This window comes from Cryptotermes secundus, unplaced genomic scaffold, assembly GCF_002891405.2.
Source record: "Cryptotermes secundus unplaced genomic scaffold, Csec_1.0 scaffold200, whole genome shotgun sequence".
NCBI lineage: Eukaryota > Metazoa > Arthropoda > Insecta > Blattodea > Kalotermitidae > Cryptotermes > Cryptotermes secundus.
The window spans coordinates 433,237-505,325 of NW_019727788.1; positions in this window are offsets into that span (position 1 = coordinate 433,237).

Consider the following 72,089-nt stretch of genomic DNA (forward strand, 5'->3'; position numbering starts at 1 on the left):
TTCAGCCATCAAGTAGATCTGCTGGCCATAATTTCTTTAGCCTTCTTCGTTGTTGTTGTTGTTCCAGTAGGGGTTGCAGTAATGTATTGCTTTGGTGTCCTAGTTTATCGTGATGTTTTATGCTTTTTTCTTCGATGACTTCTTTGATGAATGGTACATTGAGATCGTCATGTAGGGTCTGACTAGTCACATACCAAGGTGCATTTGTGACCATCCGCAGTATTTTGGACTGCCTTCGTTGCATTATGGCTATGTTCGATTTACTGGCGCATCGCCATAGTTCGATTCCATAGGTCCAAATAGGCCTTAAATTAATAATAATTTCAAGAAAAATTAAAGTTAGCCTTAACTGGCTAGGAAAATAAAATAAGTGCATTTCCACTTGTCATGCCATTTTGTGACGCGAAAGAAAAATACAAGTACATACATACATAGAAGTTAATAATAATAGTAATAATAATAATAATAATAATAACAACAACAACAACAAAAACTCAATTAATTCTTACTTATTTATGCCTTAACACAACATATAAATAATAATAACAAGTATCATTATAGTAACAATTATATCATATTATAAAAACAATTGGGGAGAACGTTCTTGACTCCGAATACGTCAACGTCCCTGCAAACAACATTAGCAGCTACTGCACATCCAGCAGAGGGACAATTTTACATGATGATGGTGATATATTAGTTACCATATTCACGTAGTGTTCAGTGGAGACTGATAAAAGACGCGTTCAGGTAGCACACTGTCTATCTACGAGTGTACATTGTATAGGTAATTCAAAACCACATACTCATACAATAGTATAGACCATGTTTATTTGATATGTTGGTAAGAACAGATGTGTTGCATGTTATTAAGCTATCTTCGTGGGCGTTTTATGGTCTTTATGATCCCTCTCCTTCTAGTCCATAGTCGATATCCCTGTGCGATTTCATGGAGAGGAGAAAGGCGGAGAACCCACACAAACGTTTGTAAGCAGATCTGAATGGCCGGTAAGTAGGTTAGCTACTTACACGTCATTGTAAATTTTTTGAACAATAAAAAGAAAAATTGCAGTATAGTACTCAGGTTGGGGAAATACGTTATTAAGATCGTTAATCCAAAGTTAAAATGTTACTTCATGTTACGTCCGGGTTAGATTCCCAGCTAGTATAAAAAGACATTTTATTATCTTGTAGTTTTGTCTTTTATGAACTTGGAGCGGGGAAGGCTAGATGCTGTCTCATCGTACAGAGCCTTGTAGAAGGCGTGGCTACGGGTACGGACGCGCAAGTTCTGAATCTTACCGCTGTGATACACCCAGAGCTATTATAACAAATTTAGAGACATAAAAGTCAGGCGTAATTTTAGAGAAGAGATCTCTTGCAAACTTACTTGGAAATAGAAAGGTGGCAGATAAAAAAAGTTCCGTGGTTTTAGTCCGCAAGGGAACTATACCAACCGAGCGACGGCCGCTTGTCGGCGAAGTTGGTGCCAGCCTGTGTGGTCTAGTGGTCAGAGTTCCTGGCTACAGATCCAGAGGTCCGGGTTCGATTCCCTGCGCTACCAGACTTTCTGAGAAATAGTGGGTCTGGAACGGGGTCCACTCAGCCTCATGAGGATAATCGAGAAGCTATTTCAAGGAAATAGCGGCTCCGGTCTAGAAAACCGAAATTAACGGCTGTGGAGATTCCTTGCGCTGACCACGTGACACCCTCTATCCGCTAAAGTTGGCTGACAGATAATACTGATATTAAAGGACTAAACACCGGTTGAATAGGGCACCATGCGAGTATATGAGGCATATAAAATATTGTGACATGACGATTGAAAGCCGGAAAGGTGGAGCAGAGGCAGACGTCCACTGCTGAGGAATGGATCAGTAATCACGTTACCGTTACAACGAATAACAACGAAAAAGTCGCCATGTGGCACGCTACTAAACACGAGATATTTCGTGGCAACGGATAACACTTAGTAAACCAAACCGTTAGCAGGTCACGGTAGCCGAGCGGTCTAAGGCATGTACTATCTTCGCTCGCTTTGAAACCGGGATCGTGGGTTCGAATCCCACTCAGGGCACGGATGTTTAGTTTATGTGTGTGCGTTTTTCTGTATTTCTGTATAGGTAGAGGCTTTGCGACGAGCTGATCACCCGCCCAAGGAGTCCTACCGAATGTATAAGATCTAGAAAAACCGAAATGAACGGAGAAGTTCATGGAGGTAGGCCTAGGCCCACTGGGGCTGTAGTGCCAAGGAAAAAAAACCAAACCGTTGCTTGGCAATTAACACGTGGTTTTCGAGACGCATTCATGAAGAACAGTAATGCAACCGTTGAAGGTAGTGATCTCTACTATGGTCGCGTGGCATTTATGAAAGGTATTTGACTCGTGCATGAGGCAAACCCAGTGCCTTGAGGGTATAACTGGGCCATCGAATCTGAGGCAGTGGTCATGAGTCCCGCAGGGCTCGGACCACAGGATGACTGCGCCGGAGAGGACCAGCAGCAATTGCAAACGATAGACCAATCCTCCCGTCAGCTAGGATGTTACATAAGGACTATAGCCGTAAGTGTTCAGTTGGTTAGTCGCTGGCTTCCCACCGCGGAGGCCCGGGTTCGATTCCGGATCTGGTCAAGTGGGATTTGTGGTAGACGAAGTGGCGTTGGGGCAGGTTTTCTCCGAGTACTTCGGTTTCCCCTGCCAATTTTCATTCCACCAGTTGCTCCACAGAGACCCTCACCTATCATCTGGGGCTGGTGCAAAGGCCAGAAATGGCCGCATTACAAGGGACTTAGTCCCACCTCACTAGCAATAAAAAAGTGTTCAGTTGAAAAACAAAATTACCGGTCGTGGGTCTCAAGGAGCTTGTCGCCAAAACGAACTAATTGGCGGTAAAGATCCAGTCGTGAAGTAACTCTGACTCTGCTTGAAAATAGTGAGAGATTAGTTAAAAATTCTTCATAGAGCGTTCGTCAGACAGGAGTCGTAATGCATTCAGAGACCGTTAAATACGTGAGCTGTTATAATTGACTATAATTGTGAAGAAACGCCAATAATTCCAATCATCTTGTCCAGAACCCCTTATTATTCGTCACTCAAACCCCTTACACGTGACAATATTTTGGGTTCTAATGACGAAGATTTCAGTGATTGGTTGGTTGTTAGTCACTTGATATATTAAGTAATTTGACAATTTATTGATTAATGAATTAGTTATGGAACATCATAGGGTACTTTTCAGAATCATAAATATTAACTTGAAACTACTCAAATGACGATTTTCCAAGAGATTTTAACGCAAAAGAAATTCAGCATGGGACCCTTATTCACATAGCCTCAACTGCAGAGTCAGCGCAACATAACCTCATTTATTTAACTGTAACAAGAACTATTTCTGGTATGTAGCACCGTGTAGTCCGGTGGCAATTTACCGACATTTCGGGGAAAGGTACCTCTTGCCATGTCAAATTCGAAGAATACGACAGGCAAGAGGTCATCAAGTAGCAGTCTCTTCTTCCCGCCTGCTATTATTGATTTCTTGACTGGACTCCGCAGATGGACGTGGTAGGCGCCTGTGAAATTTCGGAGAACTTCTACCAGACTACACGGCGTTACGTCCTAGAAGATGGTACTCTTTATAACCACCGCTGTGAGAACCTCAAATTCTTCATTCCGAACAATTCTCTTCTGTGTCCATTTAGCGGGTCGGGAGCTCATGCTTTCCTACATGCCGATTAACCACTGTATCCATTTTAAAGAAACAAAGGTAAGCTTATGCGATCTTCATGCTGTGTGTCCGGGTATTCGCCCTATCAACTTTTAAATGGATGAACTGACCTATATGAAATTTTGTATATACATATTATGCAACTGAACGACGTAATTCATAAATCCCTCCAGTCAGTCTGTGTTTATATGTGTATTCCCATATCGTTGTTTGGCAAAGGATTGATAAAAATCACTCTTCCGTTGCTAGGCAACCGCTCGGTAAAAACTTAACTGCGGCAACGGACACACACGCAACAATATAAGAATTGCTTGACACGTAATTTGCTATGCGGTCGGTGTCTTATTAAATGAGAATCTATGGGTCTGTCTGTGTATCTCATTATCGTTGCTAAGTAACAATTCTGTAAAGACCTTCCCGTGTGAATGAAGAATGTTGGAAACATCGTTTTCTATGCGGTCCTTGTCGAGTCAAAAGAAAATAGGCGCTTAGCTCTTCCCAGAATTTCTTGTTTTTGTATAAGCCTGACAGCAGCTTCTTAACTTTGGCAAAAAATCTAGCCGCAAGCGTTTAAATATATTACATTATCAGCATTTGATGTCATGTCTTAGATAAGAGCATAAATCAGTTTTCATGTCCTATTTTTTTTCTCCTTGTCACTAGAGCCCCAGTAGGTCTAGGCCTACCTCCATGAACTTCTCCGTTCACTTCGGTTTTTCTAGATCTTACACATTCGGTAGGACTCCTTGGGCGGGTGATAGGCTCTTCATAAGGCCTCTACCTATAAACAAACACAGAATAACGCGCACACACACAAACTAAACATCCATGCCCTGAGTGGGATTCGAACCCACGATCCCGGTTTCCAGGCTAGTGAAGACCGTACATGCCTTAGACCGCTCGGCTACCGTGACCGGCTATGTCCTATTTTACTTGTTGAAATTTAAACCAAGAGACTTCAACTTCTTATAAGAATTTGTGCACGTGGAATAGAATAGTTAGTGTCTAAAATACTTGTCATGTCACATTCCTGCGTATCATTTATTATTATTACCTTTTGCTGACTGGTCATTTGACGAGCAGTTAATTTTCAAGGTTGCTATGACAATCATAGGAGACTGGAGATAGACCTAACAATTTGGCAATTAGTATCGGCGAGGCATAAGACTGATGTGACAGTGATAGGCGCGCCCAGGCGGATATTCGTATTAGCTGCGTCAGCAATAGACTGGGCTAACATTGATGACGTTAGCGGGAGATCGCATTTTGTATGAACCTTCTCGTGCTCCCACATAAGAAGCTAAGTCTAGATTGTACTGACCATTAATTTCACCTGTTTCTGACGTTCAGCGTAAACATTTCTCACCACAAAGGAAGAATTCAAACTGAGAATACAGGATTTGAAGTTCTAACAGCGGTGGTTATGAAGAGTTCTATGGTCTGGAACAGAACGTCGTGTAATCCGTTGTCTTTCAACTGACTACAGGGCGTTATATCCCAGAAGACAGAACCCTCCAGAATGGGGCTGTATGGACGAGAATATTTTTGCCTAAACGTGGGAGACAGAAGGAGGCGTGAGAAACTTGCACAATGCGGAACATTAAATTTTGAAATCTCGAAATATTAATATATTATTTAGCGTCATGTTTTGTGTAGAATATTTTATTTGATATCGGTCTCACAATATATGTATAATTCTAGAATAACTACGTAGTTTCTACGACATGTTTCTGCCACTATTTTTGGCCATCATCGGGTACTGCTTATGCTGTCACTCTCAACTCTCTCTCTCTCTCTGCTATCCCCCCTTAATTGGCCAATGGATACTGAAGGGAATAAAATATTCTCGAAACATTACTAGGATGATCAAAAAGAGGCGGATGAGATGGACGGAGCGTGAAAGAGCAATACGAATATATGCAGATTTTTTTCGAACAACTTGAAGAGGAGAGACCACTTTGATTGGAAGATAATATTAAAGTTGATTTTTTAAATAATGTATGATAATGTGTTCTGAATTAAACTGATCCAGAATAGGGCTCAGTGTCAGTTTTATGTTGATGTACGTGTACTTATGGTGGTGAAGTTAACGGACATAAATGATCATCAAGCAAAATTTACTATCTTCTGGGATCATTATTCTACCTGTGATGAACACTGGTAACAAAACAGTTTGCTTATTAGTTCAGGGGAACGTATTTGCCTTCCTTCATGGATCTGAGTCCCTGCTTACCCCATTTAATGTTTGTTTTATTGTCACAGCAGGAAGTCAGTTTAAGAAATATTGTATTATAGCATCCTCTTGCGCTTTTCACTTCCGTCGATCATTCACCCTCTTACGTGCAACACTGTGTTCCACAAGACTTATCATCTTTAAAGTTTAAAAGATTTTTTTTTTAAGTTTCGGTCAACATGGCCATCAGGTGTTAAAAAATATGTCTAATGAGCAGCAATTTCCTCATTAGACAAATTTTTAACATTTCATGGTGGCCATGTTGGTCGAAATATGTAGTGCATTTTAAAACTTAAAAGAATGTTTAAACTTGTAAAGGTGATATGTTTAGTGAGACATTGTGTTGCACGTAAGACGGTGAAAGATCGACACAGGTCAATTTGAGAGCTAAAAGCCACTTAATGTTATACAAGGTACGTTATTGTATCATAGTGCTTGTAACTAGTTCGAAGCCAAGTCCTTAAAAGCATTTACTGGTATCAGCAAACTTTCAAGTTCTTAACAACAAACTAAAGTAATAGAAATTTATGTGCAACTTTCCCTCTCTTCATGATTCTTAACTTTTTCAGCTATTATTAAGTGGTGCATGTCTGATAGTTCAGGTTGAATTGAAATGGTATCCAAGTGTATTTATGTCTATTAATGGTATTTACGGTGATATCTCAATCAGTAGGAAAGCTGGTTGCAAACTGCATGGCTGGAGTTTGACCCCCTGCATTCGCCACAATTGTAGGTCTTAACAGAACTACCAAAGCACCGCCCAACTGTAAGCGACGGGAGAGGAGATTCGTTCCCGCTGAAGTCACAGCTGACAAAACTCTGATTTACAAAGAGTAGGAATTATGTGACATTAAGGGGCAGGAAACTACTTGAAACGAAGTCATAATCAACGACAATATAATGTCGAGTTTCTGAAACTTATGCAGTCTACTGTCTAATAGAAAGTAACGCCGTATAGTCTAGTGGAAGTTGACATACGTTTCGGAGGAACGTACTGTAAAAGTGCTTCCTCAGTTTACTCTTCAACGCGGAAGATGGAGCCAGTGCGTTCCTCCGAAATGTCCTATCTTCTGCTGGATTACTCCACGTCACATCTCAGAACATACTACAAGCTCAGTTGTCTTAGTTGTCTCACCGTATGAAAAAGTAATGGACGTAGATGCAACAACTTAAAATGTTATAAAATATTAATGTCATAATGAATAACATGTTTAACCACATACTGCCCGGTGGTGACTGCAAACATCACCTGCTGCAACGTACTAAACTACGCATTACGGCCACAGAGTGTTGCTGCGGATTCATATGGTTCTTACAAAAGTAGTCATTTTTTTCTTGGCAGTATTAACCGGTTGGCCTTTATTCTTATATTATATTATTTAGAAGAATTACAGTCTTGAAAGTGTTTTTTATCGACTATCCAGGAAGCGAGTAAAGACCTGTATCATATTAGCTCCCCCAATACTTTTGTGATAATGAAACCTTTGCAATAAACATCAAAGACAAATCTAGAATAACGGTTTTTAAGATAAAAAATGATAAGCCTGACTGCGGCATATTCACAGCAAGCATAGGCGAGATAATAACTGTAAATAAAATTTTATTCGGAAGGTAATGGGAAAGAGGTCACGAGAAACACGTAGGCGTGAATGGCAAAATGAAAGTAAATAGTGTCAGATTTTGGGTTATATTCAACTGACTCTCACATTCGTCAGTCTTCGTGTTCCATAAAAAAGCGCTGAAATACTGGTTACAGTCAGCTTCTGGATATCGCTGATTCTGCAGATGAGATTTGCTTCTCCGAGAATGTATTCGGGGCTGTGCCGAAGTCTTGAACGAGCGTCCGTCATTTCCTGTCATAATGCCAACCTCATCTTCACGTGGTCCACCCAACCTCCACAAACGATGTTATTGTTAATGGGTATACAGCGGCGCAGCATAAACAGAAAGATGTTTATCAATGATGAATTGGCAGGAATATAGAAAAAAATGTCTGCGGTGAATTTTGAGATATTCTCTGAATATATCTCTTTACTCAGTGAGGCTGAAGGAAACCAGAAAATCTTCCCTTACGATTACTGGTCTCCGGACCGATAATCGAACCAGAGACTTCCCGATGGCGAAGTACCAATAACCAAATGACGACATTCATATCCGTATTTAGTGTGAACTGACTTCAATATGACTTAAAATTCGTAATAAGAAACCAGTACGGCGCTGTGGTTGCATTGAATTGCGTTAGGGGTCAGTCGTGCGGGCGATTGGCCATGTCACCCTCATTTGGGCTGTTGACCGTTCTCAGTACTGGACAGTTTTTCTTCTCACACAAAAAGCTCTACACAATGACACAGAAATTCTACGCTTCGAAATAAGCTATACAAAGAGGCTGTCCTCTTCAGCTTCTCTCCGGAATCGAACATGGGCCGAACGACTGCGGTTCAGTTCTCGACAAAGTGGAGCTATACCTGCACTCCTCATATGCCTTCATGGCATAGTGTTTAATAACATAAGTACAGAGATAATTTTAAGTGTACACTGCACAGTACGTTTGCTTCAACTTCACACTTTAACCCTCTGAAGCTTGGAATTCCTCTAAATATTAAGCATATTTAAAAATTCACTTTATATCTCACAGGAAACACACCACGTCTCAATGAAGAAACTCAGCTTCTTAAAGCTGTTCGAGGTGTGGGGGAACACCATCTTTTTTTCTGAGAACCATACGAAACACGTAAATACACTCTATGGTCGAACTGCAGAGTGTTTGGATGTTAAAGCAGACGGCAGGATGCACGTGATAACCACTGTGTTTTAAAAAGCGTTAATCCAGTCTCTGTGATCAGTGATTCGTAAACTGTGGTCACGGACTTGTTGAAAATAGGCCTGTGCCAAATGTGTCACTGGTTTCGCTTGAAAAGGATAGTCTGTAGCAAATTTCTGTCATGAAGTATTATTTTAGGACATATGAACAAAACGACACTTATGTTATAAATAGTGACACGCTGTTTATTTGTATGATGTTATTTTGTAATCATTCGGCCTGTATAACTGAGAGTTACACTCGTATTTCCAGCAATTTCCTTCCGTTCTAGAACGGATATTGTCTTATGAAACAACGTCAATTCCTGCGCCGGGACGGAGCTGAGAAACAGCAGGGGATTTCTTGACCAGCTGAGTGATTGTCATCTTTCCAAGAAGGGCTCAGCTCGATTGAGTTAGTTAATGACTTAGGTATGTCTCCAAGATGAATATAAATGACCTGTCATTGCGTTTTATTGGATTTTTTTTATTCAAATTGTTTAGAGATGCCACGCATTATAATGTAAGTACGGTATCAATTAGAGTAAATGCTGGGGACGCCTAAGGCTTTGCTGTTTGGCTACCTATGATCCACATAACTGGCAATGATTCCATCTCATCACCCGCTATGATCTCAGCAGACCGAGGGTGGGGGGGGAGGTGTTGCCATGGGCAAATATGCCATGCGGATGTAATTACTGACGAGTAACTCTTCCCGGGAATTGTGACGCGGATTGAATGATGTTGGAAGACTCGGGGAAGCACTGGAATGAGAGAGAAAGGTGGTTTTGTTAAATACCCTGATGAGTAAGAACCCCCAGACCCCCTTGTGAAATATATTCCAGGTATGTGATGTACTACACTGTGCATTTGTCTACATTGAACCAATGCACAGTGCAGTACATATCTAACACACGCAAGTCCAGACTAGAAAACTCGCACTGCATATTAAGGATCACATAATAACACAATCCATATCGGGATATACGCGATCCAGACATGACACATTTATAACAACTTCTGTATTTCAGCATCCTGTTGCAATTGTCTGACTTAACGTCCATGTATTTATCGTCCGTCAGTATTGCAACACTTGTTTATTCACCACTTATTCTTAATTTTAGTTTAATATTTTATATTTTGACACCACGTTTCGGCCCCACACGGCCATCTTCAGTTGTCTTGATATGTTACAAATATTTTATTAAGTTATGTTAAAAGTGCTACACTGTGTTAGTCCGTGTTTATGTCACAAACAGACAACACCAAACGCTGTGGAGGAAATACGCAAACCAGGGGCATATTGCAGACATAACCGAGAAATAGGTTACGAACGTGAAGGGGAAAGCTGCCGGAACAAAACACCTGGGACAGACATATATTAATGAACAACGGACGTCACCCCTTCTGAGGTGAACCAGAATGCATCAAAATAACGTGGGTTAATAGAAATTTTAATGGATTTTATCTTGTTTGACCTTGAAAAGAGAACTACAGCGTTTGCTTTTTTAACACGGACTAACATAGTGTAGCAGTTTTAACATAATTTAATAAAATATTTGTAACATATCAAGACACCTGAAGAAGGCCATTTGGGGCCGAAACATGTTATATCAAAGTGTAAAATGTTAAACTAAGATTAAGATTAAGTGGTGAATAAAGAAGTGTTGCAATATTGACGGACGATAAATACATGGACGCTCATAACAACCTATATACTCGTATATCATTGTCACTCTTGGGTTTCACTACCTGGTCTTACTACGTGGATACTTCTAACAACAAAGATCCATAAACTAGATAATATGCCTAATCCTACATTGTAGCATCTGAACCTTAGAAATAGCTTGACATTCACTATTCTTAATATCTTAATAACTTAATAAGTATAATAATATTTTAAATATTTTATAATTTTGTAATATAATCAACATACTTGGGCACGCGGTAGCGTAGTTGTTTGGGGCACTATGCTACAAGCCGGAAGGTCGCGGGTTCAAGTCCCGATGAGGTCATTGGATTNAATTGCAAATGGGTTTTCACCCGGCGGCAGTGGTACTACAGTAGGACAAAACACAAATAACACACAAATACTTTCAAACAAAACACAGCAAATAAACATTAGTAGCAAAGCACAAAAACGTTAGTAGGAGAACACAGCATTAGTAGAAAATTAACATAATGCTATATAATAAACTAACAGCAATGAATGCATATTGTCATGTCCTCATTTTCTCTTCATTTTGCTTTGCTACACTTACGTACTCCTCCCTTCCTTAACACTTTTCACTTCACTTCACTTCATTTCACTGTATTTTCATTTTTATTTTATTTTTTTTTGCAGATTTCCACCCCACCTTCACTTCGCCTCATTACTCACTTCCTAACTCATTTCCTAAAATTACTTGGTTTGTAGGAGAGAGTCCCTAAAGCATCTGAAGGCAGTTGGTTCCAGGTCTGTAGGGTCCTAATTTGATTTGTCCTATTTACAAAGGAGTATTTTCCGATATATGTCCGTTGCTTCCTGCTCCTAATTTTCTGGTCATGATCGCCCTCCCCCCCCCAGATAGAATGGCCTTTGTAATCTACAAGTATCATCTGTAGCCTTCCAAGCCCGTTCTCCCGTGTATGCTTTGAAGAGGGCGTATATACGAGCTATCTGCCTGCGCTGTGTCAAGGTTCCCCAGTTCACATGGTTCCTATGTGCAAATTCAGCCGCTTTCCTTTGCACCAGGTCTAACGCAGTTCTCTGTCCCTCCCTGTAAGAATCCCAGCACGCCGCCCCATATTCCAGAATCGGACGCACTAAAGTTGTGTACACTAAACTTTTAGTGTTGTTATTTCCCTTGTTTAGAATACGCATTGTAAAATGAAGTGCCTTCCAGGCTTTTTTACCGTGTAATGAACTTGATCAGCCCAAATTAGTTCGCTGCGTAAAATTATTCCCAGATATTTACAACTGCTCCCTTCAGGAATTACTGTGTCCCCTAACGAATAATTTAGTGGTTCCGTCACTCGGGCCCTCATGAAACAAACTGTCTTACTTTTAGTTGGATTAATTGTCACTGCATTTTCAGTCGCCCATTCCCCCAGCCTCTTCAGCTCTATCTGCAAACTTTTCCGTATCTTTACTAGTTGTAATCTTCCTATACATTATACAGTCGTCTGCGAAAAGTCTAACAGTTGACTCAGTATTTATCTAAATATGATTACGTACGCGAGGAACAGCAGTGGACCCAGTGCACTTCCTTGCGGTACCCTCTGACTTCCTCTGGTAATTGCCCTCCTACTCTAACTCTGTGTACGTACGCGAGGAACAGCAGTGGACCCAGTGCACTTCTTTGCGGTACTCCTGACGTTATTCTGCCTTCCTCCGGTAACTGCCCTCCTACTCTAACTCTCTCTGTACGTACGCGAGAGACAGCAGTGGACCCAGTGCACTTCCTTGCGGTACTCCTGACGTTACTCTGACTTCCTCCGGTAATTGCCCTCCTACTCTAACTCTCTGTGTACGTACGCGAGGAACAGCAGTGGACCCAGTGCACTTCTTTGCGGTACTCCTGACGTTATTCTGCCTTCCTCCGGTAACTGCCCTCCTACTCTAACTCTCTCTGTACGTACGCGAGAGACAGCAGTGGACCCAGTGCACTTCCTTGCGGTACTCCTGACGTTACTCTGACTTCCTCCGGTAATTGCCCTCCTACTCTAACTCTCTGTGTACGTACGCGAGGAACAGCAGTGGACCCAGTGCACTTCTTTGCGGTACTCCTGACGTTATTCTGCCTTCCTCCGGTAACTGCCCTCCTACTCTAACTCTCTCTGTACGTACGCGAGAGACAGCAGTGGACCCAGTGCACTTCCTTGCGGTACTCCTGACGTTACTCTGACTTCCTCCGGTAATTGCCCTCCTACTCTAACTCTCTGTGTACGTACGCGAGGAACAGCAGTGGACCCAGTGCACTTCTTTGCGGTACTCCTGACGTTATTCTGCCTTCCTCCGGTAACTGCCCTCCTACTCTAACTCTCTCTGTACGTACGCGAGAGACAGCAGTGGACCCAGTGCACTTCCTTGCGGTACTCCTGACGTTACTCTGACTTCCTCCGGTAATTGCCCTCCTACTCTAACTCTCTGTGTACGTACGCGAGGAACAGCAGTGGACCCAGTGCACTTCTTTGCGGTACTCCTGACGTTATTCTGCCTTCCTCCGGTAACTGCCCTCCTACTCTAACTCTCTCTGTACGTACGCGAGAGACAGCAGTGGACCCAGTGCACTTCCTTGCGGTACTCCTGACGTTACTCTGACTTCCTCCGGTAATTGCCCTCCTACTCTAACTCTCTGTGTACGTACGCGAGGAACAGCAGTGGACCCAGTGCACTTCTTTGCGGTACTCCTGACGTTATTCTGCCTTCCTCCGGTAACTGCCCTCCTACTCTAACTCTCTCTGTACGTACGCGAGAGACAGCAGTGGACCCAGTGCACTTCCTTGCGGTACCCTCTGACTTCCTCTGGTAATTGCCCTCCTACTCTAACTCTCTGTGTACGTACGCGAGGAACAGCAGTGGACCCAGTGCACTTCTTTGCGGTACTCCTGACGTTATTCTGCCTTCCTGCGGTAATTGCCCTCCTACTCTAACTCTCTCTGTACGTACGCGAGAGACAGCAGTGGACCCAGTGCACTTCCTTGCGGTACTCCTGACATTACTCTGACTTCCTCCGGTAACTGCCCTCCTTCTCGAACTCTCTCTGTGTAGGTACTCCAGGAACAGCAGTGGACCCAGTGCACTTCTTGCGGTACTCCTGACGTTACTCTGACGTCCTCCGGTAACTGCCCTCCTACTGTGACTCTCTGTGTACGTACGCGAGGAACAGCAGTGGACCCAGTGCACTTCTTTGCGGTACTACTGCTGTATATCCTAGATGTATACTTTTTATTTTATGACCTTAATTGTAATACTTATTATCAACTTGAGGAAAAATTCCCCTTATATAATATGACATGTTGCACTAGTATGGCCCCATGTCAGTAATTCAATGACTAGACGTATTCCATATTAACTGCCAATGATGGTCCTATATGACCAAAACATGTAAATAAAGGTTTAATTGTAAACATTAAAAGCGAGTATACCTTTATTGTTGTGACGGTTTGACATAACTCCTATATACATGTTATACTGTATATTGATAAGTAATTGCTTGAAAAATGGGGCCGTGACTTCCCCGAAGGCACACATACAGTATATCTCTTACCGAACTTTGTCCCTATTGACAGCAAGAGCCCGCGAAATAGCAGTTCCTTCCTGGTTCGTGTATTTAATTTTTCAATTTAAAAACAAAAATTTTCCAACGATATCCATAACCTACACCGCTTAAAACAATACTCGGATTATGTCGTAATTTTATAAATCAACGTTCACGTCAACTTTTGGGAGCCGAGATATAGTAGTTGGTATAGCGACTAGCTATGGGCTGGACGACAGAGCGGTCGGAGATCGAGTCCCAGCAGGGCCAGAAATGTCCTCTTCTCCACGTGGTCCAGAACGGCTCTGGGGTCCACCCAACCTCCTATCCAGTGGGTTCCGGAGATAAAGTGACCGGGGCGTGAAGCTGACCACTCATCTTCAACTAGTGCCGAGGTCAAGAAAATATGGATCTATACATCCACTCCCCCATACGCCTTCATGGAGTACTGCTTAATTAGTTAAGCACATGGATAACTTAACGTTTTTATGCTGTGTCTGTACAAAAAGCATGACATAAACTTACATCGCATAGGCAGTGCCCGTCTGTCTGTCAGAAGGTTTTATCTTCGAATTCATTTACAAATTGCAATAAAATTTGATTCCGAAAAATTTTCCCAGAAGTCCTGAGCGAATTTAAATTTGTATCCAAATAGGTCCAACACATGTACACATAGCTTATTTGAAGCTCAGATGGTACATAATCATTTCATTGAAGATGGCAAGATGTAAGTCTATACACAATATACACAATGGAGATTATTTATATCTATAATTTCTAAAAGTAGCTTTTGTTGTTTTGTATATATTTAAGGTAATATAGGGCAAAATATTTTATTATTTAGTTTAGGTTAATATATGTAATGTGATTAGGTTTGAAAAATATATTTGAGTCTGTAATATTCGATTTATATCTTCAACGAATAAACATAAATTCCAACCAAGTGAGCAAAATAGTAAATAAAAAGATTAGAAAGCATGTTTACTCAAAAATAGATTACATACTTTCCATTTCTGAGCAATACGCTTTCCGAGCTATTCTAAATTTCTGCTACTGAAATATACGTATACACGGTGTGTCCAGGATCCATTAAGACTCTTTTTTTTTTTTAATTTGCCCTGCAATACAATCTGTTGGCGAGTTATGGCGTTAAGATTCTTGAAGTTTCAGCTGTGGCTGTCTATAATTTCAAAGCACAAGCATTGCTGCATCATGTGTTCTTACCTTGAATGTAACACTACTGTTCTGACGCTCGTCGGAAAATGGCGGTTGAACAGAGAGCCAACATCAAATTTTGTTTGAAGTTAGTCAAAACAGCCGGAGAAGCGTACGAAATGGTGAAAAGTGTGTATGGTAGTGATTGTTTGAGTCGCTCGAACATTTTTAGATGGTATGCTGTATTTCGTGACGGCAGGGAGGACATTGAAGACGCTCCACGTGCATCAAAGCCGAGAACAAGTAGCACTGAAGAAAATGTGAAAAAAGTGACCGAAATCCTTGCATCAGAGAGATGTGTTTCTGCAAGACTCCTCGAGGAGCTTTTGGGAATACCTGAAAGTACTGTGCATCAAATTTTGACCGAGGATTTGGGCAAACGGAAGGTCTGTGCGCGGTTTGTACCGCACGCGCTGTCAGGCGATGTAAAACATGCAAAAGTGGAACACTGCAAAGACATGTTACGGTCGGCCCAAAGTGATACAAGATTTACAAAATCGATTGTTACTGGTGACGAGACATGGTGTTTTCAATGTGAGCCTCTCACAAAGCTGCAGAGTGCAGCGTGGTTGAGCCCAAAGAAGCCAGCCGAAACCAAAGAAAGTGCGCATGCAAAAGACACTGCTAACCGTTTTCTTCGATTCCGAAGGAATTTCTGCCAGAAGGTCAAACAGTGAATTCTGATTATTATTTCGGAGTCCTCAATCGTTTGTGGGCGAGAATTCTTCGAATTCGACCTGAATATCAATAGCAAGTTTCCTGGTCGCTCCTCCATAACAATGTCACACCCCACAAATCGAAGATAGATCGTGCGCGACTTTTTGGCCAGAAAAGGGATCACAGTCCTTGATCATCCTCCGTATTCGCCAGATTTGGCTCCAGCAGATTTCTGGTTGTTCCCAAAAGTTAAGTTGGCGATGAAAGGAGACCGTCACGACACCATCCAGGACAGACAAAGGGAATCTACCGCAGTTTTAAATGCGATTCCACAAAAGGAGTACAGTGACTGTTTTCGAAAACTTTTCAATCGATACCAGCTATGTATTGATTCAGAATGAGACTATTTTGAATAAAAAGAGTGAATTTTTGAAAATAATTCACGTCTTATATTTTAATGAACACAGTCCTAAGAGTACCTTGACACACTGTGTGTGTTAATAGTACAGAGATAAACCCTGCAAAAACTTTTCTCGACTTCTAGTTGCAAAGAAAAGAAAGAAAAATAAATCAGAAATAAATTTCCTAAATCAGTTGTGAAATCCTGTCCTGGTATTTCAAGGCTCTGTACCTCACGTCATCTCATGAATAGCGGGTGGGAGTGGGATCACAAAGGCGGAAAATATCACGTGACCTCGCAAATGCATTAATTCTTGAGGAGAATGTCACACATTTCTTCGTTGCATATTCTGTTGCATCGAGTTACAATATGACCGCATGAGAAGCAAGGTTCAAAGGCTCCTCCTACTGGTTTAATGGTTTGCAAATATAAATGCCTGTTAAACAGGTTCGTAACAGATTACGTTGTTCTAAAGGCTGACAAAAATATTATCTTCTGCACTTCTCTATGTCATGTAGCCCTTTACATTGAACTGCGGGCTTTGTCGTCTTCCCTTGGGCTTCTGTGTCTGGGACTTTGAGCAGAAATGAACCTCGGTATGTTACCACTCCGACTTAGTCTCCCTGATAAAGACATTGATTCCTCGAAGCTTTCGGAAAATCTCTCTCTCTCTCTCTCTCTCTCTCTATGTTTCTTAAACACTTCGGACCTTGGCAGCTTTTTCGTTTTCTTAATCCTATACATAGACGGTAGGACTCTTGGGGGATCAGCCCGTCCCAAGGCCGCTACCTCCACAGGACAACAAAAACACAGAATAAACGCAGATAAACATCTATGCCTCGAGTGGGATTCGAACCCACAATCCCAGTGTTTGAGCGTGCGAAGACGGTTCATGTCTTAGACTGAACGGCCGCTGTGATCGGCTTGGGAAAATAATACCTGCCATAATTACTAATAAGGCGCCTATTAGAACACGAAGGAAGTAGATTTCTTTCCCTTTGGTGCTACAGCCCCAATTTGGGCCTTGGTCTACCTTCATCAAACTCTCCGTTTCACTTCGGTTTACTAGATTTTAGACATTCGCGTAGGACCCCTTGGGCGGTTGATCAGCTCGTCGCAGTGCCTCTACCTGTACAGAAACACAGAAAAATGCTCGCACAAACACGCACAAACACTAAACATCCATGCCCTGAATGGGATTCGAACCCACGATCCCGGCTTCCGAGCGAACGAAGATCTTAGAACGCTCGGATACCGTGACCGGTCGGAAGTAGATTACTGCATATTGTCAGGTAAAGTCATGTCGACAGACGAGTTTGCTAGTACTGCTCCTGTAAGACTCATATTGTACTATAAATATAAATAGATTTGACTCCTGGAGAGATATATCGCAACGGTTTAGATCATCGAGAATCTGGGCTTCTTTCGGACCACACTTCCTTATTCGGGCCACCGAGTATTAAGGGCTGCCCTTCCCAATTCACAACCCTCCAGATGTTCCAGGATACTTCAAAAGGATAATAATAATCTGTTTATGAAAACTTGACTCAAGAAATAAGATCATATCTTAAAGAACCTGGTTGTTGTTCTTCAAAATAATCTGGCACGTTAGCTTTATTCTCTTGTAATCACTGGTCCCCAATATCCGCTGAACATTCCCAAGGTTTAATTCGTTTAAAGGCCATGCGGGTCAACGTCTGCCTCACAAGAGATAATTCTGCCTCCGGTTAAGCATGTTCACCGTGACAGTTCGTGGCTGAAAAACTGTTCATTCTTAAACGGGTGAGCCTGGCATTTATAAGTTCTGGGAAGAACTAATCGCATATTTTCCTTTTATGGGATTCGGAATGCACCGAAAATGACGCCTCCAATAGTTCTTTGTTGGCACGGTAACGTCTTTACTGAGTTGTTACCTGGCAGCAATAGGGGGATACATAGAGAGACTCACAGACTCTTCTTTGATAAGGCACGGACTGTACAGAAAATGACGCTTCCAAAAATTCTTCTGTTTTTGCTTGTATTCGTTGCCGCGGCAACGTGTTTACCGGGCAGAGAAAAGAGGGATACATTTTACCGAGCCTTTGCCTAGCAACGATAGGAAGATGCACGTAGAGAGACTGACTGATGGAAGGCATTTATGAAGTAAACCGACGAGACGGTGTCAGGTGTCATGATATACGTACCAGTTTTCATAGAGATTAGTTCAGGCATTCAAATGTTAATAGGATGGATTTACAGGCACCCAGACACACAGGAAAACACAAACACAGAATAATTGCACACAGATATCCATGCTTCGATTGAGATCCAAACCCTCGACCCCAGTGTTTGAGCGGGCAAAAACGGTTCATGGCTTAGACCGCGCGGCCACTGGGATCAGCCTTCAGCTCCCTTAGCTTCAAGTATTTGCCGAACGCCGTTCTTTCATTGCTTTAAGGACACGGTTCTAAACTGTTTATCTTGAAAAAATACAAATTTAAGTTCGTATAATTCCGAATAAGGAGTCTGGTACAGTTCAGTTAGTGTAGCGACGGGCTACGTGCTGGGTGACCAGGGTTCGATTTCCGGCAGATGCAGGAGATTTTTCTTCCCTCCTTAGCATCAAGACGAACTCTTGGGCCACCCAGCCTCCTATCTAATTGGTATCGTGGCTTTTTCTCCGTGGCTAAATCTGCCGGGGCGTGAAGTCGATGGCTCACCTCCACCTAGTGTCGAGGTTATGCCTCCGTTCCCACGTAAATCTACATGATGTGGTGCTTAATTAATTAATTAAAGGTTCTACTTTACCTTTACCTCTTAATTCCATACAAACAACATGCAGTGATGGTGATCTGAGCCTCTCACTTGGCCACCTTGTTCTTCTAACCTTACTCCCGTTGTCTTTTTCTTTTGGGGGATGCTGTGTCCTTGCTACCACTGAGTAACACTATTATGAAACTTTCTGGGAGGTGAACAGTTACAGTGACTTCATTTATCTTCGATTTTCTTAAAAATATGTGGACTAAAATGAATACATGTAAGAGCTCATCCCGGCTACACAGAAAGCCAGCTCTTACTCTATTATCCATGCCCTCTTATTACCTTGAAATATGCAGAGGCTAGATCTTTCACAGCTACGGATATGAACACGTCATATCTTTGTCCGGATCACTCCATTTGGAACTGTTATCCTTCAGAGCAAGGCTTCTCTACTGGTACTCAGCGAACTATAGACGGTCTGACGCGTTATTTATGCCCCTAGGCAAGATTTTAATGTCGTTATATTACATACAGAACCGTCGATTGTCACAAATTCTCTTCTCCCGCTAAGTACTTTTCCATTTCCCTTTAGTAGGAGTTCTATCGAGACGGCCGAGCAGAGCGGACGAGTATAGGACAACGTTCCGTGAGGCACGTGCTTCATAGTGAAAGTTATAGTGAGGTGACCGCTGTAAACGTTATCTAATAGTCAAATTGATAAGGCGAAAATGCAGCAATATTTCAACGATCAACCAATGAGTCAGCCTGGCACGAGTGATGACAACAGATATCTGCAGCAACGGTTCCTGAGGCAACCGACCCAACCATCCCAACAGACAACAAAAGAAAAGTAAACAGCACTGTCATGGGATGTCATCAACTAGTGAAGATGATGCTACCATCCAGGATTCAAACGAAAACACATGGCAAAAGTGAAGAACACAAAAAGAACGAAGGTAAATCAACCTGTCAGTCAAAACATAACCTTAACACACAAATATAGTCAACTAAATGTAGAAGATGACGAAAACACCACCACCAAAGTAATAGAGAATAAAATCCAGAAATATTTGTATATGGGGTAACAAATTATCAAGGCATGGTACATAACCTGAGCAGCATAGTTGAAATAGAACAGTACACTGCCATAACCTTAGTAGACGACACTAAAAATTAACTGTCATACTCCGGACACCTATCGTAAACTTGTACGATATATGCGTGAAAAGAATATTATACATCATACATACCAACTGAAGGAAAATCGTGCCTTCAGGATAGTTATTAAACATCTACATTTTTCAACTATCCTACAAGAAATTGTACAAGAACTCAACAAGGAAGGACACAAGGTAAGGAACATCATAAATGCAAGAAGCCGGATGACCAAAGAACCACTTAACGTATTTTTTGTTGATCTAGAGCCTGCCACTAACAACAAAGAAATCTACAAACTAGCAAGACTACAAAACCAAACAATTGTAATAGAACCTCCAAGAAAGGCCAAAGGGATCCCACAGTGCATGCGATGCCAACAATATGGTCATACAAGATCATATTGTAACAAACTGTGTGTATGTGTAAAATGTGGTGGGTCGCACAGCACACAGCACGGTCTGACCCGAATACAGAAGAATGGATACCATCACATAAATTTGGTTTTAGAGAAAACCACTCCACCATACAGCAGATACATAGAATAACACACAAAATACACCAAGTAATAGAAAATAAAAATACTGCACATCGGTCTTCGTCGATGCAAGTCAAGCCTTTGATAAGGTATGGTATCCAGGACTACTGTACAAAATAAAAAAAATATCTGCCCATCACTTATTTCCACTTACTAAAATCCTATATAAATGGCAGAGAGTTCAGAACGAGAATCAATGATAGCATATCTAACAATTTTGCAATAAAATCAGGTGTACCACAAGGCAGTGTCTTGGGCCCACTACTTTATTTACTGTATACAGCAGACCTACCAGTCAATGCCAACACAACAATGGGCACAATTGCGGATGATACCGTGATCCTCTCAGCCAACACAGATCCAGCAATAGCTACCTTCACTTTGCAAAATCATCTAAATCAAATCCAAGAGTGGACAAATACATGGAAAATAAAAATCTACGAAACCAAGTCAGTGCAAGGAAACTTCAGTCTAAGAAGAGAACAGTGTCCTGCAGTTTTCTTTAGTAACATACAAATACCTGAATCACCCAGCACAAAATACTTAGGTATTCATCTAGACAACCAGCCGACCCGAGAGGGGGTTAACGAGGACTTATCTCTAGATAAGCCCTCTCCACCTCACGAAGAATACCACAGCTAATTAGCTTATAGAATCAAATGTAATTCTGATTGCTAATTTTATGTAAATAAAAAAATCCCTTTAGTGACTAAGAACACGAGGCGTTACCCTGCTACATTATCTCCAGTTCGTCCTTTTCCGGCGTTCAAGCGCAGTGGTTTGTACATGTTCCAGGTTCCACATTGAATAACTCTGCATTTTACTCACAAAGTGTATGGTTCTCATTTTAAAGAGCGGTTTTCTTTCTACATAGAATTAACCGACTGGTCTTGGTGAATTTGATGCTTTATGTTTTGTGACAGGGAGGTACCGAATTCCGAAATATTATACAGATTAGAATTAAGTTTAGCAGGATTAATCATACGTCTGAAAAATTTGTGAGCAGAAGTTGCAGAGTTTTGTGTCTGCCGCTGCATCGGGCTTTACCATACTGTTTACATTTTTTCGTATATTATATAATTTAATACCATATATTTAACACGAAAAATTATGTCTTAAAATTTTGTAACACATAATAAACATATTAGGCTACTGTATGTGCAAGGAGAGAGAGAGGGGGGAAGAGAGAGAGCGATCCATTTGAGATTACATTGTGGTACGCCTCTTCGCCGCGAAATTTAAGTAAAATCTCGGCCATGACAGCTTGACTCTGCTACTTAGCAAGTCACTACGTACAATTTTAAACCTAATAAATATATATACAGGTATACCTTGGATATTGCACGTTCGGTTCCAGATCACCGCAATAAAGCGAGTCGCGCGAATTTTTGGCTTCCCAGTGAATAGAGAAAAAAATTATGTTTGCAATACACTGTAGTCTATTAAATGTGCAACAGCATTATGTCTAAAATAATGTACCTACCTTAATTAAAGAAATATTTTATTGCTGAAAAATGCTAACCACCATCTGAGCTTTCGGTATGTCTTAATCTTCTTTGCTGATGGAAGGTTTTACCTCATTGTTGATGTTTGCTGATTGATCAGGGTGGTGGTTGCCGAAGGTTGAGGTGGCTGTAGAAATTTCTTAAAATAAGATAACAATGAAGTTTGCCGAATCGATTGATTCTTCCTTTTACGAAATATTTCTCTGTAGCATGAAACGTTTTGGTGCCCCCAAACAACTACAATAGTAACATCAAACGTCACTGATCACAGATCACCATAACAGATAAAATAATAGTGAAAAGAATTGAAATATTGCGAGAATTACCAAAATGTGACACAAAGACACGAAGTGAGTACATGTTGTTGGATAAAGGGCCCCGGTAGACTTGCTTGACGCAGGGTTGCCGCAAACTTTCAATTTGTAAGAAACGCAACAAAGCGAAGTATGTCTGTACTAGGTCAGTGGTAACTAAGCGGAAGAATGAAGAGAAGCAAGCCCTGAAGTACGATTTGTTGAATTTGTGGCTTCAGGCTTCAACTCGATTCCTCCTCTCTTACAAATATTATAATTTCAACATTTTTTAAGAAGTAGGCCTACCCCTCCCCATATTATGTATACACGTGCCATGTTTTATTTTCCAGCAAACTGCCGTGAACTTAAACAATGCACTCCATAATTACATTTTTTACAATGTCACGTGTCCTAAGGCTAAGCAGAGAACAGGCGAATGTATTGACCATGCCCTTTTCCTTCCACTGTTTGAGTGTACAGTTTGAAGGCAACCTTTTGTGAGCATGATACATGCACTGTTGAAATACAATACGCCTAATAAATCTTTAGAACAGGGAGTATGTGTTTCTTCGTGTACTTTTTACTAACTTCAAGTACGTACCCTGAGATCAAATCACATTGTGATAAAGAACAGCAACAGTGCAATAAAAAGAGAAACGTGAAAGAGTTGCCTTTTTCTTTGCTTTTGTTTTTATAACAAACAAATGTATGTTGCTTTCTTTGTCCATATATTCCTATGAATTCTTTCGTATATACTGTAGAGGGACTTTTCGAGAATCTTATTTTCGTATAAAATTTAGTTTGGTTTTTACTGAGAAAGTCGAAACAGATGTGTTTATAACGAAATGACAAATAATTTGAACAACAATCTTTAAAATATATCTTATTTTTCAATATTTTCAGAAATGAAAATCACAGAAAAGTAGATTAGCAATGCAGAATACGTAGCACATGGGAATTTGAATTTAAAAAGAGGAGATGTGTGTGTGTTAAATTTCCTTGCACCGTGAACAGTACTGTTTCATTGCTCATCCTCATCATGAAGCCCATGGCCAGGTCTGAATCTTGAAGTAAACTCTATTAATTTGTTGATCGGGACCTTCTGAGAATTACTGGAAGTTCAAGGGATGAACGCATGGAATCCGAAATGATAAAATTAGCTTCTTGTATCCATTGTTCATCTCATGAAACAATACTCGTTGACAACATGCTGCTGCTACTTGGATATTTGGAAAATATGCTCTATATCTGTAAATGCTTCACATTTAAATTTAATCCAATCGTTAGTTTTCTTTATAGTGAACTGCTGAGTTTCGACTTTAAAGAACTAATCTTTTTAAATATTGTCAATTTTCCGGGGTTCCGCAAACTTTAGCGGATAGAGGGTGTCGCGTAGTCAGAGCAACGGATCCCCATGGCCGTTAATCTCGGTTTTCTAGACCGGAGCCGCTATTTCCTTGAAATAGCTCCTCAGTTATCCTCACGAGGCTGAGTGAACCCGTCCCAGACTCACTAATTCTCAGAAAATCTGGTGGCGCCGCGAACCCGGACCTCTGGATCTGTAGGCAGGAACCCTGACCACTAGATCACAGTGGCACTAACTTTATCGATAAGTGGCGGTCGCTCGGTCGGTTAGTTCGCTTGCGGACTGAGCCACGGATTTTCCTTTTTGTTTCTTTGTCCAGGGTTCCGTGACAAATAATCACTGTGTTACGGATTTAGACGAATCTGTTTTATTGAGTGATTCGTTTACAATTACACTTACAATCACTACAATCACTCTGACATAACATCTTCCAGGCGATGCGACCTGACTAGATCATCGTCTCTGATTTGAACTCACTTCTCTGACCTATGGTCTCACTTCTCTCTCTAATCGCTGATAGGCGCCCTGGTCTTCTCTTCAAAGTCAAAGTCACATTGCGACTGACGATCACTCACTAATTCTTGGTGTCGAGCTCCATCTGGGGCTCATGACCAGATATTTATTATGTCTCATATATTATATGTAGAAATACATACATTGTCACGTGTTGGGTAGGTCACGCGGCAAATAACTTCACGCCGTTCTGGATCTAGCGAATTTATTACACCATTACACAATTACTACTACTGCTCTCGGCGATTGCTAGACTTCAACTGACTCGTTACTCTCTCCCTAGTAACTCATAAATGGCTCAGTGCTCACTGCTCACTCACCCTCTCAATAATCACTGACTGGCTGACTAACTCCACACTAACTGACCTGCTTATAACACCTCGGAACGGTACGCACAGAAAGCACTGTTCCTTTGTCGCTGTTTACGTGACGTTGCCTAGTAACGGCCGTTTGTTTCGCTTTTGTTGCCCAGCAAGGGTTCACAAGCCACAGTGGTCCCCAATAGCCTACAAGCGTACGGCCGTTTGGATTCTTCAGGGGCTGTTTTCCTGGCGTCAGAAATGGGCCTCGCCTTCCTTACCTGCGATTCGGCTCTCACGGTGATTCCCCTTCAAGTCCTCCCGCTACTAACGTCTTAAGGCCGCTCGTCCTGAGCAATTCCCTGATAAGATGCAAACCGGTCCAAGTGTACCAAAAGCATCCTCGATCGACAGTTCCCCTGGATCACGTATGCTTTATACAGATGGCGGGAATAAAACTGCTTATTTTTCAGAAATAGGAGCATCTGAAAGGTACTCTCGTGTAGACCTAAATGCTTGGGTATCAGTAGTCTCTATAACAGTTCTTATAATCTAACACAGAAGACAAGCTACAACAATACAATGCTCTGTGGGCGCTACAGCCCGTGATGATCCTTGTCATTCGCTTCACAGTTTCTTAATCATTTGGGAGAGTCAGTGCGATTCCTTGGGCGGGGAGTCAGCACGTACTTACAAAAGATGACACAAACACAGAATAAACACATACAAACATCTATGCGCTGTGTGGAATTCGAACCCACGACCACAGTGTTTTGAACGGCGAAGACAGTTCACGCCTCAGACCGCGTGGTCACTGTGATCGATCATGATAAGCCATATAACTATAAATTGAATAAGGACAATACTCTACACTCTGTGAATGTATTTTGCCCTTTATTAGATTGTCTTGAAATGTAGGGTATTTGTCTTATGCCTGTAATGATATAAATGTGAAACAGATCGTTTCTGTGTAAACACCCTGTCCTAGAAAATATACTATTAAAGTAAGAGGATTGTCTTCTAATTTGTTGTATATCTAATGTACGCTAATCGGATTATACGTAAGGAGTTCATGGAATTTTTTTTTCTCAGAACTTCTTTTTCGGATTTTCCTAGCTCAAACGCGGATGAAATCTCGTAGCAGTCATCAGCTGACAGGATACAGAAGATTGTATCTTATTAGTAAATTATTTCATGTGAGTCTAATATACGAGGAATGGACCTAAGTACAGCGCCAATAGCTGATATTTCTTTGTGGGAATTTCATACGGTACGTTCAAACCAATTTCATGCAGATTCCTGTAAAATCACAACACCTGAGAGATCATATTTATCAGCCTGTCAATCCTGTGAAATTTTGTTATGTCTCAGTAATGTAACTGGCTACGAGTTGAACAACCAAGATTTGATTCTCATCAGAGCAAAGCATCTTTGCATCACATCCTGACCTGATCTGGGACCCATGCAGCCTTCTATCCAATAAAACCCGACACCCTGTTACTAGAATAATGTGGCCAGAGCATGAATCTAACCATTTATCTCGATGTAGTACCGAGATTAAAAATTACTTATAATTACTTGTAGTTAGGAGTTTTAAGTTTTCAGTAAACTAAGTTACCATTCCACATCCCGTGTCTAACACGTGACAATATTAACTAACTCTGTGGACCTACCAGAAAAAAAAAATCCTCGCGTGCAAACTGAAAGCCAATTATCACGTTCACAAAAGCTCCTCATTGAAGCCTATTATAATTCATACAAATCCAGTCACATTCTATTTCCTTACGGTCCATTTTAATATTACCTTCCCATCTATACATAGGTTTCCTGAATGTTCTCCTCCGTTTGGTTTCCACCTGAAATATATCTTTCTCTCATCTCTCACATTTCTTTAAATGCCCGCCCATCTCTAATACTTTGGCTGGATTGTGCTAATTATATTTTGTAAAAAGTAGAATTATGAAGTCCGCCTCGTTACGTGATTTTCTCTGTCGCACTCCTATTCCTTACTCCTTAGGCCCAGATATAGGACTCAAAAATCGTTTTCGCTTGTTTACTTAGTGACTTCAATTTCTCGGCTATATCATGTCGGCTGATAGGATTATTAGAAAACAGTGAATTTGAAAGGGTGCGCAATTAAGGGTTATTCCACAATTTTAGATAATACGCCAGCAGTTAACTATAGGTTAGTGAAGGCGAAGTTGACCCTGAGCTTAAGTAATTAGGCAGTACGCCATTAAGGTGTATGTAGCAGTGGATGTATGTATTCACATGTTCTTGACCTCGGCACTAGTTGGAGATGAGTGGTCAGCTTCAAGCCCCGGCCGCTTTCAATTGGAGAAAAAACTGCCGATACCCGTTGGCCAGAAGGCTGGGTGGGTCTGGACGCTGTGGGGAAGAGAAAAATCTAACGCGACTCGAACACCGACACTATCATCCCGACCGTATCCAGCCGCCGTAAGGACTGAGCTATCCCTGCTTCTACCTGAGAGACTGAGGAATATTATGAAATACTTTAGTAGGGGTGGATATCTTACAGTCGGCATTTTGAACTCCAGACCTCCCACATACGAATATGAAGTACGTATAACTCGACTAGAATATTCAGTCGGAAATAAACTCAGGTTTCCTTTCTTTCACTGGGGAGGAACAATGTTTCACAGCAACATAAACATGTACATTTGTAGATTGTTGGTTCTTTTTGTGGTGAACTTATCATCTTTATTAAAATTCTAGTTGTTCATCTTTTATGTTTTTCCTATGTTTATATGGGATTGCCCTGGATATTCTCCTTACCTGTTATAGGAATTTTTCTGTGGAACATCTGTTGTGGGTAACGTAGATTCAGAGCAACTAGAAAAGCTACTGTCGCTTACATTCCCAAAGAGAGTATGGAGCCTTAATATGTTGATATGTTGGGTTTGTAAATGAGCAAAACCCTTACATGTAACAGTTCTGACAAATGGAATAATTTTCCTCGCCCCTGACAAATACGACCACGTTCTTAGACTTGAGAGAATGTGTTTGCCACTGAGACCATGTTACCGACTGTAGGGGTTTCCCAAGTTCGTGCCGCAGTCAGCCTATGCGATCAGAAGGCCACGAAGATGACGTGTCCCTTCACTGAAGTTCTTGGTTCAAATCCGGGTCTGGAATATGATTAATTGCATGCTGTGTTTGTAAAGGAAATCGAAGAATATATTATTATGCGACTGAATAATATTGTATTTCAATATTTGTCTGTATGTAGTAATATTTTTCATTGCCATCATCATCATCATCATCATCATCATCAGGCCTGACAGTCTTGATGGCTCTTAGAATTACTTTCTGTTACGTTACTGTCAACGTATATCCCGTCACAGACCCTGGACACGATTACTTTTCTTCCTTTCCCTTATCCCTTCTCTTCCTCATCTCATTTCATGCTTTGTCCCTTACTGCTTTCCCAAATCTTTTTACTTTCCCCTCGTATCACCATTCATCTCCATTCCTTCCTCCCCTCTCTTTTCGTTTCAACGGTTCCCTAAGCTCCGTTTTCTACTCCTATTTCCCTGCACCTCCTTCCCTCCTTCCTCCCACATTCATTTTCCATCCCTGTTGTTTCGCCATCTTATTGTCATTACTCTCCCCATGTCATAGCAACAGCAGAAGTCAGTTTCGGGTTTACCCCGTATCCTGGCAACGACGCGGTGGGGATTCCCCAAGCGATAGAGCAACTAATATTCATAAGCAGATATTCCGATTGTCCATTTAAATAAAGAAGGCAAACTGGTCACTCGAGGTAATTTCTGTTCTGGTTCATAGCTTGGGAGGGGGCTTCTAGATGTATACAAAATTTGTTCAGGCCTCCCGATTGTATTAATAATAATAATAATAATAATAATAATAATAATAATAATAATAACAATAATTATTATAATTCAATTCAATTCATGTTTATTTACGTGCAAACTTAACAGCACAGAGGCCAATTACAAAGCTAGCACGAATAGAGAAATACACAAAAATAATTAAAAAACAAAATACAAAAATGATAGTCTATATTAATTACACAGTTAGCGTAAATAAGGTACAGAAGCAAACATACACATACATAACTTCGTTTTTTCTCCCCTGAGATTTAGTCACGTGAAAATCAAATCTAAAAAACTTATAATAACATGTGATAATATTTTTATCTTTCAGAATTTAGAGCATATCCTTCTTTCTGTATAGGTAGTCGAAATATCTCATCCTGTAACAAGAAATAACATATTTTGACTCCCCCTATGAAATTATTTTCTAATATTTATATATCTTTTGCCATTATAGCGTCGCCTTTAATTTGTGTAGGATTTAGTCTGATGTTCTGCAAGTTAGGAGCCTAGACTCATAAGCACAACGGTATTGTTCTTAATACGACACCAGGAAAATGCAAATAACCCTAGCTCATATGGATATTGATACAGACAGTAGTCACGTGCGGTAAGCAGATCTAGAGTTCACAGAGTTGAGTTAATCACGACTTCAAGCATGATCTTCACTGAACTTACTCACTCATGGAGCTGAGACCTTCTTGAGAAGTCGCCAATTGTGCAGCCACTCAAGATTTTCCCAGCATTTTATGGAACCCGAAGGTTCATTACCGTGTTCATAAGAGCCCTCCACTGGTCCATATTCTGAGCCAGATATGTCCAATCCATAACATCCCAGGCTATCTCTCTAAGATCCATTTTAATATTGTCCACCCACCTACGCCTTGGTCTTCCCTGTGGTCTCTTTCCTTCTGGCTTTCCCACCAATATCCTCTACGCATTCCTCGTCTCCCCCATTCGTGCTACATGCCCTGTTCCCCTCATCCTCCTTGACTAGATCATTCTAATTATACTTGGAAAAGAGCACAAGTTATGAAGCTCCTCATTATGCAGTTTTCTCCAACTTCCTGTCACTTAATCTCTCTTCGGTCCAAATATTCTCCTCAACACCCTCTTCTCAAACACCCTCAGTCTATGTTCCTCCCTTAATGTCAGAGACCAAGTTTCACACCCATACAGAACCACAGGCAAAATTATAGATTTGTATATTCTAATTTTTATATTTTTTGACAGCAGACGAGAAGACAAAAGTTTCTGGGCTGAATGGTAGCAAGCATTACCCGAATTCAATTTGTCATTAGGCATGATCTGGTTCCGGATATATATATATATATGTACGTATAGGCCTACAATTGACAGTAACTGCATTTAATTGCACCTCCGTAATTGGAATAGAAATGTCTGGAGGCGCAACGAAATCGACAAGCCTGTGACCTAACAAATGACAAATGAAACTTAAAATCAGGCAGATGCTGGAAATGTTATCTGTTATTGTTAGGGGATTTTTCAAGTTTATCACCGATTTTGCCGTTACTGTAAAAAGATGAGTAGATACTCGTACTTGGTGCGCTCACGGAAGAGAAATTGTACGCATTCGATGTGAGGCTTAAATATTCGGCTCAAAATTTCCTCTCAGGTTTTTCACAGGAAACCAGATTATGAAATTTAAAGCTTTCTTTATTTCAAAAAAAGAGCTTTAAAGTGTGAATGTAAACCTTCAACGCATGCGCCAGAAATCTGCGCAATAATGACAGAGATCACTGCCTGTACCTGCCGTAATTTTGGTTAAGTTTTTTTGTAATATGTTAAGCTGTAGGTTTGTCGATTCAACAAGCAGTCCGTATCTCCGCGGCCCGAGTAAACGGGAAGAGCATGAGACGCTTCCGCCAGATGGACTTAATGATTTGCGGGAACCTCTAACAAGACCGCACTGTATTTAATCTATTTTTCTCTGTGGTTATTTAAGAGCTCTTTCAGTGTTAATAATAGATACCGTAGATATTAGGATAACAGACTAAAAATGAATGTTAAAGAATTTGGAAAGAAGCAATCATAGCCTAGTCGGTGTACTATCTAGGAATTTGTCTGAAGGGATTGAGAGAACCACGGAAAACATCAGTCAGAAGAGCCGTTGTCGCGGCCGAGACTAAAATGGAGAACCTCCAGAATAAAAGTCTAAAGCGTTACCTGTAGGCCAACCTGTTGGCTGTAGTTGCTGTTTCCTGTATTTATCAAGTATGAAATGTCAGGGTTCATTTGATTTACGATAGCATGAATCCGCCCTCTAATCCTGGCCTCATACGTGACACTAAAGCCGAAAATCTTAACTCTAGATCACTAATTATATTACCTGGACAATGGGCGCCCTGACGAACATTGTTGCCCTAACGATACTCAAGTAGTGATAAATGACTATTACTGTATAGCTATACTTTGTTGTATACACGGCTCTGGTTTATGAAATTAAAAAGTACCATTAACGCATTCTACATTAAATATTTGGCTTGATTTATGTACTTTCTTAATTTAAGAGACATCAGTTAATTCTATTTCCAAAGTTGTAATGTTCTTTTTCAATTTAAATATGTATTCACTGTGCAAATACTTTTCTCATTGAAGAAATCCGTCTTCTGGAATGTGGCGCCGTGTAGAAATTTCACCGCCGTGAAAACCTCAAAACTTACACTTTTCCCATTGTTGAAAACAATGAATTAAATGAAACACCTTCTTTCCACTTAAGTAAAAAACAATAGAATATCGGTCGGTTGTATTCCTTTACCCATTCAAGTAATTGTGTTGCAAGAGAAGTGGAGCCTTGTCTCCACCGCGTGATGTGTTCTGAGTCTGCTTACGGAGGACACAGCATTGAGATTAGGAAGGAAGCTGGAATATACAATTTTTTTGTTTACTTAATAATGATTTCAGCGCCGAGATCATGTAACGTCGAGCGAGTATACTGTACAGGCTTTCTGCATGTTATGGTCTTCCAGATGGCAGTTTCGGCGAGAATTAACGGCCACTTACGTCATCATACATAGAAATTAATGTAATTAATTAATGTCGGAGAAGAGATGAAGAGAGAGAAGGTTAAAGCAAATATAACACATCGAAGTTGATGTTAAAGGAACAAAGAATTTAAGAAATAAATAGAAGTTCTGGCAAGAACTAATCAGATACTTTCCTTTGATATGATTCGGACCGCATAGAAAGCGACGCCTCCGACAAATCTTCGTTGCAAGTGGAGCATATTTTCCAAGTTGTTTCCTTGTAAAAATAGGAAGATACACAGGAAAACCCACAGGCACACGTAAAGAACAATTCTTCTATCGTTGCTCGTATTTTTGCCACAGGAACGTGTTCATCGAGCCGTTGCGTAGCAATGAAAGGAGGTATAAAATTTACCGAGCCTTAGTCTAGCAACGATTGGAAGGATAGAAAGACTTATGGGAGTTATTTGTGAAGTATGCCGTCCAGATGGACTCAGGGGTCATGATATAAATACCAAGTTTCATAAAGATTGGTTCAGGCATTCAGAAGTTAATAGGATGGATTCACAAACATACAGACAGCATGGAGATCGTATAAGCCTACTTTTCTTCTTTGAAAGTGTGCAAAAAATGTTTAAATAATTAGTTTATTCTGTATAACTATGTGAACAAATGCGATTATAAACGGCTAGACTTTATTCGTTTGGATTCGTTTCCATCTCCAGAAATTAGTGTAAAGGTCAATGAATCTTGAGAGTGAAGAATAATTTGCGTTGTTTGCGTTCGTTTCACGCATTTGGTTTTATTAAACGACAGGGCAAACTTAGATATTTTCAGAGATGTTACCATTTTCCTTATTTCAGCTTCCGGGGAGACAACTCATTGCAACTGCATGTGCAGTTCATTTGTGATTTCTGAAAGTTCGGATGCATTACCTTAGCCGAGTTTAACACAGTTAATTTCAAAATCTGCAAAGATAATTTGTGTTCAGTCTGTACGTCATGGCTGGAAAATTATAGCAAGTAAAGACAGTCATTGGTGGTGAAGATGTCCTAACAGATTTTTCTACTTAAAAAAAGTCTTAGCCAAACAGAAATGTTTTCAGACAATGATTATTCATCTAAGCAATGACTTCTTTTTAATGTGATATTAAAAGTGGAACGGCATAATTAGCACATTTTCTTTTCTTTTCTTTTCTTTATTGTTGTTGCTCCCACTTGGAGCAGAAGGCATCCGTGAAACGCCTTGTTTCACTTCAGTCGAGAGGACTACTTGGACGGGGAATCAGCCCGTCGCAAGGCCGCTACCTACAGAGGACAACAAAAACACAGAATTAATGCAGAAAAATCATCCATTCCTTGACCGGGATTCGAACCTACGATCCCAGTGTTCGAGCGAGCGAAGATATTTTAGCGTATTAAGCTTTTTTAAATAATATATGTCGACAGTTTGGCAGGGAAATTGCACGTTAGACACGATGCCCTGTGTAACGTTTGAATCACTGGAAACAGATTTTCTTTTCTTTCTGATCTAAATGTTGGCCAGTTTAATGATTTTGTACAACTATAATCCGAGATGATAACCAGGTACGAATGGTCCCACTGGGTTTTGGGCCTTGCACCGACAAACCCCTTCTTTTCGCCCTTAAACTCAGACCACTTCTCGGCCCAACACGGTCTTAATGGGCACCGATAGCCCAGTTCCCGGAATTAAAGCGGCTGAAGCACGAAGCTGACCGTTTTTATCTATTTATTGCTGAGTTTGTGGAAGCACGAAGGATTTCAAATTCCATCATCCTGTACTTCTCCTTGTCGCGAACAGACATAGAAACGACTTGATCTTCCACATTTCAGAGACTAAGTTACTTTTAATTGTCACAGAAATTTAAACAATAGGCATAAAAATTGTTGCATTATATCCAGACATTAAATTGAATTCTCTACATGATCTGACCCATCAAGCAGTGTGTTTGTACAGAATTTTCATATGTTATGACGATATTAAATTACGCGATTCAATTTGTATTTGATATATTATAATTAAATTTTTTACTTCTGTTTATGTAATAATTTGAAAACTAATAACCAAACAAGATTTTGAATTTCGCATTTTATGAAATGATTTTAGCGTTGAAGCAGTATGAACACTCACCTTATAATACTTATTTATTACAATAAATTAAAGTTTCTTAGTTTTGTACGTGTTTAAGAGGATTAAATATTCTTATCTCTTTGTTTAATACTATCTACTTCAGTGCCAGAAATATTATATTTCGAAGAACTGAGACAAGAGTCACAATGTTAATATATATAATATTTATTAATTTATTATTATAACATGGAGCTTTCTTCTTTTCTATTATTATTATTTGTAAAACTGCCTTTTCTTTCTTTCGGAACAAGTTTACGAAGGAGTCATGCTCTGAAGAGTGATGTTCGTTTAAGAGTTCTCTTCATCTCACTAAGCTATACAATTCTAAAAGCAATTTATGTATATGTACAAAGTTTCGAACGCGTTAACTAAACTGAGGCCCTGAATGGGGCAGAGTCCACGTTATGATGTCAATAGTCTCTCCGCTGGTCAACAACCTTTAATAAAACCTAAGGGAACGTTGCAGTTCGCAGGATAATAATACTGGACCCTATTCTGAGCAAGATGTACCCCATCCCACATCCTAATACCTTATTTTTTAAATTTATTTTAATTGTATATTCCCCTATATACATATATCCTCATAATGGTTAGTTTTCTTCAAGATTCCTGACTAAATTTTCTAATGCGGTTCTCACCGTTTTCACGTGTATTATATGTGATGATCTTTAGACTAAGAGCTGCTGTATTATGTCTAGTCCTAAGGATGTTCAGCCTATTTTCCTTGTTTAAGAAAACAAGAAATTTTGGGAACAATTAATCACCTACTTTCCTTTGATGCGACACGGACACCATATATAACGAAAATATTAGGGTGGATACACAGATACAACAGACAGACGGACAGAGAGGCAGCAAGGTGATCTCATAAGCCTCCTTTTATTTTTTCAAAAGAAGGGAAATAGCCTAATAAATAAGTCTCTTGAGATCATTCTGCTGTCTCTACGTCTGTCTGTCCCCTCCTAAAGCCTGAATTTCGAAATAGAGGAGCCAGAAGAGAAGGTCATTGTTAAGCAACTCCTTGGTGATCAGGTTCTCGCGGCAATAAATACACACGAAACAATAGAAATCTGATATGTTGGGATTTTGGACTTTATCCATCGTCCTGGTTTTTAAGATAACAAATAAAAACACGACGTTTCGGAAACTGGATCTGTTTCCGTCTTCAGGTGAGGAAACGTCCGAAACGTCGTGTTTTTATTTGTTATCTTAAAAACCAGGACGATGGATAAAGTCCAAAATCCCAACATATCAGATTTCTATTGTTTCGTGTGTATTTATTGCCGCGAGAACCTGATCACCAAGGAGTTNTTTTCTATGAGGTCCGGGTCTCATCAGATACTCTGTAGTGAAGGAAAATAGGAGCTTATTTCTTCTTACGGATTTTATAATTTTAGTTAGATTTACAAAATAACCAACAATGAATCAAATAAAAGTTACAATCCTTAATGAAATCTATATTATTTAACAGGTACAGAAAAGCGTTATCTCCCTCTTATACTTTCATTTGTTTATGTAGCGAAAAAATGCCGAAGTAAATTGCTACAGCCAGTAGATGCTCAATTGTTCATGAAACGAGGCTCATACGACGGAATATCGTTTCTTACAGGGACCCACAATAACTCGGAAATTTGAACACAAAGTGTCTTGTCACGTTTAGGGGTGACTATAGACGGGGTTCGGACTGGTAACTCGATGTATTGGCCACTTTTACACACGACTCTTAACTACAAGCAGTTGCAGCGTCACCGCTAATCTCCAAATTTCACAAATCACCACAGCACCCACTAATCCTCTTTCCAGACTGCTGTGTCTTAAGCAGCTGTTCCCTGGCAACGGTTTCTACCAGTGGAGATTCTTCACCTTCAAGCGCTAAGGTCCTGTCTTCACAGCCTCCTGTGTAGAACTCCCCTAATATCTGACTTTCCCCTTGCTTATAACATTTCAGCGGGGACCACGTATAAAAGCCTCGTTTCCATCAGTAACTCTGTTGTTGCGTGCATATTCGTTGCCCCTGAAACGTGTTTACGGTGCCGTTACCCAGAAACGGTCGTTGTTCAGAGAGTCACCGCTTAGCAATGGATCTATAAGTCCCAGTATCTATGCGCTTCATACAATTATCAGAATAAACAGTGATTACTTTCCTAAACAGCGTTAATCAACTGGTCTTTGTACTGGTAACGGAATTGAATTGAATTTATTTACATTCTATAAATCCTAAGCAGGTTAGTACCTTTGGATACAGAACAAGTCAAAAGGTTACATACATAAGTACAGGCAATTTTAGCTTAAAAATTAATATAACTTAATTTTACATCATTCTCTATTTACATTGAAGTATTCATCTAAAGAGTAGAAGGAATGAGCATGTAGATAATTCTTTAACTCTGATTTAAACTTTTTAGTATCATTGCCCAAGTTTTTAATACTTTGTGGCAGATTGTTGAACACTTTCATGCCAGTAAAGTAGACTCCTTTTTGATATACTGATAAAGTTGATGAGGGTAGGTGGAAGTTATATTTTTGTCTAGTATTCATGTTATAGACATCAGAATTTAATTTGAATTTATCTTTGTTGTAAACAACAAATAAGAGAAGCGATAATATGTATTGCGATTGAAGAGGTAGAATTTTTAATTTCTTAAATAATTCTCTACATGAATCTCTACTTCTACATCCTGTAATGATTCTAATTATATTCTTTTGTATTTTAAAAATTATTACACTATGTGAAGAGTTCCCCCAAAATATTAATCCATAGTTCATAATAGAATGAAAGTAGGCATGGTAAACCATCTTCAATGTTTCCTGTGACATAAAAGGCTTAATTGATCTCATCGCATAGCAAGCTGCATTTAATTTAGGTATAATTTGTTCAATATGTATTTTCCAAGACAGTGTACTGTCTACATGTATTCCAAGGAATTTTGTATCAAGTACTTTACAGATTAATTTGTTGGCATAACTGATGTCCTCTGTGAGAGGAACTGGACTTTGAAGTGATATTTTGAATTTCAGACCTCGAAACGTTGATAAATGATGATAACGGAAGTTGAAAGCAAGTGAGATGCCAGTTGAACATGTACGTGGCGTGTTTGTCGGATTGGTCTCAGTGCAGCTTTACCCAGCGCAAGGTCAGCCCTTGCTCCACAAGCTTTGTTTCCAACTCGTGATGGAGGTAGCCTTTCATAATTATGTCAAAACCTTTGCATGAGTTCAGTATTACGGAGAGCCCCACCCTTTCTGCGATATATTACAATTCCTAACTACTCCTCCATAATGTTTCTTTATTTTAGGAACGGTAAGGAACTACCATTAAGGATGTTAATTTCCATATTCTATTCCTACTACACCGGTTCTCTTGAGCCTTATAATTATCGGAGGCGTATGCATTTCTTTTTCCCCGAGATTTCCTGTCATAGGTCACTGGTGAGATACAGTGATATTTATGTGTAGGGAATGCGAATATGTATAAAAATTACATTCACTATCGATGTGACGCCGCGTAATCTGGTAGAAGCTCACATACGTTTCGAAGGAAAGTATTGCCTTTATCTTCGACCGTGATGATGAAGGCTATTATCATAAGATTTATATATTCTGCGATATAAGGACGTGTAATCAGTACTGGTTTCATGCTGCTTTCTTCCTTGGTTTATTCTTCGACCATGAAAATGGAAGCGACATGTTCCTCCGAAACTTATGTTGACCTTCAACGGATAGAACGGTGTTATGTACCAGAAGATAGAAATCTTCATAGCCACTTCTGTGAGAACTTAAATTCCTACATCATATCATACGGTCGTTTATTATTTTTTTTCGTACAGCGTAAACCTGTAATCTGCTTCTCTTTCGCGAATTAAGCCCTTCAATTGGTAGGAGTCCTTGGATGACAGATCGCTCCAAGTAACGCCTCCTCATACAGGAAGCAGACAGGCTTTGGCATACACCTTCGCACCGAATGGAACTTTATGCTAAGATACTAGTGCTCCAGCGGCGGGAGACACGTGTTTGCAAATTCTTTTCCGCTCATTGCTTCTCTGTTCTTAGTGTCAAGCACTTTGATCTCTGGACTTGCACGTAACACTGCTCTGTGAGATAACTTTGCATATTTGTATATTAAAATATAACATCTATCATAAGTTCTGTCTTCTCGGTTGTAACACTTTATAGTTCGGAGTTCTGAGTTCTGCTGGTTTCTTGCGTGACTTACTCCTGGACCCTGAAGATGGAGGCGATACGCTTCTCCAGACTACATGGCATTAAAACTCAGAAGACCGTACACTTCGATGACAGCGCCATGAGACCCTCAAACCAAACATTACATGCCAGTCGTGAAGGTGAAGATGTTGCTTTGCTAATTCACTACACACCCTCAAGAAAAGCGAAGGAGTGAATGTATAGCTCCACACATTCCAACCTCGATTTTAGAGCTGAATGGGCCACGTCACAATCCGGCCACTTTACCCTCTCGAAAGGGTCTCGATATGTGTTAGACGAAACGCTGGGTCGGCCCCAGAACATATCTTAAATTGGCGGCGAAGAGAAACATTTCTGTCCTGCCGAAAATTGAGCCCTAGCCTACTTAATGAATTTACTGATTCATCTTGGTTCTTTCTGTCAGCTATCTATCTGTCTGTTTGTCGGTCTGTCCGTCTGTCTGTCTGTCTATTCCTTTTGCTCCCACTTGGAGCATAGGGCATCCGTGAAACGCTTCGTTTCACTTCAGTCTCTTAATTTTAGACAGTCGTTAGGACTCCTTGTATGGGGGATCAGCCCGTCGTAAGGCCGCTACCTACAGACAAGACAACACAAACACAGAATAAACACACACATCCATGCCTTGAGAAGAATTCGAACCACGATCCCAGCTTTCGAGCGGGCGAAGACGGCACCTTAGATAGCGTGGCCACAGTGACCGGCTCCTTCAACCATAAAATTTTAAAATTAAATAAAGTTAGGTAGGTTCAAACTGGGTTTAAATTTCCGGCACAAACATTTCTTAGCCTTTTTTCTCGTATACAATTGTAACTCAGACGTCGACCAGTCTTACGTAACTGGAAGACAGCCACTTACCTCGGAACAGACTGACAATATGGGTTACCGTATTACAAGAGTTATATACTTTCAAAATGTAATTTACGGAGTTGGTCGAAAGTTATTTGTAGTCATCGTTATATTCAACAAGAAGTTTAATATTAATTTTGTTACTAAATGCGTTCTTATAAAGCGCAGATATGTCGTATCTTGCAATTATGTGTCTATACCCATACAAAACACTATAATTTTTACGATTAATTTAGCCTTGTTGTAAGTTTGGGATAGTACTTTTGCGTCAATATGAGTAGGTACAAGCAATCCTACAAGAAACGCTGTTATGTAGGCCAACATTTCCCTCTGGACTTTATTCTTCGAAACACTACAGTAAACCTATATTGTGAGTCTTATTAACAAATAAAGTTGAGAGATATAAAATAAGTTATAAATACCTGTTTGCCCTTGTATGTTTGTTTTTCAATTCGCTTAGTGGGGGGTTGAGTCCAACTGGGTCCACTCGGCACGGCGGCCACTGATTGGCCTATTGTAGCCTGCCCCGGGTGATTATGGTGATGGAGAATTTGTTGGAATGAAGATTGGCAGGGGAAACCGAAGTATTCGGAGAAAACCCGCCCCAGCACGGCTTTGTCCACCACAAATCCCACTTGACCAGACACGGGATCGAACCTGGGCCGCCGTAGTGGAAAGCCAGCGACTAACCGCATGAGCTATGGTGCAGCCTACGACCTTGTATCTTAAGAGGCCTGTGTATAAACATGCTTTAGCTTGCAAGATTACTATTTTTCTGCAGACTAGTGTGAGACATATCTGACAGATTTTAATGAAAATATAATAATTCACAGAAACTTCTTAAATAATGAACAGAAGGCCCATAATTTGAATGTAGAGATGGTCGAAAATTACATGGAAATATACTGCAACGTTGAGTAAATTATATAAAATATAAGAAGACAAGACCGGTACGCAAGAAGGAGAAGAAGAAGAAGAAGAACAGAACGACAATTAACTGTAAAACTAAAATCATACATCCTACTTTAGGTCGGTATAACTTAATGAGGCCCGTACGGAAAAGAGACCAGATAGTAACATGGAGAATGGCCGCGCCATAGCTCAAGCGGTTAGTCGCTAGCTTCCCACTGCGGCGGCCCGGGTTCGATCCCGCGTCTGGTCAAGTGGGATTTGTGGTGGACAAGGTTGCGCTGCGGCAAGTTTTCTCCGAGTACCTCGGTTTCCCCTGCCAATCTCCATTCCACCAATTGCTCCACAATCACCCTCACCTATCATTTGGGGCTGGTACAATAGGCCAGAAGTGGCCGCAGTACAAGGGACTTAGTCCCACCCCACTAGCAATAAAAAAACATGTAGAATGCCGAGGTGGTAAAACGGTAAAAGCAGACTGCTTTTACCGGTTCTCACGGTCTCTTCGCTTGCAGATTTCTTATATTTTTTCTTCTACCCTGAAGATGGAGGCGATAAGTTCCTCCGAAATGTCGGTTAACACCACATATACACGGTGCCAAATCCCAAAAGACTGCTTTCTTCACAGTCACAGCCGTGAAAGCCTCAAATCTTTCATTAGTTTTGATTATGGTATTCGGCTTATGGCATCGTATAGCCTCTTAGATGGTTACCAACGTTTCGGAGAAACTTGTCCCCGTGTTGAGAGTAAAAGCACCATATATATGGCATTATATTCCTCTGAAATGTTAGTAACCACCTACAAGACTGCATATTGTCACAACCCAGATGTTCACAATTAAAATTTGCACCTGTGTGAAAACCTCGTAGGTCCTGATGCCTGTTTATTACAAATGTGAATTTATCATTGCAGTTAAACATCTGTTGTTGCGAAGCACTACATGTATCACGCTGATGAGTAATCACGTGTCCTTGAGTTGCATTCAAAGAAGAACATCTCAAAATGGTTAAAATAAAAGTCGAGTATCTTAATTAGATCTGTACATTGTGCAATTCAGGAATTTTAGCCAGCTCTACTCATTTCTATGTTTTGTGTGCCACCTTCTTAGGACTCGTAAACCGTGCGTGGCTCTAATATAATTCACAGTAATAAAACTGTCAAGTCAAAAGCTCCTGATTTTTGTGAAGGGCACAAAGAACACGTGCTTACTATGGTCGGTAGTTGCTACTGAATTATGAACTCCCTTCTTCATGAAGCTCTTTCAAATGCTCCAGCTAAAGGGCCCACAATAAGTTACGCACAACAGAAGTGGTAATTTTAGGCAACGACATGCCCGTTAAAATTTAACGGTAAATAAAAGAGCATTTAACTTAAAGAATGTTGTGCTTCATATTTGTCATACATTTTTGGAAATAAATTCTTGTGAAAATATTTTGAACTTCCTAGAGCTATAAAAAGAAACAAAAAATAAAATCTTCTTGTTACTTGAAAAGGTCGGTGAGAAGAACCCCAATTCTTCGCCATCGGCCTTAGACTTTCGATTTAGGATAAAATTCTCCTGAACATAGTATGAACGTCCTATATTTATTATTATAACCCAATATTTTCGTTATTTTTAAGTAAGAGACAGGCGAAACTATGTGTTTTTGTTCAATCCCGCTTTACACTCTGTCTTATGGTTTATTACTTAAATATTTCTTAACATAAAGTTTACGAATAGCGCCTTTAAAATAGTCATTTTAGACCTTTCTCTCATTTTCCTATCAGATTTAGCTTAAAATGTAACAGTGAATAACAAACTCGGAATTTGGTAATGGCTCTTGTCATTTTTACACAGATTGACACTTGTTATAATTCTGAACTAAAAGCACTGAAACAGGAGGAATTTTTGCTGAAGACACGATTGGCGCCTGACACTTTGAATACGATTGTTTGTTGCGTGTGAACATTTGTCTCATGCATTCAGTAGTAGAGGATCCTGTCATGGTTCACATAAGTCAGTTTCCATGCCTGTATAGCAATGATCGTTTTTGTTAGACTTGATTCAGTAAATGCGATAAGCACCTAGAAAATTGGACGTGCTTTATTTTTCCTGCGGTTTTTTACACCTCAGAAGTTCTCAAACTGAAAGCGAATGCACATACTTTCATAAGCGAGAATTTCCGCTCAGTAATGATGTACATATTGGTAACCTTGGGCCACTTGCTATGAACGCACTTCATAAATTTGCTTTTGGTTTAATAATGTTTGGGTGACTAAATCAAGGACAATAAAGTTGTCGTTGTACGTAGCATGCCCAGAGGAAATTATATATGAGACACAAAACTTTAGTGGCTAAACCTCAAGAGTGGCTTAGGCGTCAGTGTGAGGATATATTGAAGTACGTCTTACAAAACAGAAGGTTAATTTACTAAGTATATCGAACTGGTTTAAATTAGGGTCCAAATTCGGGATTTCGTAAACACACTAACGAATATTTGTGTTCCCTGAAAGCAGGGCATTTCGTGACCAGAGCAGTAAGTGTCCATTTTTCAAAGATGTTACACTATGAAGTTAGTTAAACGGGGTAACGTTCCCACCTCATGACTCAAGATACGCGGGTTCAAACCCGGCGGAGGTCGTGGAATTTTTAAGGGCGGAAAAATTCAGGGAACAAGTCCTCCGGGAGGGACTTTAAGCCGTGGGTCCCGTGTCGTATATTTACGGCACGTAAAACATCCTCATGTCTCTAGGAGACAATGCCTCTGGTAGATGGGGGAAGTATCGAGTACCGAGGGCCGACCTCGTTGGCTGAACGGGGCTGATAGCATGCACCAGTACCGGTAGGGTATGGCATTTACTAGTTGCTGATTCCAGATCGGATTATTTAAATAAGTTAAGGTATTTGTTGACATTCGAAGATAATCGTGTTATGCGGACCACGTAATTTTTACTACCGGAATTATGGGAACTGTTACAAATTGGCATAAGTTTATTATTTACTACGTACTTTAATATTCAGGGGATTTATGATACCTAAACAATAACTTCACTGGTTAATTGATGACATTCTTCAGCTAAATAGTAATCCAGGTGTAGGTACCAAGATGATATAAACATTGATAGGTCATGATAAGTGTAATTTATCAGAAGCCCAAAGTCCACTTGTGCATTCGCCGATTTTACCAGCCCAGAAGATGAAGAATAAATGCATTGGTACTATATTACGGCGTTTTTTTTTTCGAAATGTTTAGTATATGCCTATTGCCAGATATACATATAATATAATTCCCGAAGTACCCTATGGAAATTTTGTTAGGAGATTTCAATGCCAGAGTAGGGAGAGAACACATCTTCAAACAAATGATTAGGAATGAGAGTCTTCATGAAATTAGTAACGATAATGGAGTTAGAGTAGTAAATTTTGCCACATCAAAAATCTTACTGTCAAAAGTACAATGTTCCCGCAATGTAACATCCATAAATTTACTAGGACATCTCCTGATGGGAACATACACAATCAGATCGACCAAATTTTGATCGACAGGAGACGTCACTCAAGTATACTTAATGTCCGATCATTCAGGGCAGCAGATGTGATACTGACCACTGCCTGGTGGTGGCAAAGGTTAGGGAAAGACTGGCAGTGAGCAAACAAATAAGACACAGAGTTCATATGGAGGGGTTCAATCTCAAGAAATTAAATGAGGTAGAGGGTAAAGAGCAGTATCTTGTTAAAATCTCAAATAGGTTCGCGGCCTTGGAAAACTTCGACACTGAGGTGGATGTTAATAAAGCTTGAGAAACTATTAGAGAAAATATCAAAATTTATGCCAAGGAGAGTGAAGGTTATTATGAACTGAAGAAGGATAAGCCATGGTTCAATGAAGGATGCTCAACATTACTAGACCAAAGAAAACAAGTCAAATTGCAAAGGTTATAAGATCCAAGCGAAATATATATGGATAATCTGAACAAGATAAGACGCGAAAACAGCAGGCATTCCAGGAATAAAAAGAAGGAATATCTGAAAGACAAAATTTATGAGCTGGCAATGAAAAGCAAGAACAAGAATATTAGGGACCTGTATAGAGGAATAAATTAATTTAAGAGGGGTTACCAACCTAGAAGTAACTTACTTCTCTGAGTCATTGAATGTATATAGGGTCAGTGATGTTAGGCAGATAGAAATGCACACAGCTGAGCCGTTAATAACTTATCACAGCCCTTTTGAGGTAGAAATTGCTATTGCAAAATTGAAACAGTATAAATCGCCAGGTAGTGATCAAATTCCGGCAGAACTTGTTCAAGCAGGAGGAGAAATATTACGTTCTAAGTTCCATAAGATAATTACTTCTATTTGGCATAAGGAAAAATTGCCTGACGAGTGGAAGGAATCTACTATTGCACCAGTTTACAAGAAGGGTGATAAAACTGACTGTATAATTATTGGGGGATATCACTGCTATCAACTTCGTACAAAATTTTATTCAATATTCTTCTCTCAAGGTTAAGTCCATATATAGGTGACATTATTGGGGATCATCAGTGTGGGTTTCGACGTAACAAATCAACTATAGATCAGATCTTTTGCATTCGTCAGATATTGGAGAAAAAATGGGAGTACGATGAGACAGTACATCAGCTATTCATAGACTTCAAGAAAGCCTATAATTCAGTTAGGAGGAAAGTATTGTACAATATTCTACTAGAGTTTGGGATACCCATGAAATTACGCAGGCTGATTAAAATGTGTTTAAACGAAACGTATGATAAATAGGTATAGGTAAATATTTGTCTGATAAATTTCCTATCCAGAATGGTCTAAAACAAGGAGATGCTTTATCGCCACTCCTTTTCAACTTTTCCTTAGAGCATGCCATTAGGAAGGTCCAGAGAAACCAGCTGGGACTTAAATTAAACGGGACACATTAGCTGCTGGTATATGCCGATGATGTGAATCTACTGGGTGATAATGTAGATACCATAAAGAGAAACACACAAACTTTAACTGACGCAAGTAAAGAGGTTGGTCTAGAAGTAAACATAGAGAAAGCTCAGTATATGTTGTTGTCTCGTCACCAAAATGCAGGGCAAAATCATGATACAAAGATAGGAAACAGATGTTTTGAAAATGTGGTACAGTTCAGATATTTGAGAACGACGATAACAAATCAAAACCTGATTGAGGAGGAAATTAAAAGGCGATTGAACTCGGGTAATGCTTGCTACCATTCACTCCAGAACCTTTTGTCTTCTCGTCTGTTGTCCAAGAACGTAAAAATTAGAATATACAAAACTATAATTTTGCCTGTGGTTCTGTATGGGTGTGAGAGGAACATAAACTGAGGGTGTTGGAGAACAGGGTGTTGAGAATATTTGGACCGAAGAGGGATGAAATGACAGGAGGTTGGAGAAAACTGCATAATGAGGAGCTTCATAACTTGTACTCTTCTCCAAGTATAATTAGAATGTTCAAGTAAAGGAGGGTGAGGTGGGCAGGGCATGTAGCACGAATGTGGGAGAAAAGGGATGTTTATTGGTGGGAAAGCCAGAAGGAAAGAAATCACTGGGAAGACCAAGGCGTATGTTGGTGGGCTTTATTAAAATGAATATTAGAGAGATAGGATGGGATGGTATGGATTGGATTGATCTGGCTCCGGATGGGGACCAGCGGAGGGCTCTTGTGAACACGGTAATGAACCTTCGGGTTCCATAAAATTCTGGGAAATTCTTGAGTAGCTGCAGATTTTGCTTCTCCTCAAGAAGGGCTCAGCTCCATAAGTAAGTAAGTAAGTAAGTAAATATATGTGCATTTATGTGGCTTCTTCTGTTTACTAATATTCTCATAGACGTACAATTCATCATCAATGTACTGGCTTTGTGAAGCTACTTTTGGAAAACGACGAATTTCAAATTTGTGTTCACCATGAGGATAAATACGGAAAGCGAAACACTGCTACTGTAAATTCTGTCTTCTGAAGTCACGTTTTCTACGTAATCAAAAGAAACATTCCAGTTAATCATGTATAGTACGAGTATTTGGCTGCACTATAAGCAGGTATGTAACCTTTGATACATATCTACAGATGTACAGATGTATATGGTATATGAATCCTAGACTGCTCACAGCCATTATAGCACCTGGCATCTGAGGTCACGCTGTTTTCCTCAACATGTAGCACTCAAGGTCAGGCACAACATAAGTAGAACTATCTCTGTCGGACATTATTAACCAAAATTGGAACGAAATTGTGGCGATATCTTATTTCGAGAAGTAAGCCCAGGGTCATGCATCATTGTCTGCTAAGTGCGCAGTAAAAAACTGTTTAATCACATATGTATAGTCGCCATGCTTACGTAAACTAGGTACAAACGCGTCTGTCCGTAAGAAACTGATAACAGAGTCAGTGAAGTGTCTGCAGAATTTCTGAATAGGTAAAGTGGAACTCTTGTAAGGAAAGTGTTGGGCCCAAGCAAATATCTTATATTATATTCTAATTAAGTCAGCCGATCAATCAGTTATGGATATTGATTTCTGAGAATAATGCTTGTCAGGGTTAACTGCCCGCATAACAGGATAGAAATTCCTTCTTGTCAACACGCGTCTGCATTACCATGCTGATTTCCGACTCAAAACACACATGCGTTCACGACACATCATTGTATTAATATAATATTAAATTACTTCATAAGTGGTCTGCGTTTGTAAAGGGCTCACACGCTGTACCGAACCTATTCTGGAAGAAAGTACACTGCATTTTTTATTGCTAGTGGGGTGGGACTAAGTTCCTTGTACTGCGGCCACTTCTGGCCTTTGTACCAGCCCCAGATGATAGGTGAGGGTGATTCTGGAGCAATTGGTGGAATGAAGATTGGTAGGGGAAACCGAAGTACTCTGAGAAAACCTGCCCCAGCGCCACTTTGTCCGCCACAAATCCCACTTGACCAGACCCGGGATCGAACCCGGGCCGCCCCGGTGGGAAGCCAGCAACTAACCTCTTGAGCTATGGCGCGGCCATAAGTACACCGCATACTTCCTTTCGAAACTTCTCTCTGAGCAGAGAGGCCGATCGGTCTTAACAGATATATAATTTGATCTCCATAAATTGTCAGGTTACGTAGAGTCCCGATAATAAAGAGTGAAGTGAGCGATCCATGTAGTGCAGATGAGACGGATGAGAACTGCACACAGAATTATGGCCGGAAAGTCTTGAAATACATAGCCGTAGATGAGAGGATGTTATAAAGAAATAAGTTAGGATGTGAACTGAATTCGTGTGGGTCACCACAAGTATCATTTGCGGGCTCTTTAGAACACGGGTTCTATAATACGCAGGCATTTTCTTGAGCAGCTGAGCTTAGAGTAGTAAGAAGGCTCCTAGAGCCGTCAGATAATGAAAGACGGTCAGGAGTCCCATGGGACTCGGAACAAAGAATCAATGTGTTGGCGAGAACCAGTACTAATTTCGCAGTCAGTCTCTCAATAGCTGAGCTACTCTTAGCTTCTTATTACTTACTCTGCTCCTTCAATTACTAATTCGTCCATCTATTTGTAATGGATAATAGGCGTGCACCGGATACAGCGTGTAGAGTAAAAAAAATATAAATCTCAGCTTATATAATGGTAATATGTTTCCACTCTTAGTTGAAACACAATCGAAAGAAAACATATATTATACGCGTCCATCAAAATTAAATGTAGGCCATTCTGACAGTTAAAAATATATTGTTATGATTTTAATACGTAACGTATGAATATTATATTTCCTCGCCGCTTGAAGGCTCAACCAGTGCCTGGGCGCTTATCTTAATATTCTGACCTCTTAGAGGCAACTTTGATTTTACATGTAATTATTGTTATTACGAGTATTATATTATATTATTTGTAAGTCCTTTCATACACTCGTGCTAACTTTTTAATTGGCTCCTGGGCTGTTACGATTGCATGTTAGTAAACAAGAATTGAATATAATTGAATTGAATTATCGATATTATATGTATGTGTGTATGTATGACTTTATGTTGTGTTTATCCATAATGTAATTACTTGTATCTACATTGTGCTATGCCTGTACTTGTAGCTGCTGGCTCAGCACATAAATAATAAAGAATTGAATTGAATTGAATTAAACTGCCTCATTCTATTTGTAAGTTTTTCTTGTTTACTCGTATTTATTTCTTGCTTGTTTTATGGCGCTGTTAAGTTTGCACGTAAATGAACAAGAATTGAATTTAATTATTATTATTATTATTATTATCATTATCATCATTATCATCATCATCATCAGTGCACAAGATGGGCGATAAAACTGACTGTAGTAATTATCTAGGGATATCACTGCTATCAACTTCATACAAAATTTTATCCAATATTCTTCTCACAAGGTTAAGTTCATATATAGATGAAATTATTTGGGATCATCAGTGTCGGTTTCGACGTAACAGAACAATTAGAGATAAGATCTTTTGCATTCGACAGATATTGGAGAAAAATGGGAGTACAATGAGACAGTACATCAGCTATTCATAGACTTCAAGAAAGCCTATGATTCAGTTAGGAGGGAAGTATTGTACAGTATTCTGATAGAGTTTGGGATACCCACGTAAAAAGTTAGCCTCATTAAAGTGTGTTTAAACGAAACGTATAGTAAAGCCTGTATATGAAAACTTTTGTCTGATAATCTTCCTTTCGAAAATGTTCTAAAACAAGGAGATGCTTTATAGCCACTCCTTTTCAGCTTTGCTTCAGAATAGCCATTAGGAAGGTCCAGGAAAACCAGGTTGGACTGAAATTGAACGGGACACATCAGCTGCTGGTCTGTGCAGATGATGTGACTCTACTGGATGATAACATAGACATCATATAGAAGAAAAACAGAAACTTTAATTGACGCAAGTAAGGAGATTGGTCTAGAAGTTCACGCAGAGAAAACTAAGTATGTGTTGCTGCCTCGTCACCAGAATACAGGGCAAAGTCATGGCATGAAGATAGCTAACATATACTTTGAAAAATATGGCACAGTTCAGATATTTGGGAACGATAGCAAGAAATCAGAATTTGATTCAGGAGGAAATTAAGAGGTGACTGGATTCGGGCAATGCTTGGTACCATTCAGTCCACAACCTTTTGTCTTCTCGTCTGCTAGCAACGTAAAAAGTAGAATATATAAAACTATAAATTTGCCTACGGTTCTGTAAGGATGTGAAACTTGGTCTCTGACATTAAGGGAAGAACACAGACTGAGGGTGTGTGAGAACAGGGTGTTGAGGAGAATATTTGGACCGAAGAGAGATGAAGTGACATGAGGTTGGAGAAAACTGCATAATGAGGAGCTTCATAACTTGTACTCTTCTCCGAGTGTAATTAGAATGATCATGTCACGGAGGATGTTTGTGCAGGACATGTAGCACGAAGGAGGAAAATAGGAGTGCATATCAAATATTTGTGGGAAAGCCAGAAGGAAAGAGACCACTGGCAAAACCAAGGCTTAGGTAGATGGAAATATTAAAATGGATCTTAGAGCGATAGGAAGGGATGGTAAGGATTGGATTGATGCGGCTTAGGAGAGGGACCAGTGGAGGGCTCTTTTGGACACGATGATAAACCTTACGGTTCCATAAATTTTTTTAAATTTCTTGAGAAGCTCTACAACTGGAGGCTTTTCGAGAAGGGCTCGGTTCCATGAAGTTAGTTATTATTACAATTTGCCATATTTTATAGATCGATTTTCTGATGTTAAAATAAGTAATATCGTTCATAATAAAACTTTGTAACGGGTACAAAATGTCTATCTCCTGCCGTCACATTCTGGAAATCGGTCATACCGAGGGCATTATTTTTGTGTCGCGTATACATGATCGTAGAAGTGGTACCGAATATTGTTTCAGTATTTACGGTACCCAAAAGTCGTAGTCCGAATACGTACTGTACAGCACTGTACACAAACCTATATGAAGTGCTCCGTTGAGATAGTCTCAGATGGCTTGGTAAATATACAAAATTTCATGAAGATTAGTACCGGCGTTCCGGCAATATTAAGCTTTTGCTTCAGCCTCCAGATTTTGTGAGAAGCAGTTAATTGTATTGGTCTATATCGTCACTGGAAAGATTAAAAGGACCACTTTTATTTGTGAATCTAAAAAGCTATTACGATTGAAACTGAAATTAATAATTCAACCTTCAAAACACAATGGCAAGTGGTTAGTTTCACGCTATGGCCGTTTTATTCCCTGGAACCCAGGGCCCGTCCCTACGTACTCTTCTAAGATACTGAAATTGGTTTATCTAGTCTTTAGGAAGACACCTTACTAACTGAGCTCCCATCCTACCCGCTTACATCTGAAAATTCCCTGATATAATGAGCGGAAAAAATGTGGCCTTCAAGACGAACCAACCGCTTGTCGAAGAGACTTATGGTTCAAGATTGTTGGATTATTTGTAGATTGTTGCCTTGATTTGCTCCAGACCATGAAAGACCTTTCACTACCCTTGCAGACCTCCAACTAATGTAGGTTGTACGTAGAGAATGTCTTGGATCTAATTGAACTGTCCGTAATATACAGAGATATTGGGTTTTCGGACTTAACCATCGTCCTGGTTTTTTTAAGATAACTAAGAAAAACACGACGTTTCGGAAACTGGATCTGTTTCCGTCCTCAGGTGAAGGAAAACACCTATTCTGTTGGGTCCCTTAGAAAGAACTAGCCTCAATATCTCTGTGTGTTATACACCATTGTCAGAATCCTACAGTAACTACTTGTCCGTAATATATTTGGAGGATATACAATTATGCAAAATTATACAAAAGCATCAGAAGGGTCTGTTACTGTTACATAGTGTCGCTATGCAAGTAATGCAGTATCGAAAACTTTCTGTCAACCCTTTAAAAGCCACTGGCTATTATACATATATACCATCTGCTTTAATATGCTAAAACTCTAAATTCTGCCCGCAGGGCGTATTTGTGTGTTTCATATGAGGTTTTCTCCCTTAAACAGTATTAACCATTTGATTTTTCAAGAGGCGATGTAATGTGTTTTCTTTTATGTATGACCTGGATTTCTATATATTACAACAAAAATTAATTCTTTAAAATATTAAAACACGTGTGTATTCCTACTTAGATAAAACAAGTGACTTGCTTTTGGTAGATATTAAGTCTCTGCCGAGTTTCCCACGGTCTTAAATCAAGTTGTCATGAATTTTCTTTGTTCCTCCCATATTTTGAAATAGGTCACGAATAACTCTATACATGTCCGCACCCACAGATCCTTCGTATCCATCTCGTTTAATGCTATATAAAGTACGGAGTTGAGACAGCGTCATAAAATAACTTAAGGATCACTCATTAATTTGATATGGATACTTGACTTGTCTTAAGATCGCTCTTATCAAATACACTGCACAGTTTCCATCTCAATATGAGAAATATCGCTGTTGAGACTTTGAGGTATGGCCGATGACCTGTTCCAAGCCTGTCACAGACATACAGATTTATTTTTTCAGCGGATCTCTACCGTCCAGGTGCATTTACAATTTAGTCTGTCTGTTTGCCCTTGTATTTTTCAGAAATTTAATTGGACAATTTTGAAGACGAATCAGAATATAATTGTTCTCCTTATGGAACAGAGTGTACCTGGAAATAAAAAAACTCACCGGTACTTAGAACTGATCTTACTTTTCACTCTCTATTATTCAAATGAAAGGAGGAAAAGTAGTTTATTAAACCTTGAATCACGAAATGAAATGTAATCTTTTGTCGAGAACATGTGCACTTGAATTTCGTAACACTGAATGTTCAACACCCCGTAAGAATATTGTGTATTTTTTTTTATTTTACGTCTTGGCAGTACCAAGGAAGACATGATACAGTCTTTCACTTTTTCGTATTAGGTTTGCATACACAACATACTTTAGAGATTTTTCCGAAAATATTTTAATTTTATATAATTTATATATAATTTATATAATTCGTTGGTGTCTCCACCTTATCGTGGTGAGGGGGTTTGAGTATGCCAAGGACCCTGAGAGCTATACCAGCGGTAGCGTAGGTACTGGCAGGGCCTCCCTTGCTGGACAGGTCAAAGGGTAGGCATCAGACGAAGAGAGACACCAAAAACCAAAAACTGATGCCGGAAGCAGCGTCATCAGCAGCGACTTGAAGCACAGAACTAATGCTCGAGATGGTTCAAGTTCGTATAGCAACAGGCGTGACCAGAGTGGTTTGAACGGCTGTTGTACTGCGATGTGGAAAGCAAATGGAAAAACTACCACATTATCACTTTTCCTGGATAGTCTCTTTCCAAAAACAGAAGATCACATTAAGTGGAGAAACTGTTTTGGAAGAGACTGTGGACCTGTCATCTGACAGATTACTGATCAATCAATCAATTTGTATGTACTGAGTTGTGTTCGGCAAAGGAGGAGTGTGGGCGCACACAACCGAAACTATAGTAGTTCTTGAGAACTTCAAGAATGTTACTAATCCATTTAACATTTCTGAATTGTTACATACCAATGTTCTATATGAGTGTGAAACTTGGTCTCTGACTTTAAGGGAGAAACATAGACTGAGGGTGTTTGAGAAGAGGGTCCTCAGGAGAATATTTGGACCTAAAAGAGATTAAGTGAGGGAGGTTGGAGAAAACTGCATAATGAGGAGCTTCATAACGTGTACTCTTCTCCAAGTACATTTCTACTATAAATCATTCATTCGTTTTTAAAACGCTATATTTCCAAAAATACTATATATACAAATATGATTAATATATAAGAAGAACCGTACACTCACTATGTTTGTATTACGTGCACCAGTTGGCAGCATGAGTTCAGCGCCTTTACAAAATGGCGACAAAGGAAGAAAAGAGTTTTTGTTTGTTGGAATATGCGAGATGTTCGTCTGTTATAGCAGTGCAACGCTCCTTCAAAAGAGAGCACGGAAAAGAACCGCCATGTAAACAAAGTATTTTGCGGTCGTATCGGCAATGTTTTTCGCTACCTAAACAATGAACTTCGGCATCGCTGAACTGGGCGTGTTGGTGAGGATAACGTAGCTCTCTTCACTTGGCCCCCCAGATCACCTGATATAACGCCTTGTGACTTCTTCCTTTGGGGGTACATTAAGGATCGTGTTTACGTACCCCCACTGCCGAGAACATTAGTAGAGCTGAGGGAACGCATCGATGCTGCAGTGATGACCATTGACAAGATGATGTTACAAAATGTGTGGAACGAGCTCGACTAGGGCCTGGACGTGTGTCATGTGACCCAAGGGGCATACATAGAACATTTGTAGTATGAAGAAAACTTGGTGAGTTACGGTTCTTTTTATATATCAATCATGTTTGTACGTATATTGCTCTGGGAAATATATCGTTTTAAAAACGAATGAATTATTTATAGTAGCCCTGTATAATTAGAATGCTCAAGTCAGGAGGATGAGATGGGCAGGGTATGTAGCACGAATGGGGGAGAGGAGAACTGCACATAGGATATTGGTGGGAAAGCCGGAAGGAAGGAGGCCACTGGAAAGAACATGACGTAGGTGGGTGAATAATATTAAAATAGATCTTAGAAAAATATAATGGGGTGGCATGGATTCGATTGATCTGGCTCAGGATAGGGTCCAGTGGAGGGCTCTTGTTAACGCGGTAATGATCCTTCGTCTTCCATAAAATGTTGGGAAATTCTTGAGTAGCTGCACAATTGGCATCTTATCAAGAAGGGCTCAGCTTCATGAGTGACTAATGTGAGCCGGGTTAGCTCAATCGGTACAGCGTTGTGCTACAGTGAACAACGTTACCATGGATTTACATTATATCGATTCTGCCATTATTCGAGTCTGTCAGTCTTTACAATGAAAACGGTAACATGCGTCAGGACAAATAAGGACTGTTCCAAAGAGCTTAGTGTAGGAGACACATCGCACAGGGGTGTCCAGTAACCAAACAAATGCACCGTAATATGCAATTTTACATATAAGGAACTTCTTAAAAATTGAATTTGTTTTAATGCCTAAATATAGGAACAACACAAGTTCTCCTAATTCGATGGTACAAATAATTTTTTTTCGTCAGTTAAACACTATAAGCGTTTCAAGGAAACTCCTGGGTCATTACTGCAATTTAATATCCAGTTTGGAACACCCCTAGAAGCCACATAGCCTATGGAGGATACAGGTAACGCTCTTCCTAGAGAACGGACAGCGAAACTGAACGCTCATTCAAGTGTAGAAGTCGAAAACACATCGCGTTTTACTTCATTATTCTCCTTATGCATTCATATAGTGGTCTTTACGTACGTGACGTAATGCGGATAAAAGACGAAAAACAAAATGGATTCGAATATTCTTAAAACTTCCAGGTGTGTAAAAAGCCCCTGCATATAGTAAAACAATTCTTAGAAACGTTGTTCTGTAGATGTTAGAACTGCTGCTAAACCAACATTATTACATACAGCCAGCAGGGCTCACACGAATTCTGACGACAGAAGCGGCACGGCACCCACCAACCAGACGATACCACGTCTCACTGGACCACAACATTCGTAAGGATCGAACAGGATATTCTGTAAATACCTTGCCGACAGGACAGAGGACTTCAGGCAACGGCCCCAGGCCTGAACTTCTTTATAGATGGGTGAATTCGAACAGGGATGTGTGACTCTTTGAGTGTTTTCGTTTTCATTTCTCTTTATATAACGACAAAGCGTCCTCTTCGGCTCTGGGGCCCACGCAGCCTCACATGCCTCGGGCAGAGCTGGCTCATTCCTCATGAGTAAAGCGGCCGAGGACGAGGTCAAGAATGGTGGATTTATACCTCCACTGCCTCATACGTCTTAACGGTATGGTACTTAAAGAAGCATAGGGAGGACCGCTTCTGTAGTATAGTGGTCAGAGTTCCTGGCTACAGACCCAAAAGTCCGGGTTCGATTCCGGTCTCTACCAGATTTTCTGAGAATTAGTGGGTCTGGAACGAGGTCCACTCAGCTCCATGAGGATAATTGAGGAGCTATTTCAAGGAAATAGCGGCTCCGGTGTTCTCTAACATTCATTCTAATATTAACCTCTCATCTACTTCTAGGTCTTCCTAGTGAACTCTTTCCTTCTGGCTTTCCCACCAAAACCCTTTACGTATTTCTCTTTTCTCCCATTCGTGTTCCATGCCCAGCCCATCTCATCCTCCTTGACTTTATCGTTCTAATTATATTTGGTGAAGAGTACAAGTTATGAAGTTTCAGACTCATACAAAACTACAGGAAAAATTACAGTTTTGTATGCTTTATTATTCACGTTTTTAGACAGCAGACGTGATACGAAAATTCTGAACTGAATGATATGAAATACTACTCCAATTACAAACGGAATCAGTTTTTCATTTATATTACAAGCCCATTAAAAATTAATTTGTGCATTTTCCAAGTTTTTCTCTCCGGGAGGACCAGACATTTTTAAAAACTATTTCATGGGATAGCAAGCACGGAAACCATAAGAATCGTTTTTATATCCTTTGGTCACTTCATTTTACAATTGAAATTTGTCCATCCTTGAAGTTGTTGCCCAGTGGTTGCGAGCCTTCCGCCTCCGACTTCCGGTTGGCTCTACATTTCAGCAGCAGACCGTTATCACATTGGGTCAGGTCGCTTGATGCACAGTGGGTTAGCAGAGTCGGGTGGGGCAGTTGGGTGTGGCACATCACCTTGAGCCCGCGTGGAGGCCAAGGTAGGCCGCCCGCCAGTCACACAGCCAAACTCCTTATCCTCGCCATCATTTAGCCGAAGTCAAAATGACATCACAAAAGGTAAAGTTCTGCCTGTGGTTTTAATAACCACACCACACCATGCGTGAAGGCAGAACACGCTTTTTCAACCTCATCACTGGATGGAAGTGAATTGTTAACTTCACGTTTTCCTTCTGCGTAGAGTCTCTATATCCGTTGCACATGGCGAGTCTGGAGGCTGTGGCGAAGAGAACATTTTTGTCCCTTCCAGGAATTCAATTCCGATCATCCAGCCAATAGCTAGTCACATACATCACTTACCGACCAATAAAACAAACTCCGTGGCCTGTAGTCTGCAAGCGAACTGTACCGACCAAGCGACCGCCGCTTACCGGCGAAGTTAGTGCCAACTTTTGCGGATAGAGGGTGTCGCGTGGTCGGCGCAACAGATCACCACGGCAATTAATTTCGGTTTTCTAGACCGAAGCCGTTATTTCCTTAAAACAGCTCTTCAATTATCCTCGCGAGGCTGAATGGACACCGTTCTAGACCCACTGCTTCTCAGAAAATCTGGTAGAGCCGGGAATCGAACCCGGGACCTCTTGACCTGTAGCCAGGAACTCTGACCACTAGACTACAGAGGCGGTCTCTTAGCAACAATAGCGGCTCTTAATGTTTCAAAAAGCCGCCGATTGAAAAGTACCTAAAATTGTACATAGAACTAAATAATTTGTCATGAAGACATAAACCGGGATAGATCAGACAATAAAGAGACCGGCTACGAAGGGAAGGTTTGATTACAGGCATGTCCAGTTCGTTGAGAACTGGTTTTGAGGTTCGCCCACCCTCCAATCGTTTCTTCTGTGGATAAATGGGCTGGAGCGTGACTCTGACCATCTAGTAAATTCATCATGGGAAGTTACCTCAAATCTCTCCGACGCGTTCACGGCGTAACGCTTAGCACAGAGACAGTTGACCCTGTGGATACCAACAAGTCGTCTGCCGGATCCTTGACAGTACTGTGCGGTATACATCTCCACCCTTCAAGGCTCTCTAGTGAGGTCGCGAAGCCCTTCAGCTGTCAGCATGGCTTCCTTCATTAGGAAACCCTCTCCTTAACTGTTACGGCACGATTATTCTGCAAATTGCGTATTATCTAAGATTTATTCAAATACATGGTATTCCGGGTTGTGATTTGTTCCTGTTTTCAGATTTTGTAATGAGATTACTTTTTATCTCGTCAATTTCCGTTTCATACGATATCTAACAGGCTTGGGCCGGTCACGGTAGCCGAGCGGTCTAAGGCTTGTGCTATCCTCGCTCGCTCGGAAACCGGGATCGTGGGTTCGAGTCCCACACAAGGCATGGATATTTTGTGTGTGTATGCATTTATTCTGGGTTTGTGTTGTCCTGTGTTTAGGTAAAGTCCTTGCGACGAACTGATCACCAGTCCAGGGAGTCCTACCGTCTGTAAAATGATCACTAAACTGAGAAATAAGCCCTACACTCCAAACTGGGAGCGAGAGGAGAGGGAAAACAAGCTGGGACTAGACATCCTTTCATTGTTAATTCGGATTACTAATTATTAAAATACCATAATAATTAACTCCTCTGAGCAAGTCCTCCTTAAGATGTTGATAGTCACTCAGTTATCTTGGCCTTTATGAAGGCCAGAGTTTCCATACCATGTTCATGAGATTCCGCCAATGCTCCCCCATCTTGGGCCAAATTAATTCATTCCATAGTCATCCTATATTTTAAGATTCGTTTTAATATCATTCTCCAATTTATATTTTCAAATTTACAAAGCAGTGCCTTCCCTTGAGGCTTTCCAGTCAACACACATATATTTCTCATTTTTCCTTGCGTGCTATATGCCCAAATAATATAATAATAATTCGATTAAATTCTTGTTTATTTATATGTAAAGTTAACAGCCCAGAGGCCAATTACAAAGTTAGGATGAGTACATAGAAAAAAAACAACAAAAGAAAAATGAGACAGTTCATACGTAACAATAATAATAATAATAACAAGAAATATAAAACTAAGTTTGCGGGCTCTTGGGATAAGACGTTATATAGCTTCATGCATAGATTCCAACGTATCGGCGGCCTTATGTGCCTCCATTTTCAGGATAGAAGTGCATTCAAATTTTTCGTCTATCTTGAAAATTGGGGCAGCAGATTCCTCCGAATTATTGGTACCTATCTACCAAACTTTACCGTAGCGCATTCCATATAACCGCGAGAATATCAGAAATGAAATTGTTATTGCTATAACAGAGCTCCTGATAAGAGAAGAGAGGTCCGAAACGTCTTTTTCTAACGTACCAAAGACGTTCAATTGACCTAATCCTTCCGGCCGCACTATGGCCCTGGGGTTCTCTCAGCCTCTAACAGAAATGAATACCAGGAATTAAATAAATAAATAATTTTCCTTGGGAGTAAAGCGCGTAAGGCTGACAACCTTACCGCCATCTTTGAGCCGATTGTATAGATAATGTGGGACCCTCAACGTCTCACAGCCCTATGGGCCTTCATGGCCTGTTAGAGGGATAGCTTTACTTTACTTACTTACTTACTTACTTACTTACTTACTTACTTACTTACTTACTTACCCAAGACGTTGGGACAGTGTTACAACATGCTTGCATCACTCATGAATTAACGTGACACACAACTGAAACAGCACTGCGTATCCCTTGCGCAAAAGAATGAAATGTCACACATCAGGGTAACGTAATGTTCGTCTTAGAGAAAGCATATTTCCAGCCATGTAAACTTTATGCTGAGTGAACATTGTAATGACGGATTGCCAAACAATTAAGATTAAAATGGATAAACTATGATTCGCAGAGAACGTCCGGCCTCCAGAACAAAATTTTCTTGCTCAATGAATTTTTTCATTGATAAATTTCACATTTATATTAGTTTTTGATGCCGATGGCTGTCTCTGCGGTCTAGTGATCAGAGTTCCTGGCTAACAGAGTCCCTGGTTCGATTCCCGGTGCTACCAGATCATCTGAAAATTAGTGGGTCTAGAATGGGGTCCACTCAGCCTTGAGAGGATAATTGAATAGCTGCTTGAATGGAAAAGCAGCGGCTCCGATCTTGAAAACCGAAATTAACCGCCATGGGGATTCGTTGCGCTGACCACGCGACACACTCTATCCACTAAAGTTGGCACTAAGTTCGCCGACAAGCGGCGGTCAATCGGTCGGTGTAGTTCTCTTGCGGACTAAAGCCACGGAGTTTTTTAGTCTTTAATGTCGCTAGATTTCAGCCTATTATTTAAGATTTGGCCCCAGGAATATTCTAGTTTCCTCAGAAACAGCTCCGTCTAGTGCAGGCCTATTATTTTTTTTTATTTATGATTCGTTTAACGATAATCTCAGCAGTTCAGACTCTAGTGAGAAGAAAGTATGTGCCTTGTGAGTAATGAAACGGAGATTATAAGGAACAGGTCGTGGCCTAATTTCAGGTACTATGCCGGTATTCGTCTGGGGGGGGGGACAGANGAAAAATCAGGAGAGTTTTCAGTGAACACAATCGGTGTTCCATGCTAGATTCGAAAAGGTACCTCCAGAGTACGAGTAGCAAGCGTAGTTATGTGAGATAATATTACATTTTTGCATCCTGTTGCACTGTGTACGTATAAACTTGAATACTATACTGATTCACGGGCAACACGCAGAACCAGGCAGAGCAGATACAACACGAAGAAAAATGAAAGCAACATATTTAAGAAACATAAACCAAACACGTGGTTAAGCACAAAGACATGGCGTAATACGTAGGTCGTACCGAAAGTCATGAGCAACTCTTTTTTGCATACAACCTGGGAACAGCAGACGAAAGAGAGTATGGTGGTAGGTGTGTTAACCTTGAGTGTCTTGTGACATCAATAGCTTGTATCACGTGACCAGTATCACTCCTAACAAAATGGCCGACAACGATATGTCGCTTCGCCAGCGTGCTGTCATCGAATTTCTTGTGAAAGAGGAAATCCCTGCTGCAGAAATTAACCAGAGACTTCAGCGTGCTTATGGAAGTGTGTGCATGGGTGCTAGCAGTGTTCGAGGATGGGTGAAACATTTTAAAGATGGCAACACCAGCCTCGAAGATGAGCCCCAGAGCTTTCGTCCTCGAACAGCCTCAACTGAACGCAACAAGGAAAGAGTGGATGAGATCATTCAAGATGACAGGCGTGTGACTGTTGACACAATAGCCCGAAAACTTGGAATAGGGCACAGTGCAGTACAGGAGATGATTGAAAGCTTGGGATATAGGAAAGTTTGTGCTCGTTGGGTCCCGCGGTTATTGACCGAAGACCACAAAGGTCAGCGAAAAGCCATCATCTCAGAACTGCTGCAGAGATATCGACACGAAGGCGATGATTTTTTGCTCTGTATTGTGACAGGTGACGAAAGCTAGTTTCACCATTTCGAGCCTGAAACGCAACGGCAGAGTATAGAATGGCATCATTTGCATTCTCCATCAAAAAAGAAGGCAAAGACAGTGCCATCAGCTGCGAAGGTGATGGGCACAGTCTTCTGGGATGCAGAGGGGTTTATTCTGGCCGAATTCCTGGAACCTGGGCAAACCATCAATGCTGCTCGTTATGTCCAGACGCTGCACAAGCTCCGTCGTGCATTGCGCGATAAACGTCTGGGACGAAACATCATCATCCTGCATGAAAACGCTCGCCCCCACACAGCTTGCCTTACATTGGAAGCAATTGCAAAGTTGGGGTGGGAAGTTCTTCCACACCCCTCCTATGGCCCTGATCTGGCACCCTCCGACTAACATCTTTTCGGATTTGTGAAGGATCAGCTGCGTGGACAACGTTTTGAGACAAGGGAGGCAATTCAGAAAGCAGTGTTTCAGTGTCTTCAGATGGCTGGAACGGAATTTTACAGAAGGGGCATTTTCAAACTCCCATAACGCTGGGAGAAATGTGTACAAAGAAGTGGCGATTATGTGGAAAAATAAAGAAAGGTCTGTAGATTGAGGTGGTGTATTTGGTTTGTCAATAATAAAGCATGTTACTTTACAAAAAATTGTTGCTCATGACTTTCAGTACGACCCTCGTATAACCTGAATGAAACTTCTAGAAACATCTAGTACACAAAAAGGAAAGTAGAGCAGACACCTTAAACACATCTTGTGCGCTTGGTGATGGTCACTCAGGCTAAAATATTTTGTGAAATGAAGCAGAAGGAAGAAATATCGAATTGACCTAGTGGATTTTTTTTTAGTTGCACAAGAATCAGAAGAGTGTTCATGTATTTGAGATAATTTCACCGATTGCATTCGATGTAGACAGGAAACTAAGCGTAATAGTCCATTAATGCGTTTAACTTTATGCATTGACAAAGAGAGACAGACTGAGGAATAATTTATTGTCATATATACTCCTACTGGATCAATGTGACACCCAAAATTCAGTCAACCAGATGAACATCCAAATACGCTGCAAACTACGCTACAGGTTTCCGAGAGCTGGCCAGCGCAATGTCTAGGAAACTGACAGAACGTATGTTAATGAGCATAGTATGTTACTTTTAAATCCGTGGCTTGAGTCCGCAAGCGAACTATACCGACCAAGCGACCGCCGCTTGTCGACGAAGTTAGTGCCAACTTTAGCGGATAGAGGGTGTCACGTGGTCAGCGCAACGGATCCCCACGGCCGTTAATCTCGGTTTTCTAGACCGGAAGTACTTATGTTACTACCAACTATTTATAATTATATTAACAGGCAATTAGTTGCCTATGGACGGCAATAAGATAAATACAAATTGACCATATAATTGATTAGATTGTCAATGTGGACAACTGGACAATCGATTAAAATGTGGACAAATGGACGTTAACTGTAGTGTATAATAATTAAGTAAATTATAGTCGAAAGTACTCAGAGCCGATCACAGAGGCCGCGCGGTCTAGACATGATCTCTATTCGCCCGCTCGAACACTGGAATCATGGGTTTGAAACCCACTCGAAGCATGAATGTCTGGGTACGTTTATTCTTTCTTTGTGTTGTCCTGCATGTAGGTAGCGGTCTTGCGACGGGCTGATCCCCTGTCCAAGGAGTCTATCGACCGAGCATAGGTTAAGAGAGCGAAAATACGGCCAAGGTCCACCGAGTTGTGTAGAGTCACAGATGACTGGATGAATGGATGGACAGTATTTTTATCTATCCGTAAGACTGTATTGCACGTGTAAATTAGTCATATGATTGATTATGTAAACAGACAGACAGCCAGCACGCTGTTTTGTTTGCTTTTCAATGTTTGTTTCTTTATTTTGTTGCCAATTTTTTTTAAATCCATTAATTTTTTATTAAATATTTGAACTTAAGTATGTTTAGTTGTCACTTAGACAATATAGAGTACATTCTATTAGATAGTCACTTAGAGCACATGTCAGTTGTCTCCATAATCGACCTGATTTTCGAATATTACTGCCAATAGAATTTGGTGCCTAGGAAACATGTCAGTTTCTTCAAAACACCTTCAAGCGTAGTGGTAGCGTTGTTGGCTGAGGCATTATGCTACAAGCTGGAAGATCTATGGTTCAAGTCCCGATGAGGTCATTGAATTTTTTTCAATTGATCTAATCCTTCCAGCCGCACTATGGCCCTGGGGTCGACTCAGCCTCTAACAGAAATGAGTACCAGGAATTAATTAATTTTCCTGGGGAGTAAACCGCGGCCGGCGCGTAACGCTGACAAACTTACCGCCATCTTTGAGCCGATTGTCTAGATAATGTGGGAGCCTCAACGTCTCACAACCCTATGGGCCTTCACCGCCTGGTACAGGGATATCTTTACTTTTAGTACAGGCGTAATATCCAAAAGAAATTTTAGTAAAGGATAAGAAATACTGTATTTCAGCAATCAGTATATTTCTTATACACTTCATTCACACACTATACTTCTGTCCACAATGCAACCCGTTTATTATCTCTCTCTCTCTCTCCTTCTCACTACATGTTTCGGTTGTATAGGGCCGTCACCAGGTGTCTCTGTTTGCTAAAACTGTTTCACTGTGTAATGTGTCCAACTTCACTCATCATATGTAAATGCGATATATCACACTTAAAATAAATCTACTCTATTAACAATAACTAAAGTCATTAAATAATTAAAATTTCAATATTTTGTTTTGAAGCAGTCGTTCTTTATCCAATTATCACTGTGTTTGGATTCGTTTTACAGCGGCATGGGTGTTGTGTGTACGTGGTTCTCAATCGTGCTGGAGCAGTTATAATGTGTTCGCCTTTGGCTATGTTCTTCTCTCCAACACGATTGAGAACCACGTACACACAACACCCATTCCGCTGTAAAACGAATCCAAACACAGTGATAATTGGATAAAGAACGACTGCTTCAAAACAAAATATTGAAATTTTAATTATTTAATGACTTTAGTTATTGTTAATAGAGTAGATTTATTTTAAATGTGTTATATCACATTTACATATGATGAGTGAAGTTGGACACATTACACAGTGAAACAGTTTTAGCAAACAGAGACACCTGGTGACGGCCCTATACAACCGAAACATGTAGTGAGAAGGAGAGAGAGAGATAATAAACGGGTTGTATTGTGGATGGAAGTATAGTGTGTGAATGAAGTAAATAAGCAATATTTAAACTTATTATCAGAAACAAATTCTCAAGGTTCCTATAGAAATTATCGGTTGAGTTGTTAGCATTCATATTTCGGATTCCGAAGGCTTTATTTCGAATCTTGGCGTGGAACTCGGGTGACCCCGTTCAGGTTTCTCGTCAATTTTCGTAGCGAGTAAAAGAATCTTCTAGGATAGTAATTACATTAAAATGGGACAAGAAATCTTTCTTCTATATCCTTTACAAGTCATCAGTTAATAAACCCGTCAGTCACTCCCGTTTTCTTATAAATTCGATTGTGACACAATTCAAGGTAAATCACAATGCCTTGTCTCGCATAAAACTGACAGCTCTCGTTTCCCTTTTGATTTCATTTTAATAACTGTTCCCTTACCCTTCGAAACCCGCATCTCATAAATAAAAAAGAAAAACCCTGGGAAAGAGCAGTTTTATTTTCACTCATTGTGACAGCTGAATACTCCATGCTGTGGTTCAGGATTCAGTACCTCTTCACTCACTCAACATGACCGCTGATATTATGCATGGAAATGTTCACGACCAGTTCCGCTCTAATACTTCACTTCGCAAGTCATCGCCACTTCACCATAAATCACCGCCTTCATGTTGCTCGTAGCATAGGTCGAAGAGTGGGATACTCAATTATACAAGTGGTCTTTATGTACTGTTAGTAATGACCACGTGCCACAGCAGCTGTGGCTGTACTGCTGAAGGTTGAGGGTTTGTATCCCGCTGCGACCAGGAAGTGTCTCTTTTTATTGTTTTTCATTAGAAATGCATAAAAGGAAGACTGAGGCACTAATGGACGCTAATATTGTAATGATATTTGAATTCCACATGGGGATAAAAATGTAGATTAAAATGTATCGGAGGTATCTCCTAGATCCATATTCAGGATAATCTGAAGGTAGAAGCAGAACATGAATATGATATCCCAGAAGAGCACAGCCCAAATATTAGGATAAATATCAAAATATAAAGCTCGAGAATATGGACTGGATTTATCTGGAGATTGACAAGTGACTGTTTCTTGTGAACAAAATAATGAATTGTCGTTTTCAGTAATAAGGCGGGGAATAGCTTGACTATCTGAGCTACTATTAGCTTCTCAAGGAGTCCACTCTATGAAGTCAATACAATTTTGTGCCATACTTGTACAGTATTTGTCGTCGCACTCACGGTTCTTCAGTGTAAGTATGGAGATTCCCCGTGTAAATGAGAGGGAATCCAAAGTTTAAACAAAATGTTCGGAAAAAGGGGGGCTATCTCTATTCTAAAATATTTTGGGTTGAGACCACTAGCCAGGCTGCTCTTTTCAGTCACTGCAAGCAAACACCGTTCCGTGAAATAGACCGCAGCCGCTTTCTTGTACAAAGTTTCCGCTGCATCATTAACAAGCGCCTTACCATTTGAACACGTATGATCTTAGGAGTTGAAGAGGAATCGTTAAATAAACAACCCATGAATCAGTCAATCTCTTCAAGGCCTTACGCACCTTCAGATTCAAACCTTTCCTATCGTATGATAAATGTGATAGACAGAAGAAAATTATCATAAAGAATTAACATTTCTGAATCATTCTGATGCAAGTGAAATTATGATGAACACGCTTCTGGAGTAACTGACAGCAGTAGATTAACCAGAGTAGGCCACAGGCCTCCGACGACCTTCACTTTTTTAAACAGTTATGGCCGCGCTATAGCTCAAGCGGTTAGTCGCTGGCTTCCCACCATGGCGACCCGGGTTCGATCCCGGGTCTGGTCAAGTGGGATTTGTGGTGGACAAAGTGGCCCTGGGGTGGGTTTTCTCCAAGTACTTCGGTTTCCTCTGCCAATCTTCATTCCACCAAATTCTCCATCATCATAATCACCCGAGGCAGGTACAATAAGCCAATCAGTGGCCGCCGTGCCGAGTGGACCCCGTTGGACTCCACCCCCCACTAAGCGAACTAAAAAAAACAGTTATACTACTTTTTCCGTCCTGTTTTTCGTCCAGTGTTACCAAAGTACGACTTAACATGTCGGATTTGAAGGTCTCGCAGCTGTAACTATGAAGAAGTGCCATATTCTAATGTGTAAAGCCTTGTAGATCCGTTTAAGTTTACTGACGGTTCGGAGGAACGTATCGCCTCCATCTTCAGTGTCGAAGAGTAAGACACGCAAGGAACAAGCAAGAATCACGCTGTAGTAGATGGTCCCTTGCTTGGCTTTTCTTTGACACTGGAGATGGAAGGAGTGTATACGTACATATGTGGATAGAGCCATTCGCAAAAACTGCTCATACTATAACAATTTCGTAATTACATTAAACACACAGACCCATGCCTCGTTAAGATCCACTGTTCTTGTTTGAAAAATATATTCCTAAGGTGAATATTTAAAGAAATATAATTTATTTGTCTCTGCACTGTCAAGAGCTGCTGACAACGAAATTTTAAGCACAGTGTCATCTGCTTTAAAATTAAAAAAAAAACTATATTTTTTTCACACGAAGTATAATTATACGTTCCTTAGGATTCGTGGACTAAATAACGACTTTGCTGCATTAATAAATTGGTCTTCATAATGGAAAAGTAATGTGTTTCATGTGAGCTAGAAACTGAGTTTAGGTATTGTTTAGAATAAATTCGAATGTTCAGTATATAGCTCATGCAGATGAAATCTTATATTTCTCCCTGCCGAAGCATGGTTTCAATTCTTAATGACTCTAAGTGAGGTTTGCAGTAAATTAATTGACACTGGAGAAGAATTTTCTGAGAGTCTCTTAATTTTTCTATGGCTTATCAAAACTCGACATTAGTCGGCACCTGTTCGTCCATCGCCGTGCTGTAAACCTGACCACATAGCACATTGTCACATCATCGGTCTTTAAGTCTAGGGTTTCATCTCTGGTCACAGAACAACGAAATATTCTTTTCATACATTTTGAAAGGAAAGTACTACTCCAAAGGATTTATTTCAATAAAAGGAAATTTAATTGCAAAAGAAATTTAAAAAAAACACGACCTTGTCGATTGATATCCGTGATGTGTTATCAAGAGTAAAAAAAAAAGTTACATTTGTCCCTGTACTTAACAAATTAAACACTACACATGAAGGCGTTTGGGGAAGTTGTGCAGATCCACGTACTTTTAACTCGGCACAAGTTGGAGGGGAGTGATCAGCTTCACGCTCCGGTCCCTTTACCCCAGGAGAAAATACCTCCAGCACACATTTGATAGGCGGTCGGGCGAGCCCCTGAGCCGGTATGGACGACATGGTGAGAGAAATATCTTGCTCCTCCCTGAACCCAAATTCCGACCCCTCGGCCGTCCAACATGCAGCCAGTCGCTACACTACCGTTATACGTAGTATACCACATACAGTTACAGCGTAACATGTTTGTAAATTCGTTAGGAGATTATGAGAAGCCGAAACGCTTCTGGTAAGGAGTTCTTTGTGACAAATACAGACGTTAAACTACAAGAAGTAAGATTTGAGGCTTTCACGGCGGTGACTATGAAGAAAGCAGTCTTCTGGGATTTGGCACCGTGTATATGTGGTGTTAACCGACGTTTCGGAGGAACGTATCGCCCCCATCTTCAGACCCAGTCTGCTTTACCGTTTCTCACGGTGTTGTCGCTTGCAGAATTCTTATACTTTTTCTTCTACCCTGAAGATGGGGGCGATACGTTCCTCCGAAACGTCGGTTAACACCACATATACACGGTGCCAAATCCCAGAAGACTGCTTTCTACAAGAAGTAAGCTTTCCACTCTTGTTTTGCTTTTGCTGATATAATTTGAAATAATTTTTAAGAACACAAGACAAGACATTGCGGTCCTTTCGTGGTATTAGTGCCTCTAATTGCTCTGTGCTGCTATAAATCATTATTGACAGGCACTGTAGTGTTGGAGACTATGATAGGTCTACTGCGAAAGCAAGACGGGAAGCCATGTAAGTCGACTCACTGCGTGCTCTTTCCCCGTCACAAGGCCAGAGTGCCCGTGTAGGATTGTGTTATTATTAACGGAAGGCCAGTCCTTTCTTCTGCCTTTACTTGGCATAAAATTTGTTCTGCGAATTTGAAAGCTTTTCTATAATACAGATGAGGAGTGAATCAAACAACTGCAGTTACCGAAAGATCAGAGAAGATGGTGCCACATTTCAGTTCAAATTATGAAATTCTATATCCCCTCAAAGATAATATAGAAATAGAATAACACAGGACACGATAACGTTGTCAGTATAGCGACTGGCTATGGTCTGGACGACCAAAGGGTCAGAGTTCGAGTCCCAGCAGGATCAAGAATTTTCTCTTTTCCACGTCGTCCAGACCGGATTTGGGGTCCACCAAATCTCCTATCCAATGGGCACCAGGGTTTCTTCCCCAGGAGGAATGCGGCTGGAGTGTGAAGCTGACCACTCAACTCCGGCTAATGCCGAGGTCAAGAAAATATGGATCTATATATGTGCTCCCCCATACACCTTCATGGCGTAATGCTTAATTAGTTAAGCACAGGGACATCTTTGCCTTAAACAGTAACCTTACCTTACCTTACCTTACCTTACCTAAACTAAACTTACCTTACCTTAACATAGGCCACGACGTCCTTTCTCTTTACAGCTACCTTACTCAAAGTCGACAATCATATTAACGCCTCCATACACTTGATAGCAATCATGTAACTTGCTACAAAACAAACCTTTCACAATTGATACACTACGTTTCCCCTACCTCTGGTTAATAACTCGTATATCTGACCACAACTAACGCTTTAAATAGTATAATGTGCCTCTTGGTTTATATGGATATAAGACTTCATTTCATGCTCTAAGGAAATGAAATGGCCTGAGGATGTTTGCCAACAAAATACGGAAGAATGTATTCGTAATTAAGTGTAGCAGTCCACATTAGAGAAGGTTTAATTAATTTTATCTCATTACCTACTTTGTAGTTAATTAAATTAGGGTAACAATCAGTGTAATTTGTGAAAGAGTTAGTACTATTATTTGCTTAAAGAGTCATTGTATGCCAAGTGTTGCACCCAGATGTAAGACAGGGCCATAGTTAATTGGAAAATATGAGACCTTTGGTGCTACATCGGCCCTCAGAGAATTTTAATATCTAGCGTTAGTAAAGGACATAAATTCTTCGCTGAGCCTTCCCAGAGAAGAGGCTAGCACTTCTTCTAATTCCGACGTGTTAACACACTTTTTGGGGACTTTTTAAGATTGAAGTTGCTTGCTTTCATTTAAAATTTGAGAATTATGATTTTGGTGACACCCTAAAATGCTTAAAAGCCCCAATTAATATCTGAATGCGGATGTCCTTCCTTCAGAAATTTAGAAATGAGGAAGTCCGCTTTCTCAGAGCAGACTGGCTGAACAAATTGCAATATTCTGCAACGGAATAAGGACGCGCCAAATACTTCTCCGGCCAAACTTTAAATTACTACGAGTATCTTTTAGAGCCATTTGGGCGATCAGTGAACTGTTCTTCGCTTCTAAGTCACACAAGACTTATTCATAATTTTAAATGAATACAAATGTAAACACCTCATCGTCAAAGTGCCGATCACAATGGCCGAGCGGTCTAAGGCATGAACCATTTTCGCCCGCTCGAACGCTGGGGTCGTGGGTTCGAATCCCACTCCAGGCATGGATGTCTGTGTATGTTCATTCTGTGTTTATGTTATTCTGTGTGTAGGAAGCGGCCTTGCAACGGGCTGATCCCCGTCCAAGGAGTCCTAGTGACTGTGTATAAATTATGAAGATGAGAAAGGGGTCACTGCCTGCAAGGGCTGTAGAACCACATACAATTTCTTCAGATTGCTTAGCGCCACGCGGTAGCGTGGTGGGTTGAGGAACTATGCTACAAATGGCCGCGCCATAGCTCAAGCGGTTAGTCGCTGGCTTCCCACCGCGGCGACCCGGGGTCGATCCCGGGTCTGGTCAAGTGGGGTTTGTGGTGGACAAAGTGGCGCTGGAGCGTGTTTTCTCCGAGTACTTTAGTTTCCCCTGCCAATCTTAATTCCACCAAATTCTCCATCATCATAATCACCCGGCTACAATAGGCTACAATAGGCCAATCGGTGGCCGCCGTGGCGAGTGGACCCAGTTGGACTACACCCCCCCAATAAGCGAATTAAACTATGCTACAAGCCGGAATGTCGCGGGTTCGATTCGCGATGGGGGTTATTGGGTTTTTCATTTGGCCGAATCCTTCGAGCCGCACTATGGCCCTAGAGGTCGACTAAGTCTCTAAAAGAAATTAGTACCAAGAATTTTCCTGGAAGTAAAAGGCAGCATCTGTTAGCGGACTGTCCAGAAACTGTGGAAGCCTCGAAGGCTTACAAATCTATAGACCTCCACGACCTGTTACAGTGATAGCTTTACCTTTTCATCGTCAAAGTAACCTATAAAATGTATTATTAAACATTATTCCTCATAAGAAAAACTAGTGAGCTTGCGTAACTAAATTAAATTGTGGTAATACTCGGAGATCTCATTCTAATTACTTCAACCTTCATACTTGAGTAATTTTTAATGGCCGAATCACTGCCTGTCAACACACTCGAGACGAGTCACTAATCTAACTGAGCTAAGCCACATGAAACCATCTGTTAAGGAGGACCGGTTATGCCACCCAGGAGTCACTAATGGCGCCCAGGAAACCCCTTCAATTAACTCCTGGTCCTACCGTACGAAGCAAAAGAAATTCCCTTCAGAAATCAATCCCATTTCAACATTCTACAGACAGAGCCCATCGTTATGCTACTACAGATTATACGAAGCAGCTGTTACATAATAGCAGATGAATAATATAATGGGAAAATTACATTCTGAGGGGAATATTTTAAATGCTTCACAGATATTATTACGGTGGAAAAATCAAGTAGAGGATGGACCTGTAGAGCGCATGGTAAGATGATAATTTTGTACAGTACGTACGTCAGAGTAGCTGAAGGCGGGAGACAAGTCGGTAGACCTAAGTATAGGTGGGAAAATAATATTAAACAATTTTTAAATAAATAAGGAGAAAGGGTGTAGATTGGATTTAGCTGGCTAGGGATAAGAAGGGTCATTTACTGAGTAATGTATTAAAGTATCACAATATGAGCTTATGTTTTATTTTCTCAATCCTTTGCATGTAAATTACGGATGTACCCCGACGCTGCTAATTATATTGGGCACTTTTCACTAACTGAACAGGCGACTAACTCTCACGCTTGAGACAAACAAAAAAAAAAGATCTAATATTTGAAAAATTAATGTTCCTAACCCTGTCGAAGCTTTACAGAATTTGTGTTTGCATTATATCTATATCCACGTTATCTGATAGTAACATTCTTAAAGAACAGTGGGCCAATAATGACTCGAATGAATTTGCGCTGTAGCATCTACTGGGTCTATGTGTTGCTTAGTTCAATGTCATATATCGCATGCCTTTTGCTCATGAAGACGCATCATCACAAAAATACGGGTTAGCTCGCTGTTAACAGTACTTTTATATTCGCGCTACGACGCGCTTTGACACGAATGACACAGTGACTGGTTCACTTCCAGTGTGTTTTATTTAAATTTAAATTACTTGATCTTTTCAACGTTCAACCGGAGTTTCTCGAAGCTGGCCTGTTCTTTTCAACGCTGGATAAAAAGTTCTCGAAGGCTGGCCTGGCTCTCTGACAGTTGAGAAGTAGCAGGACTCTCAGAGCTGTGAGATAAAAAGGATGGTCATGTGTCCCGACGGGACCCGAAACCGAGAATAATTGCCTTGGAAAGGGTCAGCAGCAGTTCCTTGCTCTCCTCAACAGCAGTTCTTCAACCCTGAAGTAGGCGAAATGGTCCTCCCAACGTCGGTCGACTTTCACCGGAATGCATGGCGTTTTATCCCGGAAAACAGAACTCTTCATGACCACGGCTGTGAGAACCTAAATTCTTACATGTTCAAGTTTTAAGTAGGTAATTTGTTCCCAGAATTAAAACAATAAGACAGAGACTGCGTGAAGTTGGTTTGGGTGTGTAACTGGCGAAATATAGCACATCTGATGAGATGAGAAAATGTGAAAGAGGGGTACACAGTTTTTATTTTCAATCTTTCTTGTGTTTGAAAAAATGAACACATCGTAGTAGCAGCAAATTCCGCCATCTAATTTGCATATTTGCTGAGCGGGAACTAATACAACGCCCCTTTCCTTTAAACTCATAATTCATTCAAACAGAAGGCCTATTCTAAACCACGATCCGAGTAGATAGCGTTTTTGTTTGATTTACGTACAGATGTGTATATAGTAAACAAAAATAATAAAAAGTACAAACACATTTTTACGACTATAAGCATGAAGTTGATTTCATTCACCTTGGCCTAGACCTAGACAGTACATTAAAAGAAGTTAAGGTACCCTTGTAACAGGCCGTGGAGACCCATAGGGTTGTGAGATGTTGAGGGTCCAATATTTTCTAGACAATCGGCTCATAGATGGCTGCAAGGTTTTCAGCCCTACGCGCCAGTCGCCCTTTACCCCCAAGAATATTCCAAGAATATTCCTGGTACTCATTTCTGTTAGAGGCTGAGTGGACCCCAGGGCCACAGTGCGGCTGTGTTTGCATGATCAATTGAAAAAAATCCAGTAACTTCATTGGGACTTGAACCCGCTACCTTTCGGCTTGTAGCATAGTTCCTCAACCGACTACGTTACCGCGTGCCCCAGTTTATAAAATTCGTCCGTGTCCCCTCTCTAAGCAAACCTGACTTTATTTAGTATGGCCGATATCAGAAATGCAGTAACGTACAGAAGAGAGTTGGTTCTTCACCCTTTGACGGAATGGGCCCTCTGACCTCTTCCCAGTCAGAATTAACCGGAAATTATGAATTTTACCGGGAAATGATGTGGCTCAATGGACGGAGGATCAGCCTGTCGTAAGGCAGCTGCCTACACAGGACAACACGAATACAGAAAACACGCGGACATACATTCGTGCCTCGAGGGGTATTCCAACTGACAATCCTAGTTTTCGAGCTGGCGAAAACCTTGCGTTCCTTAGACCGGGCCGTCACTGTGATAGACAACAGTGTTAGTTCTAATTTGTAATTCTGGAACTTT